Below are 72,089 nucleotides of genomic sequence, written 5' to 3' on the forward strand. Positions count from 1 at the left end.
TAGCTTTAGCTTTTTTGAAATGTAGTTGCCATCATCTTTAATTAATAAGAGTATGAATGGAAACCAGTAGAACCTGGAGCTTCTGCTTTAGAGTGCCACAAAGCCCCTGTATAAACTGGCATCTACTGATCTGGGACTTATGTTTGGCTTTAATTGTATCCTAGCCTACAACTCATTGTGAAGAGTACAAAAGTAAGGGTAAAGGTTTTTTTAAATTCATTTTAGATGCAGAAAATTAAGTGTAGAAATTAATATCCTATAAAAGGCTTAGTCTCCTGTAAGGTGAAATGAAATATTGAGTGGTTTGGATGTGTAGCTATTTAACAGTAGACTCCATGTCTATGCAGTGATTACATTTCAACTCTGTGTTTCACTTTTGCCTTAAAAAATAAAAATGATTCTATTTCCTGCGCTCTGAAATGGAATTGAAACAAACAGGGTATCCGACTGAGAAGAATGTGTTGACTAGGTGATTGATTAATAAGAAATAAGGTGATTGAGACATCAGTTGTAGGTAAAGTAATGCAATTTAAGAATAAACTGTTGAGGAAGTAGTTACATAACTGATGGTTGCATTCATGATTTAAGACAGAGGCAAATAAATAGCTAATAGTGTTGAATAGTTATATGTACTGTATGTATGTATATTTTTATATATTTCTACTTGTATATACAACAATGGACATGTATATAATTAAAGTTGCAGATCATGGCATTTCCCATATGAAAAACCCTTCCACCATGTTGCCACTAGGGGGCAGATTTACCAAAGGTCAAAATTAAAATTAAAGGGATACTGACATTTTTTCAAAATGAATCAGTTAATAGTGCTGCTCCAGCAGAATTCTGCACTGAAATCCATTTCTCAAAAGAGTAAACAGATTTTTTTATATTCAATTTTGAAATCTGACATGGGGCTAGACATGTTGTCAATTTCCCATGACAACATGGGGCTAGACATTTTGTCAATTTCCCAGCTGCCCCTGGTCATGTGACTTGTGCTCTGATAAACTTTACTGCTGCTGTACTGCAAGTTAGAGTGATATCACCCCTCCCTTTTCCCCCCCAGCAGCCAAACAAAAGAACAATGGGAAGGTAACCAGATAGCAGCTCCCTAACACAAGATAACAGCTGCCTGGTAGATCTAAGAACATCACTCAATAGTAAAAACCCATGTCTCACTGAGACACATTCAATTACATTGAGAAGGAAAAACAGCAGCCTGCCAGAAAGCATTTCTCTCCTAAAGTGCAAGCACAAGTCACATGACCAGGGGCAGCTGGGAAATTGACAAAATGTCTAGCCCCATGTCAGATTTCAAAATTGAATATAAAAAAAATCTGTTTGCTCTTTTGAGAAATGGATTTCAGTGCAGAATTCTGCTGGAGCAGCACTATTAACTGATTCATTTTGAAAAAAAAGTTTTTTCCCATGACAGTATCCCTTTAAATTAAAAAAAATTCTGAAATTTGAATTTCGAAATTTATTATGTACTGTCTCTTTTAAAATGAGACTTCACGAGCATTCGCTATCTAAAACCGGCCGAATTGCTGTTTTAGCCTATGGGGTACCTCCAAGACCCTATTTGGAGTCAATTGGTGTGTTTTTTTGGGGAAAAACTTTGAATCCTACTATTCAAATACGATATTACTTAGTCATATGAATTTGATTGAAAACGGACCTATTTGACCAAAAAAAACCTTTGATTTCATTTCGGTTGGTCTTTTTGAATTCGAATTTCGCAGTTTTTCAAATTCGAAATTCGACCCTTGATAAATCTGCCCCAAGGTGTACAGAAATAGTCAGTGCTTTTTTCATCTAACTGCAAAACCCAGAACAAAATGAGATACGTATTATTATGATTATCATCATCATCATCATCAACATCATCACATATTTATAAAATGCCAACACATTGATTTAAAGTTGGCCCTGTTCAATCCAGCTTACAATGACAAGAATAACATCTATGTTAAAAGTCACATAATGCTGTAACATTATGAACTATGTTTCTACTAAGAAATTCTCTCTATTTTTCTCAATGTTCTTCTCTCAATGTTAGTCTCTTTTTTTCATTATTTAAAATTTTAGCAATCGTAGCTGTCTCTCTTGGTTCTGCTTGAAGGAATGCTATTTGACAGGAGCTCGTATGTGGGGATTAAAGGGAAGGCTGAGTCATAAAAAAGAAAGATACTTGAGCCCACAGGTCTCCACATGAACAGTTCTGATGTAGATGAAATGAATTTAAACCAAGCAGTCAATCAATCAATCAATCAATCAAATTTGCTCAAAAAGTTCATCTGGGCACATTCATTGTTTAACTTTCACAATTTTCTAGATATTGTAGCCTTTGCAGCAAGCTTTTCTGAATATGCATGTAGATCACTGTGCTTATTGGTACTGTATGTTGACGTTGTTCTTACAGCTATTAGAGAACCACTTCTTTGCAGCCCATGCAGCTCTTTCAGTTCAACTGATCTAATTGACTCATTACTTTGTCTCACTGAAGAAAACTATAGGGGTCATTTATGTTGCTAATGCAGTGAGTAAAGTGCAATTTGAAGTGCAATTGAGATGCTTCTTTCTGCAATGTAGTTTTCTACCTGAAATTTCAGCATTCTTGTGGTTGCTATGGGGAGTTACATCTGCCGCAATTGTAGGCACTACATATAGGGGGTTATCTATTAAAGTCCAATTTTATCTCAACATTTCTACTACAAGCTCCGATCAAATCCGCTCTACACCTTTTTATTATTACATTTTCCCGAAAATTTGTTTTCACGATTTTTTTTGGAATTTTACTAGAAAACTCAGTTTTCTTATGTTTTTTGCCAAAAACTCAGAAAACTTCGGGGTATTGCACAAAACCCAGCGCACATCAAAAAATCATTGGGACTTCTCCTATTGACTTATATGCAACCTCAACAGGTCTGAAATGCCAGATTTTCTAATTCTGACTTTTCCATCCTCTGGGTTTAATAAACCTTAATTTTATGGGGTTTTTTTGTTTTTGGGCAAAAAGCATAAGAAATCTGAGTTTACGGGTGGAAAATCCAAAAAAATTGTGAAAATCAGATTTTTTTTTCCACAGAAAAATTTTTCTGGAAAATGTAAAAGTGCAAAAAACCCTAAGGGGGTTATTTATCAAAATCCTGATTTAAATAAAAAAAAGTCCAACCAAACTAGAATCCATGATTTACCCTTATTTATGAATAAAAAAACGTGAAAAAATCTGATCGGGGAAAAAGCGTGACTTTTTCAGATTGTCGCGTGAAAAACCTTTTCGCATTTGATTACCAAAAACTGAAAAAAATTGAGGTTTCGTGGAAATACCAGCATCAAACCCTGTAAACATCTTCATACGGTTAAGGGCACATCTGCCATTGACTTTCACATGAATTCAGCAGGTTTTAGAAGGCATGTTTTTAGATTTGGACTCGGAACAGCTTCGGGCCATGATAAATCAAAAGAAAACCATGTTTTTATTGTACCACAACTTTTTTTGGATTTTCGGCGTCAGAACGGACACCGCAAAAAAAATGCTTAACACATAACAGTCGCAATTGCTCTCAAAAAATTCTGAATTTGTTGCTTACTGGCATGGGTAAAGGTTCACGCTATCATTAGACAGGGAGGACTGAACCTTGTCAATTGCAACTGTACAAAAGTGCAAGACCTTTAATGAATTTGTGGTGCAAATCACTGTGGGGAAATATACAGGACTGTGACTGCGCTAGTGCTTGTTGGGCAAAGTAAAAACCAAAGTTATAAAGTCACAAGATGAATTTGTAGTGGGAAACATTTTCTACCAGGTGACTGTATCCATTTCAGTTTTCTTTTAGTTACATTGCAGATAAAAATTTGCAATTTGTATTTTGCTAACAACATATAGACCTGTAATACCGCAGATATTGGAATGCAGTAATTCAATTATTTATGGCTGGCAAAAAGGGAGGTATACAAAAATTCAAATTAGAGTCAGCATGCAAAACCATGTTCATTGGATATAAAGATAGTGACAAGGCAGACTAAACCCCAATAGTTTAACAAACAATTATAACCAACAAGAACACCATTCCCATCATACCTTGTAATAATGTCCAATGTATTTCACGCTAGCGGACTTTGGTGATCTCTAACTTCACTTGATAAATATACACCATAGCTTGATACCTTGGGAAGGTAAGTAGTAGATGTTTTTTTTTTGAAAGGAGCACTAGTCTGGGGAAAAAATGTAGAGATTCAGGGGCCCATTTACTTAGCTTGAGTGAAGGAATAGAGGAAAAACACTTTGAATTTCGAATATTTTTTTTGGCTACTTCGACCATCGAATGGGCTACTTCGACTTCACCATTCAACTTTGAATCGAACGATTCGAACTAAAAATCGCTCGACTATTTGACCATTCGATAGTCGAAGTACTGTCTCTTTAAGAATAAACTTCGACCCCCTAGTTCACCAACTAAAACCTACCGAAGTCAATGTTAGCCTATGGGGAAGGCTTTCTAAGCTTTTTTTGATCAAAGGAATTTTGTTCGATCGATGGATTAAAATCCTTCGAATCCTATATATTTCCTCTGAGGCAGTCAGAACGTCATGGATGCATGCACGCAGAAAATTGTAAGAATATTTTAATCAGAAAGGGAATCCTGATTAAAAAAAATAGCTGCAAAGTAATGCAATTTTAATTGGGAAGGCAGTTAAAGGAGTTGGAAGCATTATAATGGGTAAAGAACAATACATATATAAGCATTCATTCATCAATGACAAACCCCAGGGCACTATGAGATTGCTACATGTGACTCCAAATAGGAACCTAAATTGTTGGTTTATGGTGTGTTTAACAATGCCTTTGTCATAGATATTATTAGCTCACATTTCAGAGACTTTCTGTGTAGTAAACATTCTAGAAAATCAATATTTTCTGTTTAGGATACATAAGACCTTTCTGACCCTCCCAGGCTTTCAACAAGTTCAGGCATTGCTACATCCCTTAGCTCAATATGTAGATTTATACTTGACAAACTAGAGGCTAAACCATAAAAGATTGCAGGATTCTACAGATTTACACATTTAGAGAAATTGGATCAGAACTACATGCTATGCAGTATCTTTGTACAGAGCTTGCTATACCGCATGAAAGGTGTTGAAGATGAACTTCTCAGTACAGACCTGCTAATGCTTTGGTTTATTTTTTGATGCATTAGAAAAAAGAGTAGAACCTTTTTAAGAATAAATTCGTTTTTTTAATGGTCACTAGGGATGTCGCGGACTGTTCGGCGGCGAACTTGTTCGCGCGAACATCGGCTGTTCGCGTCCGCCGCAAGTTCGCGTGACGTTCGCCAATAGGCGTTCGCGTCAAAATCGTTCGACCATTCGACCATTCGATCGCTAAAATCGAACGATTTTCGTTCGATCCGAACGAAAATCGTTCGATCGAACGATTAAAATCCTTCGATCGTTCGAATCGAACGATTTTCGGATGTTCGAAGTTCGCGAACTGTTCGCGAACTGTTCGCATTTTTTGCCGGTGTTCGCGAACGGCGTTCGCGAACACATTATCGGCGGTTCGCTACATCCCTAATGGTCACTCACCCTGGTGATCTAATGGGCCGGTGGGGAAGCCAGCCGTGTGGTTCTTTTCCTCCAAATGCCGCTATCACCAGGGTACACGTCGTGCGCGTGACGTCTACACGCCGAGTGGCGAGAAATTCAAACTATTTAAAGGGGCTTTGAATCCAAACTCATTGCCCGTTTTTAGGTCTAACCTGTTCGTTCCTGGGTGTGATCCTTGTATTGTTTGATTCCTGTTTTGACCCTTGCCTGCCTGACTATTCTGAACTCTATCAATCCTGACCCTTGCCTGCCTGACTATTCTGATTCTACCAGTATTGACCTTTGCCTGTCTGACTATCCTTGAACGCTGCCTGTACAGACCCCGGCCTGATTGACCTTGCTTGAAATCCACTTGAACCGACCACTGCCTGTCTGACCCTGCTTGAACTCTGAGCCCGGCCTGCAGTAACGATCGTGCCCCTTTGCCTGTACAGAACAATTGCTTTGCTCCTCTATTATTAAGACCTGGTGGCATCTGAGTAGCTTAGGGCTCCTCCCGATGCCAAAGGCGGCTGCTATAGGAGGAAGCAGAGCTGTGACCAGGGAACTTAGCACCTGTTCCGGAATTAGGGAGCCGATTCTGACAATTTTCTGTTAGCAAAAACAAGGAACACGGAATGATGGGCACAGCTGTTGCCCCGTTGTTAAATGATTTGTCCACAAAATATGGAACATTGTAACTATATACTGTAATAATATATCTAAGGTATGTGCATGATCTTCTGAGTGGAGGAAGGAGGCTCTGCATCTTGCTTTGCCTTTTTCTCCCTCTCCTGCTATCCAGTCCCCGTTCCAACTATCCAGTCCCCTCTCTAGCTATCCCATACTCTCCTGCTTTCCGGATCCTTCTGCTCCCCTATCCCTAGTCTAATCTAATTCTACGCCTGCACCGTCCTGTTCAGATTCTACGCCCGCACTGTCCAGTTCTGATTCTACTCCCGCACTGTCCTGAACTGATCTAAGGCCGCACTGTCTTGTCTCTCCCCATCAGTTCTACGACTGCTTCATCCCACTCCTACCCAGTCTGCACCTGTCCCGACTTATCACCCTCTTCTTCCTGTCCAGTCCCTCTCTGTCCTGTTTTGCTCTGCACCTGTTCCACTCTGACAGACCACGCGCTTGTCACCCTGTTCCGTGGGCACAGCCAGTCCCTGTCTAAAGGACTCACCTTCCTCCTCTACTTCCACAGCACCCGCTACATAATCCTTGACACACTAGTCTTGTTGAATATGGCTGAAAAAATATGGTTGACTTGGAGGTCTACAATGCTATGCATTATGGCTGGAATGTTCTTTAAAGTTACTCTGTTTGGTTTGGTTGCAAGACCAATGATCAAAGATTCAGACAAAATCACCTCAATGAGAAAATGAGTACACTTGGAAGCAATGCTAGCTGCCTCAGACATGTTCCTATACCGGGCTGCTGTTGCAACTTCCTTTGGATTTTTACCAAAATACAGGAACATGAAATGATATATATAGTAGGAACAGTTTCTACTAAAGATTTCTCTATGTACGTCACCTAGGTTTGAATGGCAATTACATTTACAAACGTTTCATTATTGTATATTGGAAAGCTGCTTTGAATTACATTTTATTCATTAAAATCTTTTGTGTGGCTTCCCATTAAAATACACATTCCAATAAATGTGCAGGCAGTAGGTGATAGGGTGAATTCACAGATTCATTGTGGCTATGCATACATTGGTAACTATATTGAGAAGGCAGTGTAACCTTCCATATTTTTACAGTACTCCAATTGGCAATTTAATTCCCCACTTCCAAATAAGCAGATCTCCTGCAATGTTGTGAAATTGTTTTCAGTCAATGCAATCTGGAGAAGATCAAAAACTTTTTTTTTCTGATTAATAAAACATCAGAGCCTTTTCTAACTCTCCAGTGGAGTGACCCCTACGGAGCAGGCAATCTCAGCATGATCAACAAATAATAGAAAGTGTTTTGAGATCTACATCCACTGTGCCTTGCAAGTATTCATCCCCTTGACCACTTATTAATTATTAGCATTTATTTATAAACATTTCTGCCAACATTTTCTGCAGCTCTGCAATGGTGCAATAGTGCAATGGTTTATCTATGATATTCACATCTCAAAGCACTGGAGCTCAGGTTTGACTGTTACTTCTTGTAACATTTTTTTATAGAAGAAAAACATTAAAGGGATCCTGTCATCGGAAAGCATGTTTTTTTCAAAACGCATCAGTTAATAGTGCTACTCCAGCAGAATTCTGCGCTAAAATCCATTTCTCAAAAGAGCAAACGGATTTTTTAATATTCAATTTTGAAATCTGACATGGGGCTAGACATTTTGTCAATTTCCCAGCTGCCCCCAGTCATGTGACTTGTGCCTGCACTTTAGGAGAGAAATGCTTTCTGGCAGGCTGCTGTTTTTCCTTCTCAATGTAACTGAATGTGTCTCAGTGAGACATGGATTTTTACTATTGAGTGTTGTTCTTAGATCTACCAGGCAGCTGTTATCTTGTGTTAGGGAGCTGTTATCTGGTTACCTTCCCATTGTTCTTTTGTTTGGCTGCTGGGGGGGAAAAGGGAGGGGGTGATATTGCTCCAACTTGCAGTACAGCAGTAAAGAGTGATTGAAGTTTATCAGAGCACAAGTCACATGACTTGGGGCAGCTGGGAAATTGACAATATGTCTAGTCCCATGTCAGATTTCAAAATTGAATATAAAAAAATCTGTTTGCTCTTTTGAGAAATGGATTTCAGTGCAGAATTCTGCTGGAGCATTTCCAATGACATTTCCCTTTAAGAAAACTACAAAACTGAAATGTGGTGATTGCAAAAGTATTCAGACTAATATTTGTAGAGCCATGTTCTTCAATAATAAGACATGCTACATGCCCGTTTTGCACACTATTTTGGAGCAATTTTATCCCATTTTTCCTGGCAGATTTTCTTCATTTTATTTAGTTTAGTTAGGTGACACCTGGGCTCTTCAGATTTTAAATAATCCCACAGAGTTTCTGTTGAATTAAGATAACTATTGCATTCACCTTTATTATTAAGCCACTGCAATGTTTCTTGCCTTTTGTTTGGTATAATTGTCCTGCTAAAAAATGAACTACAGTTTATAGCAGGATGAATTCTTTTGCAGCATTTTACCTGTAGATTACATTATCCATTCTTAGTTCTATTTTAACCAGTTACCCAGACCCTGAGGTGATAAAGAGCCAAACAGCAAATTAAGTCATTTTGCACAAAAAAAATCAAAGTATCCTGGAGTCTGGCAAAAAAGCTTGTTTTGCCAGTACAGTGGATTTATGCTGAGCTAACAGTCAAAGCTTGATTTGTATCATACCTCCCAACTGTCCCATTTTCAGCAGGGGCTGTTGTTCCGCTTTTGACAGCGCAACCCGCAGTCCCGCGTTTGTACTGAAAAGTCCCGACTTTCTTTGCACTGAACAGCCAGAAAAAGATACAAAGTTTCTCACTCAATTGGCTTTATACTTTGTAACAATTTTGATATAAGCAAATAAGTAATTGTAACAATTCAGATAAGGAGGGCCCTTGGGAAAGGTTACACTCACAGCTTAAAGGGCAATTCACCTTCATTAGCGAAACTGTAATAACTGAAAAAAAACACCGAAATATGTTCAAACTTTCCTAAACTGGCACATGGTGTAAATGCTAATTAGGGGGTGTGGCCACAAAATGGGCGTGGTCAAAATAATCGCGCTACATACGGCTACTTTTTTGGTCCCTCTTTTTATTTCCAAAATGTTGGGAGGTATGTTTGTATTACTATTTGTGTAATCGTTTTGTAAATAACCAGCTTATTGCAGATCTGAATGCTGGAGCCCATGACTCAGTGTCCTTCAGAAACAACAATGTTATTGGACCTTCCTTCTTCCTGTAACTGATTTGAAATCCTGTTCTCCAGTCCATTAACACAAATATATATGGGCACATGCACTACACTACAGCATTTAGTAAGTACTTATTCAGTGAACTGACTGGAGGTCTATTGCAATTATTATTTTGTCGCGTTTGTTTGTTATGAAAGCTTTGTCAATTCCCTTGAATTCCCCATCCCCTACTGTTCCTCCACTCCTCTGGCTAAGATCTACTGAAGCTGCTGAGCTGCCAAACTGTACGTAATGGTAATACTTGCACATCCAATGCTTCAACAGTAGAAACTAGGGAATAAAAAGTTCAGTGTGAGAATTGAATGGTGAGTTTCACCCAGAATGTGTATGCTGACCATGCCGTCATAATTACTACAAATAAAGTAAAAAGCTATGCTGCATAACCAGCCTAATTAGTATGTAAAATGTATATTGAACATGTATAGAAAAACAGTCACCTGCTAAGAGTTTGTCCCCTCCCTGAACAATTATCAATTTCTAAGTGAGAAACTCCACGGGCGATTACGGTGCGATCTGACGCGGAAATAAGGTAAGTAACAGGAACATCAGATGGTGTTGCAGCGTTCGTCTGACATGACCCAACTGTCGGATGCAGACGCTGCACCGTGTCGTGTCGCGTCAGATGAACACTACAACATCTCTTACCTTATTTCCGTTGCATCCGACTTGACACCTGCGTTTTTGTATATCGCGTTGGATCTCGCCAAAATCCTCCCTAAAGCTGTTTCACTGGCAATCAAGCCATGTGCATGCAGGGACAAGCCCTTGCAAAGTTAAGTGTGGAAGTGAAACATTTCGGGGTAAGCCCCCTTTCTTCTCTACCCACATAGGTTCCTGAATGACCCAAAAAGCTAGTTTATAGATAATAAATGGAAGTCTGTGAACATGTCTAACCTAAGTATATACTGTAAAGAATAGTGATGGGCGAATTTATTCGGCAGACGCAAATTTGCGACGAATTTGTGCGATTCGTGCCGGCGAATAAATTTGCGAAATGGCTGCAAAAATTATCTGGCGAAAATTCAAAATAACGGTTTTGCGAATTTTTCGCCATTTTGTGAATTTCTAGGGAAAACGGCGAAGCGAAAGAGCGCAAATTCGCACATCACTAGTAAAGAACTATAACTATAAATTGGGCTCTCTGGATCTCATTTAAAAAGGACTAGGCAAACCCTAAAAAACAAATATAGTTAAAAATGCAGCATTTTATATAGAGAACTTACTACACTGGTCTAAGGGTTTAGCATCTCAATAGCAGTAATGATTCAAGTTGTTTGATCTTGGAATGTTAGTGACACTGCACATGTTCAATGTGGTCATGAAACTAAGGTTAGGCATTAAGAGATAAATTGCCAGCGCACGGTTTGCCTTTAAAAATAATTATTTTATATTTTAAAATATATTTTAGACCGAGCGCTGGCAAAAGGATGTTAATAGCAGCTCATGAACGCCGCAGCGTGATTTTTTTCTGTGTTTCGTTCACAAATTGTAGCCAAATATTGCCGTTAGCTGCCATTAAGCCTTTAAAACAGGGAATTAGTTATAGATGTATGTTAATTAGCTTGGGCTAAAAGCTCCTTGCTTTTCCATTATATCCCCTGAGTTAAGGGGAAGTGCACTGTGGTCTTATTACTCAGTCACACTGTTTACTGGGGACTTGATTTTATCTGCACTACAAATTTAAAATGCTAATAGATAGTTAATTATTCACAGGTGTATGTTTGTTGGCTGGGGCTTAAAAGCTCCCTGCTTTCTCACTAGAGCTCCTGAGCTAAGGGTAAGTGCACTATGGTCTTATTACTCAGTCACATTGGTTGCTGGGGGACTTGATTTTAAATGCACTACAGACTTACTGTATAATGCTCACAAATAGTGTAGGACTCTCGTACAATGAGGGGCCTTGACGTGGCCCGTGAGCTTACATATTTTGGCCAAAGTGTGGTACTAACACCTAATTTTTTGTAATAATTATTTTTAAAGGTAAACTGTGCACTGGCAATTTTTCTCATACTCTTTGTGTACAAATATTGGCTTTTTATTGTTTATAGCAGCTGGTCAACTCCAGAATATGGGTTTGATTGATCACTGGCACAAGGGTGTTTATAGCAGCTGGTCAACGCCACAGCATGAGTTAGACTGAGCGCTGGTAATTTTTTCTGTGTTTCATGTACAAATTGTAGCCAAATATTGCCTATAGCTGTCATTAAAGGATATGTTAAATTGATGATTGTGCTATTCATTTCAAGAATTTTTCAATGTACATTCATTCAGGCGAGAGAAAGAGACTGCTCGGATATTCTTCTGCTTAGGAAAGATGTAAGAAAGGTTTTTAATTTTTTTTCCAAGCAGAAGAACATCAGAGCAGCCTCTTTCTTTTTCCTGACAACTTCCTTGACTAGAAAGATGAACAGAAAGAAATCTGTTTCTTGAAAGACCCGGCTAAAGACTTATTAAACCTGCAAAGGAAAGAAGTAAGTCTTACCTTACATCAAAGCACTTTGATACGTTATGTTAAAGCCAAGCAAATCCCACGTGGTCTACGGTTAGATATTACTCCAAATCTGTGTACCGATGACCCTGTATTAATGCAACGTTGGCATGAGATTACGAATAAATGCAGCCTGGACTTAATGGTTTTAATGATTGAACGGGTCCATTTCAAACTTACCAATCTTAAGAAGCAAATTACCATATCAAAGGCGGAGCTAACAACGAAGATTGGCATTGAGGAAGCAGAACGGCTCCTGATCCGCCATAATGAAAATCTCGAGAGACTGCGCCAAAGTATACTCGCACGGAAGGTGACGAAACTGGCCAGAGATGAGGAAGACTCATTACCCGAGGAGGGACAGACGTCTGACAAGGTAAATAACTTGGTTATTAACCTTTCATTACATGAACTATCGGCCAGTGAAATATCTTTGCTTAATAAGGGGCTGAACTTTGTACCCACACATACGCTACCTACTGAAAATTGGGAGATTGACTTTCTGAAATTTACACGTAAACTTAAACTTAAGATAAATTTTGCAGAGAGCCCTAGTATGCTACCTGCAAATAAATATAAAAAACCAAGTGAAATGATTCCAGATGTAAATAATGATGCTGTACAGTCTTTTGAACATATAGTGTTAACAGAGGCAAAGAAAGTATGGGATAGTAAATTACCCAGGGCCACTAATCTTAACTATAATGAGTACACTGCATTAAAATCTCTACAATTTAACAATGATGTCATCATTCGGAAAGCGGATAAGGGGGGCAGTATTGTGGTACTAGATAAAATAGATTATAATACAGAGGTAATGAGACAACTGGAGACGCCAGGGCATTATGCTAAAATAGACCGTGATCCCACCTTAGATATTAAAAAACAAATAGACAATATGGTTGAAGAAGCATGGCTGAACTCAACTATTGATGCTATAGAGAAAGAGTTTTTGACTACTGATTTTCCAAGGGTTCCAGTGCTGTACTTATTACCTAAAGTACATAAGACGCTTATTAATCCCCCGGGGCGACCGATCGTCTCAGGTATAGGGTCAGCACTGGAACCTTTATCAATATTTGTAGATTCATTTTTACAGGAAGAAATGTTAAAAATAAATGTATGTCTTAGAGATACTACTGATTTACTCTGTAAACTTAATGATATGGGGACTCTTCAACCGGAAACTGTTTTATGTGGAATTGACATTCAGAGTTTATATACTTCCATTCCCCACAATGAAGGATTAGATTGCATAGAGGAAGTGCTGCTGGATACTAATTTATCTACTTCAAAAATTTACTTTATCATGGATTGTCTAAATATGGTGCTCACTAAAAATTATTTTTCATTTGAAAATAATTTTTACTGGCAAACGCAAGGGACATCAATGGGTGCTACGGTAGCTCCCTCTTATGCAAATCTATTTGTTAATCATTTGGAGAAAAAATTTTTCCTTAAAAAAGAGCCCTTTTGCCAACATATTTTGGCCTATTATAGATTTGTCGATGACATTCTGTTATTATGGACAGGCCCTGTAGAATTGCTTAAGCAAATGATAGATGAAGCAAATGAGAGTCATAGTACAATTAAGTTCACATATGAATATTCTCTCTCTGAAATTAATTTTTTGGATGTAACAATAAGTCTAACTAATGGGATAATAAACACCGATTTATACAGAAAGAGTGTGGAAAAGAACAATATGTTACATGTACGCAGCTTCCATAGTCCAAAAGTTAAAAAGGCAATTCCTAAAAGGCAGTTTATCCGTGCAAAAAGAATTACCTCACGTACAGCAAAATATAATGAAGTAAAATTAAGTTTAACTAAACGATTTAAAGAAAGAGGATATGAGTCTAGTACTATAAATAATGCCATGAAAGAAGTTGACACTATCCCTCGCAGCGAATTACTATGCCAAAAAAAGAAAGAATGTAGTAATCAGAAAATAACATTTGTTTCTACGTTTAACTCTAATAGTAACAAAATGGAGAATATTATTAAAAAATACTGGCCTTTAATACAGGCAGATAGACAATTTGGCCATTTATTTACTGAACAGCCTCGTTTTTGTTACAAAAGGGGTCGTAGTCTCAAAGATATACTTTGCCCATCGGACACACGCCAAAAGAAATCGCTTTTCCAAGGCAGGAAAAAGAAAGGTACCTATCCCTGTCTGAGCTGCAATTGTTGCTCGTCCATAATAAAAGGCTCTAAGATTAATCACCCTAGTAAGGGACATGAAATTAACCTAAACGTGTACGCAACGTGTAAATCTACTCATGTGGTTTACTTGTTGAAATGCCCTTGCGGTTTAGGGTATGTAGGTCAAACCTCAAGGGAAGTAAAAATGAGGATTCAAGAACATAAAAGGAACATTAAAAATTACAAGGAAAACACACAGACAGATACTTCTATTTCCAAACATTTTTTTATTTGTAAACACAATCCAATGCAACTGCGTTGGTGTGTCCTTGATGAAGCAGCTATAGATAAACGAGGAGATAATAGAATTAACAGATTGCTACAAACTGAAGAGAGATGGATCAAAAAATTAGGTACACTCCACCCAGACGGTTTAAATGATTTTTGGAGTTTAAAACCGTTTTTGTAAACTTGCTTAATGGAATCTTTTACTTTGCAGACCTTGAAACTAGAAAAGTTTAAAGGAAACAAAATGCTACATTAACGGCAGAAGTAGGGTAAGAATTTAATGTTCTAAGTAACTTGTTACAACCTCAAGTGGTTTTCTATTAGATTTTAAAGATTTTAAAGGTAACTAATTAAAATGGAGAATATTATCAGTTGTTTTGATACTATGTATTTGTATTTTTAACAGGTGTTGATTTCGTGTGGATTGTATCATATTATATATTTATTGAATGACATGTGCACATTGGACACTTTGTAACTGAATCTTTGCACAGCTGATACTAATTGTATCTTTTTTTTTTTGGCAACATTGCACAGAACAGCACTTATGAATAAGATTGGACATTAACCCACAAGTAAAAGACATGGAGAAAAGTACCTTTTATAAGTCTATTTTAAAAAAATGTTTTTTAGATTTTTACCTTTAATTGTATCTAATTATCCAAGATTGGATGTTGAAGATCACATGGGTGTGAGGGGTGTGTTTAAAGGTTCACTGTGTACCTGTAAGTTTACACTTGAGAAAGGGCAACACCTGCCTGAAACATGTCGTGTAAAGCAGCATGAATAATAAAATAATCACAAGCGGTTAATCTGCGTTTGAGTGCTCTCCTCTCTTTCAACTTTTAGTGAACTTCCTTGACTACATGGTGGTCATGCTGGTGGGAAACTGACCAGCAGGTGGCACTGTCTTCAAAGGCAAACCATGCATTTGCAATATTACTCTTTCCCTTTGTGTACAAATATTGGCTTTTTATTGTTTATAGCAGCTGGTGATTTTTTTTTCTGTGTTTGAGGTTAGGCATTGTTGCACATTATCAATCAGAAAATTAAGTTCACCTTTAATAGAAGCTACAGAGCTTTGCAACTCAGGCATTGCAAAGGTACAGGTCCTTGTAAAGACCTGCATATTTGGGTACTCACTGCAAGTCAGTGGTATTTTAGACCAGTTTTTTCACATTGCTCCCTTTATTAATGAGCCCTATTATAAAAGGTTTTTAGGAGACTAAAGGAATAACCTACAGTATATAAAGAAGAGGGAGTGACATGAATTACACGCCTGTATCCTAAAGGCCTCAATAAGGTTTACAGGCTATTTTACTGATTTGGATCCCATGTATTGTTCTGAAACCTTTATTTATTTTTTTTGTACAATGAAGAGCTCAATTACTGTAACCTGGGTACAAGCGCTAGGGTACCCAAAATTTTCTGGGTCCCTGCCCGCCCCAGCCTAGCTCTAAGCCCCCACAGATCCCACCCACACTACACTAAAAAGGCCACACAGACATCACAGCTAAAACAGTAACAGGCCCCCCACAAGTTAAAAAAAATTGATGACTAGAGCCCACCTTAAAAGTTAAAAAAAACATCGGTGGCCAGGGCCCCCCATAAATTTTTTTAAAAAACATTGGTGGCCAGGATCCCCAATAAAAACTAAAAAAACATTGGCGTTCAGTGAAACTTACCTTTAAAGTAGTGACGTGCGGGCCGGCCTGATACCAGCAGGACTCAAACCTCCAGTTGCACTGCACGCCGACTTCCGGCTTCCTTTTTTTTATATAAGCGCACCTTATCACCTTCTCCCTTTTTGTGATGTCATCGGCAGGGCGGGTCTATAAAAGGAACCTGGAAGTCGCGGGTGGGCTGGCGTGGGTTCAGGGAGGGTGGGTTAGTGTTGGGTACAACCCAACCTGCACATTACTACTTTAAAGGTCTTCTTCCTGCTACTCTTCTTCAGCTCCATTCAGATCCTTTTAGCAGCTTCTCCTCATCTTTGGCTCCATTCTTTGGCTTTCGTCGGCTTCTGGCTTCATTTGGCAGCTCCCTTGTGCCTGCTTTCTGAGCTGCTTCATGGCTAGAGGGGGCCCAGCTAATCCAGGAAGTGAAGCACGGTGGGCCATCCCTTAAAGCTTAAAAATCACCAGTCCCCGTTTCGGCTGTACCCCCCTGTGCCCCCCTGATGATGGCCTTGGGCACAAGTATGGCCCCCTACATGAAGCAGAGGGCATCTCTCACAGTTGCAAGGGTTCATTTTGCAGTTATATGCAGGGATATGTTTGCTTCAGCAGATGTATCATACATGACCCCTAAGTAGGAGGCAGCCAACTGGCTACTCATATGCACACTAAGATGGCAAATGCAAGATGCTCCTAGCAGCAAGCAAACCACTGTCTAGCATCATATTTGTGCACCATTAACAAGGTACAAAGCATTGTGTCTAACAGCACAATGCCTAAGTCACATTTTGCACCATAGTAAACAAGCTAGTGTGCCTTTCATTTAATGTTTTGTTTTTAGGTCCTGTATTTATGATGTGATTACTGTTCGCCATTTCAGTCTGTGCATGCTATTAGTTAAACCTTTCTCCTTATTTCTATACATTTGCTAGACATTCATGTTCTCTTACTACTGCTTTATATAGCTCAGGGTACCTGCTTATTATCCAACAAAAATAAAACTGACAATTAGAAAGATGTTTCCAAACTAAATATGCAAAATTTTCCAATTCCTTCTTGGTATCCTGATTTTTGTGATTACTGTTATAGCCCAGACAATGTTGTTCTCATATTACAGGTACAATCACATATTTCTCATGAAATTCTAATGATTTTTCCAACACCCACCGAAGAGATAATACTTCCCGCTGCAGGGGATGAGATTCTATTTACAAAGCCGTGGCAAGAGAGTGACATGACGGTGCTCTTCTTAGTATTTAATAACACATTCATATTGTTGGTATTTTTCAAACCTTCACAGGGTTTAGTTTGTGGGAATAACAGTCATCATGCCATTTAGCCCGGTGGGCACTCTGCTTGTCTCACACATGGCTTTCTCAGCATTCGGCACCCCTTCTAGTTTTCACAGAAAGTTGTGGAAACTAGATGGAAAATAGAAGCTGATAGGAAAGATGAATAATAACTTTGCACCTCCTACGTTTATCTGTTGGCATCTTCACCTTTCTTCAGAATAATGCACTTGTTTACAATGTGTACAGATACAGGTGCTGGAACATTAAGGGATGAAATATTGCACTCAGAGTACATACACAGAGCCCTTATTCTTGTGCCTATGGTATGCAAGGAATTGTTTGCAGATCACACAAGTAAAGGGCTACCTACAATTAACAGCTGCCTTTAAAATGTAAAAATGCAAAAACACCTTGAATTTGATTAAATGGTAATTAACAAAAGGGCCTTCTGATTATCTGTAATTACATGGAATAGTAATACACTGCCATCTGCAGGCCCACTCTAATACACACGCTCATGTATTCCCTTTATCATTAGTAGAGATGTCGCGAACTGTTCGCCGGCGAACTTGTTCGCGCGAACATCGGGTGTTCGCGCTCGCCGGAAGTTCGCGAACGTCGCGCGACGTTCGCCATTTTGGGTTCGCCATTGTTGGAGCTTTTTTTTGCCCTCTCACCCCAGACCAGCAGGTACATGGCAGCCAATCAGGAAGCTCTCCCCTGGACCACTCCCCTTCCCTATAAAAACCGAAGCCCTGCAGCGTTTTTTCACTCTGCCTGTGTGTGCTGAAGAGATAGTGTAGGGAGAGAGCTGCTGCCTGTTAGTGATTTCAGGGACAGTTGAAAGTTTGCTGGCTAGTAATCGTTTTGATACTGCTCTGTTATTGGAGGGACAGAAGTCTGCAGGGGTTTGAGGGACATTTAAGCTTAGGTAGCTTTGCTGGCTAGTAATCTACCTTCTACTGCAGTGCTCTGTATGTAGCTGCAGTGGGCAGCTGTCCTGCTTCTGATCTCATCTGCTGACTGCTGCAATAACAGTAGTCCTTGTAAGGACTGCTTTTATTTATTTTTTTGTTGTTTTACTACTACTACTACTACTACTACTACTATAAGAGCCCAGTGCTATTAGTCTAGCAGTGTTGGGGAGTGGGACTGGTGTGCTAATCTGCTGCTCCTAGTAGTTCAGCAGCACCAACTTTAATTTTTTTTTTTTAATATTCATTTTTTTTTTATTTTACTTTTTTTTATTTTACTACCGCTGTAGTAGTGTATAAGTTGACCTTTTAGGCATTATTTGCCCTGTAGGCATTATTTGCACACTGTTTTCTTCAACCCGCCATCGAGCTGTGTGACCTTGTTCACATTCTGTCTAAATATCCATAATATTACCGTCTCCAGAAAAAACACCGGAGTGACTTTTTTCAAGCAGCCATAATATATTTTACGTAATCCGTATCCACCGCTGTAGTAGTGTATACGTTGACCTTGTAGGCATTGTTTGCCCAGTTTTTTTGGCCGCAGCCACTGAAGCACAGAGGCCAGAAAAAATATGCCATATAAATGCTGAAAATAGTCATTTTTTGCCATACGTTGACTCAACGTATATGGCAAAAAATGACTATTTTCAGCATTTATATGGCATATTTTTTCTGGCAACTGTGCTTCAGTGGCTGCGACCAAAAAAATGCATATTTTCTGCATTTATATGGCATAATTTTTCTGGCCTCTGTGCTTCAGTGGCTGCAACCAAAAAAATTTATATTTTCAGGCATTTATATGGCATAATTTTTCTGTCAACTGTGCTTCAGTGGCTGCGACCAAAAAAATGCATATTTTCTGCATTTATATGGCATAATTTTTCTGGCCTCTGTGCTTCAGTGGCTGCAACCAAAAAAATTTATATTTTCAGCATTTATATGGCATAATTTTTCTGGCAACTGTGCTTCAGTGGCTGCGTCCAAAAAAACTGGGCAAACAATGTCTACAAGGTCAACGTATGGCGAAAAATGACTATTTTCAGCATTTATATGGCATATTTTTTCTGGCAACTGTGCTTCAGTGGCTGCGTCCAAAAAAACTGGGCAAACAATGCCTACAAGGTCAACGTATGGCAGTTGTTTAAAGAGAACAGTAGATTACTAGCCAGCAAAGCTACCTAAGCTAAAATGTCCCTCAAATCCCTGCAGACTTCTGTCCCTCCAATACAGAGCAGTATCAAGCAGATTACTAGCCAGCAAGCTTACTATCATCTGTCCCTGAAATCACTAACAGCTCTCCCCCTACACTATCTCTTCCAAGCACACACAGGCAGATTTTTCAGATACATTTTTGCCCTTGATCCCCCTCTGGCATGCCACTGTCCAGGTCGTTGCACCCTTTAAACAACTTTAAAATCATTTTTCTGGCCAGAAATGTCTTTTCTAGATGTTAAAGTTCGCCTTCCCATTGAAGTCTATGGGGTTCGCGAACCGTTCGCGAACCGCTCGCATTTTTGCGCAAGTTCGCGAATATGTTCGCGAACTTTTTTTCCGACGTTCGCTACATCCCTAATCATTAGCTAGATTTGTCAGTTGGGTTCCCCTAGCTTATGCAGTGAAACCAAATTTACATCTCCTGATTTTAAGTTTCCCCTCATTTTATATGTATTTTGTTATCCAGCTATATATTATGCCCTGATTTTACATTTTCCTGAGAAACGTAAAAAGGGGGTTATTGTCAAGGCTGGATTCCTTTCTGCAGTGCCCAGAGGCCGCGTCACGCGAAAGGACCTATCGCCCGTCGTTGCGCCGCAGGTAGAGTTGCCACCCAGCCGGTATTTTACCGGCCTAGCCGGTAAAACACCTGCCAAGGCCGGGGCCGGTATTACAAATTTACCGGCAATGCAGTTGCTGGTAATTTGTAATACCCTTTAAAAAAAGCCCCTGGCCTGCCCCCAATTCGCAAAGAACTTACCTTTTTCAAGCGCCGTGGACGTCTCTGCGATGTTGCTCCGCCCCTTTTGCAGCACGTCACGTAGCTCCTTTTCCCATCACGGAACGCCCCTTTTTTGTGCTCGCCCCCCATTGGCCGGTAATTTTTTTGAGTAAAGGTGGCAACCCTAGCCACAGGGTCCAAGCGCCCGCCAATTTTCACACAAAAATTCACACGCTTGTGCATGCATGCGCCGAAGCGCTCACAATTAGCGCTTTTTAGAATGAGGCTGCCCTAGGCCCAGACATTTGTGGCCTTGCCACAAATCCAGGCCTGGTTATTGTTATACTGTTTAAGGCAGGGGGACAGATGTTAGGCCTCTTTGGATCCCAGCAGAAAAGGGCCTCTAGTGCTGGGTACCTGAGGAAAGGGAGAGCGCAATGGAACATAGACTAGCTAGTTTATTAATATGAATAAATTAGGGGTTTACTTGTCTATGAGAAATCACATTACAAAAAAATCAGCTACAGAACATATTATAGGACCTGCTCACAAACTGAAAAACACCTAGATAAAAAAGTAACGCTGATTAATATATCAGGGCATCACTAGTACTGGATATTTTCTAAAAATCCATAAAGCAACTCAGTTTGATCAGTATAAAAGATAGGGGCAACCATTATACCTATTTGGACTCCACTCAATAGAGATGGCCTTTTGATGCCAGGACGCAGAAGAAAGAGAGGACTCAGTGGAAAAAGAAAGAACTCTTGAGCACACCTCTCTCTGGAATGCAGGTACCCTATGAACAAGGACTAGCTGGTGTGTGGGCTAGGTCCTAGTTAGCACAGTAGTTACAGTTACAGGTTTCAGTAACATGAAGAGAACTGTAACCCAGGCATGCTTTTTTCCTCACAAGGACTCAGCAGATAGGCTCAGGGTAGAAAACATTACTTGGAGCACCACTAGGAAGGACTTTGTTCTCTGGGACAGAAACATATGTTTAAATGCAACCTCTACAATCTATTTTTGTGATCAGTAAGATCATGTACCTAGCAACTCCCAGCTATTCATTTCTTATGAGAGTTGCAGGGGTGATTCCAAAATAGATTTAGGAAAATAAAAAAATAGGTTTTAGACACCACACATTTTGCCTTAAAGTAGAGTCCTGCGCAGAACCAATTTCTAAGATCCGGACCCGACCCTGCAACCCGTAGCCCTCGCCCCCGAAGTGATGGTGCTGCAATCCGGAAGTGACGTCATCAAAAGTGGGCAGGACAGAAACAAGTTTTGTAAAACTTTAAAAGGAGTAAAATATAGATAATATTACATCAGATAAGAAATTTAGATGAGACCTGCAACCAGGGCCGGACTGGGAGTAAAAAGCAGCCCTGGCAAAAAAATCAAAGCAGCCCACACATAAATGCGTGCTGGTCTTTTACTTACACACACGCATATTTCATATGCATATATATATATATATATATATATATATTTATACATATATATTATATAGTGGATAATGTACCCCCTACTGTAATTTATAAAGATATTATAAGTCACCGAGGAGTTATGTGACCATATAAAAGCACCGCATAACTCCGAGGTGATCACTTATCTTTATAAATTAGGGGGTACATTATGAATTATAATTTACAGTTTGTAGGTGCCTTAAAATGTAAAGAATGGCTTTGCTTACATATTACTAAACGACACTTATTAATATGCTATGCCTTTGCCAAGACCACCCCCCTCCCCTGATTTCAGCTTTCTGCTTATGTTTCCCTCTTTTTTGGGGGGCTGATTACTTATTTGAATTTCTTTGCTGTGTTCTGCCCTTGCCTTCTTGCTTGCCATGGTTTATGTCATCAGTTGCAGCAGGTAAAGGAGATAGATCGGAGGAGGGGGAGTAGGACAGAGAACAAGACTCGGGATTGAAAGTAGGAGGGGGGAGCGAGAGAATGTGTTACAGGGAGGGGGGCCTGAGAGCAGAGAGGGACCCTGCAAGCAGGGAGGGAGATTGGAGAAGCACCGTGAAAGGAGGAAGCTGGACAGAGCTGACATGAGGAGCTGTGAAACTTGAGACAGTGGGTGACTGTGAGGGGGGGGGGCAAGACTGGAGAGGGACTGTCCGAAATCAAACAGACAACTGGAGGCAGCTTGTGAGGGAGACCCTAAACGGAGCAGTCAGAGGCAGGGAAAGAGATGTGCAACATACGGAACGCATTTTAGGACATCATGCGCCTAATTACCTTTGCTGCATGCGTTGTCCTATGCCTTCTCCATAGCGCATTGTTTGCCTTTGTAGTCACGCATGCTCCAAACGCATGATATCCTAAAATGCGTTCCGTAGCAACACTCTTATCAGTAAAGCTAAATAAAGTATTACCTCCTCCACGCTCACTCGCTCTCTCTCCCCCTCCCTCTGGAAATAGCTTCGGCGTGCGCACTTCAACTATGTGAACTGTGCGCTCCTTGCTCGTAAAATATATTTTCCTTCTAATAGCAGATAAGTGCAGCGCCCGGCCCACTTCATCACAGGATAGAGCGGCCGTTCGGGCAAATTCCCGAACGGACAGATTACCAGTCCGGGCCTGCCTGCAACCGGAGCCGAGACCCGCAGACCCGCACCTGATTCCGCAGGGTGCCTCTGCAGGTAACCTGTGGGTACCCGACCCGCTGCAGGACTCTACCTTAAAGTGCCCAAAAACACATGAAAAAAAATGAATTTTCAGGGCAAACCGACCATTGGGCAGTTTGCACTGGGAGCTGATAAAATAGCACAGAACACCGGAGAGTTGAAAAAATACAGTGTAATACATTTTAGGTAAGAAATGATTGCTATGTGCACAGAAATAATTGTTGTATTAATTTCTATGAATACATTAGATCTTTACTCATCGTCCACGGTCTAAGAAAAACTAAAATACAAAACCCAACATAAAAACCAAAACTACAAAAAATAACTACAATATGACAATACTACCATCTAGTGGTCTGCAGGTAAAGCAGGATTTGCTCAGAAAGGGAATAAACTGTAAATAATAATGCAACTTTGATTAAAATGTTATTACAGTTTAGTTCAGATACAGCTAAGCCAAATGAAAAGAATTTGTTCATATTCAGTTTAATTCGAAGTACATACATGGTGATTATAGTTACATTATCCTAGTTATATCTTAATTTATACATTTATATTAAGCCTAGAAGATTATTGGACGTGTGCAAACAGGCCTGGATTTGTGGAAAGGCCACAAAGGCCCGGCCCCAGGACAGCAGAATTTTATGGGGGCTGCATGCTGTCCAACCACACCCGCATTAGTTCGGAAGCACTGGGGTTTGCAGGAGCTACAATACTTTTTAAAATTTCCTGTGCACCAATCCCCAGTAATCCAGACTCGACGCTGAAAATTTGCGCATGTACACAAAGGAAGGGGAGGAGATAGGGGAATGAACGGAGGTGGTTTTAGGGGCGCCTTCTATGTAAATTATGGCCCTGTGTGCAAATGACTGATTAGTGTAACACAACCCTTTGTCAAAATCAAAAATTTTTTTTACTACAGTCTAAGCAAAAAATAAAGAAAAAAAATAGAACTTTTTAGAGTGAATATTTGCATGACCATTTCTCAAGAAACTGACCACATAGCCTGGCCAGTGCTGAATATTTTATAAACATAAAACAAGCAACACAAGTAGATGTGTGGTTGTCTCTTCTATTGTTCTACTGACCACCTGTGCTGCTTTGTGAATATCCATAACAAACGATGCTTGGTGAGACCCGAGGGCAAGTTGGAGAGTCTTTGTTCTTCATTCTTGTTTCTGAGTTGAATTTCAGGAATTCCTTTGTTCCTATATTCTAAAATGTTTTTATCCTCCTCTTTCATATTGTCACTTGGACACAGATTTATTTCATTTAGAATTGTTTATTAATTTATTTATTATTATTACTATGATCATTTAAGTTATTATTCAGGCTATATACATTTCAACACATTGTATCATTAGCAGTACGAGCACCACTTTTTGTTTTTGATGTGTCACCATGTATGGAACTAGACACAGCATTTATTGAATGAAAGCATCACTATTTTCTCAATTAAATTATAATACATAAAATGTTTCTGTACATGTATACATGCATATGTATATGAAATAGTGTTCATATTTCAAAATACTAGGATTCAGGGTTCCCACTGTGGCATGCATTAATTGTTGCAGCACAGTTACACTAAGAGGGTTATTTACTAAACTCCGAATGCAAAATTCACGAAAAATTCGTGATTCTTTTAATAAAATCGGACTTTTAAAAAAATCATGAATTTTTTAAGAATTTATTAAACCCTGTCGAGGTTGCATATAAGTCAATGGGAGAAGTCCCAATAATTTTATTTGATGTGCGTAGGGTTTTGTGTAATATCCTGAAGATTTCAGGCGAAAAATTCGTGAAAATCGGATGAAAAATCCGAAAAAAATCGTGAAAATCGGATAACATATCCGAAAAAAGCGTGGAAATCTGCTTTTTTCCCACACAGCAAACTATCGGGAAAATGTAATAATAAATAAGCAGAAAAAAACGAGCGGGCTTGGTCGGAGTTTGTAGCAGAAAATATTGAGATAAAATCGGACTTTGTTAAATAACCCCCTACAAGAATAGAGTGCACATGTCACTCTCACAGTGACACCAACAACTGGCGTATCTCCCCCTGGCAACTGCAAACACACTGGGAACATGTTGCATTATGGTTAAAAACATGTCATTGTGTTTGAGCTTGCTCATAGCTCACTACACTTGCACCTGTAAATGTGGCCCTAATATGTTTAACATGAATGTTAAAGAATGATTACATATTGTGTTATGGCAGCTAAAAAATCCCTTTAATACAAAATAGTAGAATATAAAAATAGTGAAGTAGTAAAGGAGTTTGCTTGGCCTACACAAGTAATAGTAATGTAATGTACCAGCCTGCATAATAATTTACTCCACTTGCAAAAAAAAAAAAAAATAACAGTGGTATGTCTTTTATTTCCCAGGAACATCTGAGTACTGGGGTGTTTTCTGAACAAAGATTTTTAGTGAAGCAGTATTTAGTTGTATGAAATTAAATCAAATGTGAAAAACTGGCTGTGCAAAAATGTGGGTACCCTTGTAATTTTGCTAATTTGAATGCATGTAACTGCTCAATACTGATTACTGGCAACACCAAATTGGTTGGATTAGCTTGTTAAACCTTGAACTTCATAGGCAGGTGTGTCCAATCATGAGAAAAGGTATTTAAGGTGGCCAATTGCAAGTTGTGCTTCTGTTTGACTCTCCTCTGAAGAGTGACCCTGTCGGATCCTCAAAGCAACTCTCAAAAGATCTGAAAACAAAGATCGTTTAGTATCATGGTTTAGGGGAGGGCTACAAAAAGCTATCTCAGAGGGGTTGGATATTCCAACAAGACAATTACCCTAAACACACTTTGAAATCTACAAAGGCATTTATGCAGAGTGAGAAATACAATATTTTGGAATGGCCTTCGCAGTCCCCGACTTGAATATCATCGAAAATCTATGGGATGATTTGAAGCAGGCTGTCCTTGCTCGGCAACCATCAAATTTAACTGAACTGGAGAGATTTTGTATGGACGAATGGTCAAAAAGACCGTCATCCAGAATCCAGACACTCATCAAAGGCTATAGGAGGCGTCTAGAGGCTGTTACATTTGCAAAAGGAGGTTCAACTATGTATTGATGTAATATCTCTGTTGGGTGCCCACATTTATGCACCTGTCTTATTTTGTTATGATGCATATTGCATATTTTCTGTTAATCCAATAAACTTTATGTCACTGCTGAAATACTACTGTTTCCATAAGGCATGTTATATATTAAAAGGAAGTTGCTACTTTGAAAGCTCAGCCAATGATAAACAAAACTCCAAAGAATTAAGAGGGGTTCCCAAAGTCATTGCAGCCATATGGCTGTAATGATAATGTGATCGAACAGCAGTGGTTTTACGTTAAGTGATGAGTAAACATGGGAATGCCAAGTAAGGGAAATGGGCTCTTGTAACAGTTTTGTTTTCACTCACATTGTTCCCAATTTTGTAAAAAATCCAAAAGACTAAAGAAAAAGAAAATTAACCAATGCATCTGATAATTCTGTTCTTATTTGAATCTGTTATGTTGGTGAACATGAAGTCAACAATTAGAGATAACCTAGCACATATCCACTGACATTTATTATATGACATACATAGGTGGTTTAGGTAACATTTAACATACGTATTTTATAAACTACTAACGTGCTGTGGGTGCAGCCTTCCGCAGTACAAAATGTCACTTCACACATTCTCCTGGTTGTAAGGGGGCGTCATTGCAGTCATCATGATGTCAGATTTTTGTGATGGCTCAGTTTGCTTGCCGCAGCAATGTAATATTGTCCTAACATCTGCCCTTCCAGCTTCGCTGACAAAGCAGTACAGAAACGGGTCTGCTACACAGTTAATGCTTGTAAGTGCCAGAGTTAATTTGTAAGGCACAAACATGTTTTTAGCAAACGGGCAGTTTTCCGGTTCCCCGATACACCTTATAAACAGCACAACATGATATGGAGTAAAACTGATGACAAATGTCACTATGATGGTGAGGAGCAGTTGCTTGATTTTCTGTTTCTCACTGTCATCGGTGGCCTGATTTTTTTTAACTGCAGCAAATATCCTCTGGTAACAAAGGACCATAATGCATAGGGGAAGCAAATGGCCAATAAATATATGGATGAGATTAAAAGTAGATTTCCATTGTTCCATTGGGAAGACGTCATAACATACAAGGTCACCTGTGCTATTGAAAAGCTCACTTTTGATTAGAATAAATGCATTTGATAAATGCTGTATTAGCCAAACAACAACGCTGACAAGAATTGCTGTTTTTCTGGTTCGTATTTGGTTGAACTTTAAAGGATGAACAACAGCAAAGTATCGGTCCAGTGAGATGCATGTAAGGAATCCAGCGCTGCTATATAAGTTAGTGTGCAAGAGGAAAGCAACCAGAGAGCAGACATATTCTGAAAGCATCCAGTTATTATGATTGAGACTATAATAAACCCAAAGAGGCAGAACCAGGGTATACAGCAGGTCAGCAAAGGACAAGTTAAATAGATAGATTCCGAGCTCATTCTTCTTTTTTATCTGCAGACAGGAAACATACAGGGAAATGCAGTTTGTTGGGATACTTATTATAATTACAGTGATATAGGTCACTGGAAACAAATACTGATCTATGTCATGGTTTATAGGGCAGTCTTCCTTAATGTTGATCATTGTACAATGTTGATGGATTCATTTAAAAATTGAAATGATTTGAAGAGTTTTCCTGATTTTCGCTGGAAAACGAAGCTTATGACATCTGGGGTATCCAGAGACAGAGCAAGCATTTCAAGTCTTGAATGTTGCACTCTGATGCAGAGTTAGGCTGTTCAGGAGAATCAGGAGAAGGCTTGCATGGTGGATTCCATTACTGAGAATGTATTCCTTAATGATGATCTGCAAAAAACACCAACCAATTTGGTTATTTTATTTATATTTAAATGCTGACAGTTTAAAGCAGTGGTCATAAGGCTTTTTCAGTTTAAGTACCTCTTGAAGGACCAATCTTGGTCAGGGAGCCTTTGCTCATAACAATGTTACAATCCTTCAGTCATTCTGCTATAAAGTTTTCACCCCAAATGTCTCCCTGACATTTCTGGTGCATCTAGGAGAGCAAATAGTCATTCTCGCCAAATCCCACAGTAAAGGAGAACCAAACCCTTAATTATAAAAACCCCTACCCCCCTACTCAACATAGACCCCCTCCCTGCTCTCTCCAGCCTAGCTGTTACCTTTGGTAAATGTCCCTAAGTCTTTACTTACCTCTCTGCAGATTCAGCGCAGCGAAGCTCACGGGCGCCATCTTCCGGCTCTTCAGTAATCTTCGGGTCCTCTTCCAGCGCTTCGCCAATTTCCGTAAATTTCAGCGCATGCTCAGTTGTAAAAAACCCCTTAGACTGCTCCAACTGCATATGCGCCGATACGGTACTTACTTTCCCGAAGAAGACCAAAGAGAAGAAGATGGTGCCCGTGAGCTCCGCTGCATTGAATCTACAAAGAGAGGTAAATAAAGAGTTAGGGGCATTTACCGAAGGTAACAGCTAGGCTTGGGGGGGGAGCAGGGTAGGGTTTTTTATAATTAATGGTTTGGTTCTCGTCTAAAGGAGATCTAAGGAGATCCTATGGCTATTTATGGAGGGTTCTGTTGCATGCCCTGTAGGCACATATAGCAAACAGCTCCAAATGTGCATGCGTGAAAACAGTGATCCTTTAGCAAACGTATTGGAAGATACTGAAGATAGCGCTTGTGAGCTCCATTGCATTCTGCATGGAGAACCCTGTGCGACTTTCTGTGACTAGTTCGCATATTTTCTATTTTCTGCATAGTGGACTATGCAGGGGCTGGTCCCCTTTAAGTTGAGCGGATTTCTTTTTTTTATTATCTAGTGAAATGGCATCCGTTTTGATTGTCCATTATGATTGTGTGCATAGAGGGATAATTGGTTAATTTAACCAAAAAAATTCAAATTTGTCAGCAATATCTTTATTAATTTGGTCTGATTAACTATTACTGCAATTCAGTAACGTTAAACCTTATGTTTTATGACACTTCTCATTTTAGATTGTAAGATGTAACAGGGAGACCCTCTTAACTCCTGTTTAGTTAATTGTTTGTATGTAATCTGTATGTTTGATGGATGTACTGTTCTGAAGTACAGCACTGCAGAATATGTTGGCACTTTATAAAACCTCGCTAATAACATCTGTCATTTTACAAGGATTTAATAGAGTTATTTGCTTTGCAGCTTCATACTAGACTTTCCCATCTAGTCAGTGCTATGATTCACTAAATTGTCTGACCTCTCGAAAAAAGAATTCACCAGGGTTAGTGATTTCTTGTGGGAAGCTGCAGAAAAGAAGAAGTAAAAACTGGGTTTTCTTACACAAACACAGACAGTTACAGATGGCAGCGACTCCATATGAATTTTTTGAACCTGTGTTTCATTTCTCTTTTGTGTCTTTATGTTCAGGATTTTCATGTTCGGTTTGTTTGTCTCTTATATTGCTAACATTATTTGGTAGGGCGCTCACCCTCAAACCTCAATGTCTCAACGTCCTCAACAAGCATCTGTTTCTTAATGCTATCCCTCTATCCCACTACATTCTTATCCCCTGCATGTACGGTAAGTTTGGGAATTGGGCACTTCACATATCACTATAACATTTTTAAAATGTATTCTGGGAAGAAAGATCAACATTACTTGTAAGCATGGGTCTCCTTGACCTTTAATATCATGGTGCAGTGTCAACCCTGGCCTTGTTGTTTGGATATCATCTCCTAAATTCCATCTACTACATTTAGGGTCAGGCCACATGCAGCGGTTCATTTTCCAAAGTCGCCCGAAGTTGCCTCACTAGGAAACTTTGGGCGACTTCGGAAAATGAATTGCAGCGTGTGATTAGCTCCGGCGTTTTTTCATTTTCAGGGAAGGCGTTTGGGGAGATTGGTCGCCGCAAAAACGAGGCGACCAAATCTCCCCAAAATGCCCTGTGTGGACTCACCCTTACATAACACTACTTTTCTAACCATGTGATATGGGATCTTTAAAGAATAGATATCCAACTCAAATTCAAGTGAGCCTATACAGATCAAGATATAATGTAATCCCTGTTCTAACACAGGTAATCTGATAACTAAAAAAATAACAAACACCACTAATTAACATACCTGTGATTAAGCCCCAGTTGGGGCCTCGGGGGGGGGGGGGGCTTAGAAGTATTGAAAGCTTAGTAAAAATCTACTTATTTTTTACCAATTACAAACAGGCTGATCCAATCATTTGTCCCCCAGGCCAACAATAGTATCATAATGGCCTATCTACTAGATTGAGTGAGCATCCTATTGCCCTATATTTATCTATCTATCCAGCAAAATAATGTTCACACTAATAACTATCTGATCAGTAATTGCATTCAGGACCCAATTTACCTTTTGATTAGGGGCAGCAGCAACAAATCTTAGCATGTGATCAGTCCTTTTAACCAAACAGAATAAACTGCACATGAACTTGAAGCTGCTTTGCTTTTGGAACTTGCCCTTTATACTAGTCAGAACATGTGAATCAAACGTCAGATTAACAAGAACAAATAGAAGAAGTCTACAAAGTTCCTTTGCACAAGCCACAAGATTTCATCACACAAGAAAGTAGGCATTTTCTAGTGCACAATGCAACTCATGAAATATTGTTCTTACCCCACAAAAAAGTTTTGCAAATGCCAGTTCCTTAATACTCAACTCATAATTCACTCCCCTCTCTTGCTGCTGTACTCTAGTGTTTATTGCATAGATCAATTGTGTGTGTATACTAGTACACACCCCTAACTACTCTTGTTCCATAGACCAAATATCACTGTTAGAAAATAACATGGAGGGACCAAGATTGTTCTCTAAATAGATAATAAACATTTACATCCTTGCTCCTTAGATCACAATTATTATGAACATGTAAGAGTTACCTTTGAAATCATTTTTCTCCTAAAGATTATTGTATCACTTTTATATCATAACCTTTCATTGGGTCAATCCCTCACTGAGGCCAGCAGGTAATAACCTGTAATTTTAATGTGAACTGCCTCTTTGAAGAGAAGCAATTTTGGTCTTGCATTTGTAAAATAGCCTTTTAATAATTTTGTACATATAATGCTCAGCTTTCTTTTAGTGACTAACGCAGGCGAAAACTTAGCCAGTGTGACGTCATTTCGGTACTTCGCCGATTTACTAATGGTTGCTGGCATAACTTCGTAGTTGCGGTGGCGTCCGCTTCGCCGCGCTTCGCCGCGCTTCGCCGCGCTTCGCCGCGCTTCGCCGCACTTTGCCAGGCGTATTTTCACTAGCGCTCCGCAAATTCATTAAAATCCGAAGTTGCGCTCAGGGGTACCGTAAGGTTGCGAAGTTGCGCTAGCATTAATTCGCCAAGTGAAGCGAAGTTACGCTAGCGATGGTTAATTTGCATACGGCGCCAAATTCAATTTCCAATGGAAGTATTTGTAGCATCACTACACAAGCCTGGGAAACCTTCAAAACAGCAAATAAAATTTTTATTTTGCCCTACACATGTGCCCACTGTGTAGTTAAGGTGCCATGAATTAGGAAATGTAGGAGGGAAGGAGGGGAGCTCCAAAAAAAATTTCGATCGTTTTCAGCCTATCACCCACAATAAAGAAAAAACGCTAGCGTTTTTTGGGACTTAGAAAAAAATTAAACTTTTTTTGAAGCAATCCCTATCTACTCTATTGCGCTTCGCCTGGTCTGAGGTGGCGAAGGAAGTCTGGCGTACAAGGTAACGTTCAGAACAATGCGCGTGTTAGTGAATTTGGGTAGTTACGTCCGTTGCGCAAATTCGCCAGGCGTAAGGGTGTGAAGTTACACTAGCGAAGTTACGCCAGCGTCCGTTAGTGAATTTGCGAAGTAACGAAAATGCCCAACGCTATCGAATTCATGCTAGCGTTAGACGCTTTGGTGCTTAGTGAATTTGCCCCATAGACTCTAGCGGTACTTTGCTCCCTAACGCCTGGCGAATGGACGTAACTACGCAAATTCACTAAGATGCCGATTTTACTGAACGTTACCTCTTGCGCCAGACTTGCCTTCGCCACTTCAGACTAGGCCAAGTGCAAAAGAGTAGATAGGAATTCCTCAAAAAATATTTGAAAATTTTTCTAAGTCCCAAAAAACGCTAGTGTCTTTTCCGTTTTTCAGGGTGATAGGCTGCAAAAGAGCGTATATTTTTTTGGGGTAACTGGCTTCTCCCCTACATTTCCTAACATATGGCACATAAACTATACACTGGGCTCATGTTTAGGGCAATAAAACAATTCTAATTTCTATATTAAGGTTTCCCGGGCTTGTGTAGTGTAATGTATTTGCTGCAACATATACGTCCATTGAACTTTAATTTCCTGCCGTATGCAAATTAGGCAACGCTAGCGCAACTTCACTTCGCTTGGTGCAGTAACGCTAGTGCAACTACGCCAGAGTTCGGCGCCCTGGACGCAACTTCGGATATAAATAAATGATGATGATGATGTTTTTAGTGAATTAGCGTTGTCATGGCGAATCTACGCATGGTGAAGTTTTGCGCTGTGAGCGAAGCTGTCGCTGGCTAATTTTCGGAGGTTAGTGAATTAGCCCCAAGTATCACTGTTAGAAAATAATGTGGAGGGACTATGATTGTTCTCTAAATACTAAATGAAAATTTACATCCTTGCTCCTTAGATCACAATTATGAACATGTAAGAGTCACCTCTGAATTAATTTTTCTCCTAAAGCTTATTGTATCACTTTTATACCATAACCTACTGTATTGTCAGAAATGTTTGTCTATCACTGGGTCAATCCCTCACGGAGGCCAGCAGCTAATCACCTGTAATTTTAATGTGAACTGCCTCTTTGAAGAGCAGCAATTTGATACTTGCATTTGTAAAATAGCTTTTTAATCATTTTGTACATATAATGCCCAGCTTTCTCTCAATAACATTTTCAGGGACACTAATAAAACCCTACTTCTGCCCACTGGTTCTAGAGATCCTTTGTGTCACCAAGGATAACATTGTAGAGCTTAAAGGACAATGACAGTAGGTACAAACAGCAAAGGAGAATCATTTTTGTTTATACAGAAACCCTTGAGGGCAAACTCAGAAGGGAATATGTAGTAAAAAGCATGTGGTGTTCCCAGGTACTGTGACCTATAGCAATCAAGGAAATGTTTGCTTTTAAAGGGATACTGCCATGGGAAAAGACATTTTTTTCAAAATGAATCAGTTAATAGTGCTGCTCCAGCAGAATTCTGTGCTGAAATCCATTTCTCAAAAGAGCAAACAGATTTTTTTATATTCAATTTTGAAATCTGACATGGGGCTAGACATATTGTCAATTTCCCAGCTGCCCCAATTCATGTGACTTGTGCTCTGATAAACTTCAATCACTCTTTACTGCTGTACTGCAAGTTAGAGTGATATCACCCCCTCCCTCCCCCCCCCAGCAGCCAAACAAAAGAACAATGGGAAGGTAACCAGATAGCAGCTCCCTAACACAAGATAACAGCTGCCTGGTAGATCTAAGAACAACACTCAATAGTAAAAACCCATATCCCACTGAGACACATTCAGTTACATTGAGAAGGAAAAACAGCAGCCTGCCAGAAAGCATTTCTCTCCTGAAGTGCAGGCACAAGTCACATGACCAGGGGCAGCTGAGAAATGGATTTCAGTGCAGAATTCCGCTGGAGTAGCACTATTAACTCATGCGTTTTGAAAAAAACATGTTTTCCGATGACAGGATCCCTTTAAACTGAAATGCTACCTGCTGATTTGTTGTTATTGTTAATTAGACCTGGAACAAACTTTCCACCTTTTTATTACATAACCCCTAAAAGCAAAGAATAAAAAGGGAAAAGAGTGAAATAAAAAGCATCACCGGATTCCTGTTTGTTATAGCCTCCTTCAAAATACAGTATGAAATAGGGTACTGTTTTGTGCTCTGTAAGCAGAAGCTATTAAAAATGAATTGAGAGAATTGTTTCAGAAGCAAAATAAAACATTAGTAATAAGATGCAGTAGCATAAGTCTTATTGTAAACAGTAAATCCTTGATGTTTATACAGTGAAATGAAGTGATACTGCAAAAAAGCAAAGGCAACAGAACAATTTCTAACTAGCAGGGACCTGATACTCACAGTTCTCAGAGATTGCCGGCATTTGGCATCTATACTAGTTACTCTGCTCCCCAGCCATGTGAAGCTTTGCTACTAACAGCTCTAAGCACGTCAAAGGGCTGTGTGATGTTGCAAACAGGATATTGCATAGAAAAAGAAATGGGAATTACCACAAAGACAAGATCATTTACCCTGATAACAGCTAGTATCTTTTTTTCACATGTTCAACCCAGGCTTTATTTAATTTGCAATATAAATAAATTAACAGGAACTTGCAGTGTTCTTTTTTAAATATTGTTTCACTTCTAACTACTGCATTTACTGCATGGTATAGAGTAGCGTAAGCAGGGCCGCCATTAGAAATCACGGGGCCCTGTAAAACAAAATTTCCGCCCACCCAGGCCCCACCCCAGATCCTGCCCACTCCACACCACAGTTAAAAGACTGACACCGACACAAGTTATAAAAAGCTATTGATAGTCAGGGCCCCCTTATAAGTAAAAAAAAAAACTGTGGTGCCAGGGGCCTCCATAAAAGTTTTTTTTTTTTAAAAAATGGTAGTCAGGGCCCCCCTACAAGTTAAAAAAAAATAATTGGTGACCAGGGCCCCCCTAAAAGTTAAAAAAAAACCTTGGCGCTAGGTCCCCCATAAAAGTTTTTTTTACAAAAACATTGGTGCCAGGGCCCACCTTACAAGTTAAAAAAAAAATTGGGGCAGCAGAAAATATTATTTTAAAAAACGTTGGCGCCAGGGCCCCCTTACAATTTAAAAAGAAAAATTGGTGCCGCAGAAAATATTTTTTTTTTAAAAAAAACGTTGGCGCCAGGGGCCCCTTACAAAAAAAGTTGGGGCCCCATAAAATAATTTTTTAAAAAAATTGGCAGGGGCCTATAGAGTATTAGAATAAAACATTGGTGACCAGGGGATTAAACAAACAAAACAAAAAACCCCCATTGGTGTTAATAGAATTGAACTAGTGGCTTGAGGACTTCTATTATAGCTGTTTTTGTGACATTGGGTCTTTTCGCCGCTTCAGGACTTCAGTGTCGGCTCCTTTCGTGACTTTGTTTCTTTTCGTCGCTTCAGGACTTCAGTGTCGGCTACTTTCGTGACTTCGGGTCTTTCCGTGGCTTCAGGACTTCGTCTGTTCGGCACTTCCGCATTCGGCTGTTCGGGAGTTTCGACCGGAGCGGCACCGCTTCGGAGCTGTCAAGGGGGGCCCTGCTCTTCCAAAAGTGCAGCCCTGCCAGGCCCGGGACACTTGTCCCCCCTGTCACCCCCTGATGGCGGCCCTGAGCGTAAGACATGAGCGATTGTGAGGGGCTCATCACACAATTTGGGTTGTGATTCATTTCATAAGGGTAAACCAGTGAAGAAGAACTTATTTTGGGTGCAATAAGGCAATTCCAGTGAGATATAGTGCTGGTATAAAAGAGTAGAAACTCCATGAATTCTGCACACGCTGGATAGGGTGTTGCTGTTTATGAAAAAGCCAGTGCTCATGGGATTTACTTTATGTTACAAGTCACTGGGGTATGCAGATTTTTTTTATCTGTTATTGATTAATTGCATTGGCTGTAAAGAGTGAAGGTGGTGCTTCTAGCAACTGTAAGTGGACACTCCCCAGAGCTGCACTGATTTAACTGCACAATTTGTTTTGTTACCACAAGTACAGTTCCACATTTCCATTTTTGCTGACACTCACCGTGTAGACTGTAAAGTTAAAAGCAATTGTTTGGCACCCCTTGTGAAAACACATATTTCATTACTTTTGTAAGTGAAAAGTATTACAGAACTACAACAACGCAAAATATTTGTAAAATGTTAATTTACATTTTATGAACTTTAAAACATAGGAACAAAGAGATGGTAATTATAGCATGTGCCTTTCTAATTGCCCTGAGATAAACAATGTTTTTGCAAGCTTTCTGCCCCTAATTACATCATTAGACCTTAATAGCCATTGAGAGGTGTCACACTAGACTTTTGGCTGTCACTCAACAATCATTGGCTCCTCCAAGCAACTGACTGAGCATCTGAGAATGAAGATAATTAATGCTTACAAAGCAGGGGATGAGTTTAATAAGATTCTGAAAGGATTCCAGTAGGGCGTATTTAGGGACTGTGCCTAGGGTGGCAGCTTTAAGGGAGTTACTCTTGGATTTTCAAAAAAACAAAACAAAAAAAAAACAACAACTAAAACTAGTGATGGGTGAATTTGCGCCGTTTCGCTTTGCCGAAAAATTAGCAAATTTCGCATGAAATTCGTGAAACAGCGAAAAATTAGCGAAACTGTGCCGGTGCCCGTTTTTTGACGCCGGCGCCCGTTTTTGCTGTGAATTTTCGCGGGCGTTTCGCGAATTTATTCACTGGCGGCGAAAGTATATAAATTCGCCCATCACTAACTAAAACCTCTACCCCTGCCGTTGAATGTATTCCCACAAACTACAGAAGCAGAAGTGAGGGGGTGAGGTATCAGATGCAAGTTTCGGCAAAAGTGACGTCACAAGCATGCGCATTATTATTATGTGACGTTATTGTACATGCGCCAATGGGCACAAAGAGGTCCACTGTCTAGGCTGGCAATGGACCAGAATACAGCCCTGGTTTCCAGATCATAATTTTTACTATCTCTAATATCATCAAAAAATGGCAGTTAAGGGTAAGTGTAAAAGTCAAGACAAGAAAACTTACAGAGAGACCAGTTTGTATGCTGGCCAAAAAGGCAAAGGCAAACCCTCATATGACTGCAAAAGGACCTGCAGGAAGATTTGGCTGACACAGTAGTGATGTTGCAGTGTAGCATTTCTTGCATAAACATGATCTGCACGAGTCCTCAGGAAGAAGCCTTACCTGCAACCTTATCACGCACATAGGGGCAGATTTATTAAGGGTCGAATTTCGAATTCACGTGAGTTATTTAAAACTCCCGTAAACTCGAAATTCGACCAATCGAAATGTATTAATAAAATCAAACTTTCTCTTCCAAATTGAATTGATCCGAAAACTTGAATTGTTCCTATGTTTTAAAGTTTGTGAAATAAAATGTAACTGTGCACTAACTTTCCCAATTCTTTTTTATATGCTGGCTTCCTGCTAAAGATTTTCAGGCAGACACAAATTCACGGTGATTTAATTCGCATAACTACGGCAACAATTTGCCGGCGAAAAATCTGCCATGTCAAAAAAAAAAATTGCAAATTGCCGCACGTCAAAAATTATCAAAGCCAATCAAAATTATTCGGACGCCCATTGACTTCGGGCAAATGCAATTGGACCAACTAGTCAAGCGTATTAAGATTGTGGCTCACGTCAAAATGATTTTGACGTTTTGCATATTTCGTGGTAAATTAGAAGCACATACGGCACAGATTTGCCCTTCACTACTTGTAACTTGACAGATAGGTGTCTGAAAATGGCATAGTGCAATAAGCAATTTTTAAAAAGTGTATGTTTAAAAAGATGTTTTAGTTTTAGCAAGGCCATCTGTAATAGATACCACCCTGAACAGCTTTTGTTTTCATTTTAAACCTGTGTTGAGAGCAGGTAAGACGCATTAAGCCGGCCATAGATGCAAAGATCTGATCATTCGAATCCTCGAACGATCGGACTTCCCCATCTCCCGACCTGCCACTAACCATTCCGATCAAATAAAGTAGTAAAAGAACAGATCAGCCAATGTTCTGCCCCTGACAGCAATCGTACGAAAGTTATGTCCGACAAAAGCTGGTGACCACTGAAAATCGTACGATCGGCAATAAATGCAGAGAAATTATTGGCAGCCGACAGAAATCTTTTAAAGGGATACTGTCATGGGAAAAAAAAATGTTTTCAAAATGAATCAGTTAATAGTGCTGCTCCAGCAGAATTCTGCACTGAAATCCATTTCTCAAAAGAGCAAACAGATTTTTTTATATTCAGTTTTGAAATCTGACATGGGGCTAGACATTTTGTCAATTTCCCAGCTGCCCCTGGTCATGTAACTTGTGCCTGCACTTTAGGAGAGAAATGCTTTCTGGCAGGCTGCTGTTTTTCCTTCTCAATGTAACTGAATGTGTCTCAGTGGGACATGGGTTTTTACTATTGAGTGTTGTTCTTAGATCTACCAGGCAGCTGTTATCTTGTGTTAGGGAGCTGTTATCTGGTTACCTTCCCATTGTTCTTTTGTTTGGCTAATGCGGGGGTGAAAGGGAGGGGGTGATATAACTCCACCTTGCTGTAAAGCAGTAAAGAGTGATTGAAGTTTATCAGAGCACAAGTCACATGACTTGGGGCACCTGGGAAATTGACAAAATGTCTAGCCCCATGTCAAATCTCAAAATTGAATATAAAAAAATCTGTTTGCTCTTTTGAGAAATGGATTTCAGGGCAGAATTCTGCTGGAGCAGCACTATTAACTGATTCATTTTGGATTTTTTTTTTTTCCCATGACAGTATCATGACAGTATTTATTTTGCACAGTCTATCTATTTACACAGTTTTTAGTTTCACACTGAACTATTCCTTTAAGTCAGATACAAGCTTGTTACAGTGCAACATTGGTAAGCATGCTTGTACAATTTTCTCAATATGCCAAATAATATAGTTTAAGATGTCAAAAAAGCTGGGGGTTACAAAAAAGCCTGGTATTAGAAATAGAAATATCTGAGAAACAGGGGAAAAATGAATGAAAATACATAGGTATGCACAGTGAAGGGTTTAAATGAACATTTTACCAAAAGTACTTTTCAAAATGCATCTTTTTGAAAATAGCACCAATACAGTATTTAGTAACACAGTAGCGCAGTTACACCTACAAACCAATCAGCAATTAGCCCTGTTTTACCCTATATAATATTTGCTGGCGGTTACTGCTGTGACGAAATTGTAGCACTCCACAAAAGGTGCTTTAGGGCTGGGACACACTGGGCGATTTGGGGAGATTTAGTCGCCTGGCGACTAATCGCCGCGACTTTTCTCCCCAAATGCCTCCCCTCGCTCTGCGCCTGGCTAAAATGAAAAATCGCCTGCGCTAATCACACGCGGCGATTCGAATTGCCTCACGAGGAAACTTCAGGCGACTTCGGAAAACGAATCGCCGCGTGTGATTAGCGCAGGCGATTTTTCATTTTAGCCAGGCGCAGAGCGAGGGGAGGCATTCGGGGAAGATTGGTCGCGGAAAGTCGCGGCGATTAGTCGCCAGGCGACTAAATCTCCCCAAATCGCCCAGTGTGTCCCAGCCCTTAATCTGTATTGCTAATACAAAAGCAGAAAGGCAACGACTTTTAGTACAAGATAACATGATAGATTTTTTTACTACTGTTTATATTAAATGACTTCCTGTTTAAGTTTAGAAACATTGTAACCCCAAACAATAACAAACACACATGTGATCTATTTCAGTGTAGCTCAAAGAATGTTAGAAAAATAAAGTTACAACGATGTTCTTATATGCCTTATATGGTTATACAATATTATTTGTCATAGCTGAAAAAACGTTTAAAAAAAAAAAAGCAAGTGTGCTAAATTGATCGGTGAAAATAAAGTCTGTATTAAAAGGAATGGCAAATGTTTTTTATTAAATAAGCAACACAATTAAATAAGCATCCACAAACATGATTGTGGATTCCACACTTACCAGAATCAGCCCTTTACTAGAAAAAAAGGTCAGTGAATTGACTTCCCAAAACTCATAATGGTAAACATGTCTCAAAAAAGCGGAATGTAAAGTAAATGCATTGTCCTGCAGCCACAAAAGGCATTTTGACTAGATAACAAGCTTCTACAGTTTACAGTCAACACGTGACTTACTTAAACCATACTAGCTATTCCTGTTACTAATAGGTGAGGCTGTGAAGGACAATCATTAAGCAAAACAAACAAAAAAAAAGGATAGTTTTCTTCTGTCAAGAGGCTGTAATGATATGGCTAAAAGTGGCTAAACAAAGAATGCTGTTTCACCAAGGGGCAGATTTACTAAGCTCGAGTGAAGAATTAGAATGAAAAAAAATTCGAATTTCAAAATATTTTTTTGGGTACTTCGACCATCGAATTGGTCAAATTAGATCGAATTCGATCGAATCGAATGATTGGAACGATTCGAAGTAAAAATCGTTCGACTATTCGACCATTCAATAGTCGAAGTACAGTCTCTTTAAAAAATACTTCGACTTCATACTGCGCCAGTTTTAAAGTTTTTTGTGTGCGAATAAAAATCCTTCGATCAATCGCTTAAAATCGTTCGAATCGTTCAAGTATTTGCGGTAAATCCTTCAAATTTGATATTCGAATTAGAGGGTTTTTTAACCCTCGAAATTCGACCCGTGATAAATCTACCCCCTCGTGTCTGCACCCTAATTCTGTGTCAAAGAACACTAAGGGGGTTATTTATCAAGGTCCGAATTTATCTCAATATTGGCTGCTACAAACTCCGATCTAACCCGCTCGGGTTTTCCACGTTTCTTTATTATTACATTTTCCTGAAAATTACCTTTGCTGGAAAAGCTCAGAATTTCTTTTTTTCATGAATTTTCATGGTAAACTCCGAAGTTTTCCTCCGAGAGCTCCGAAAACATAGTGAAATAACCCGAAACCCTCGACACAACCAAAAATCAATGGGACTGTTCCCATTGACTTTTATGCAACCGTGACAGGTTTGAGATGCCATGGTTTTATATTCGGCCTTTTTAGCCCTCTGGGTTTAATAAATTCCGAAAAATTCGTGATTTTTTTTAAGCCTATTATAACACAAAAAAATCACAAATTTTTCGGATTACGTGGAATTTCGGGCATTCGCAGCTTAGTAAATAAATAAATAAAGTAGCATAAATATGATCATCATAGACGTTCACCTATAACATGAGATCAATTTTTAAAGTGGAACTGGGCACCTGAATGCACAGGTTCTGTATAAATATTTTACCCTCAGCAGGAATGCCTCTTACAAAGAAAGCACCCCGTAATTTCCTACATTTATCTAGAAATTACTGGGAAACAAGTGGCGTTATTTTTAATATTTAGCATTTTTCTATGGGGAGGACAAAACTGAGACAATATTTAATAGTAAAATAATACACAGGTAAATAAAAGATGAATGTTTGCCTGGTTTGGCCCCCAAAAACTGCCCAAACAAGTGAAAAGAAAGATGTTTCTGATAACAGAAATTCATCGAAAGATGACGGGAAAATTGTTTGTGCCACCCAGGTGAAGACCAAAATCTAGCAGATATCATGGCAGAAACAAAAGTATTGTATAATTGTTACAGCCAGAATAAAAATAAACCTAGTTATAATAACACGCTTGAAACCCATCAACAGATGAACCAACCAATATTCATGGTACTAATATTGGTCAGGATCCTCTACCAAACACATATACCAAAAATCATATAAAAAATCGATTTGTAGGACTTTATTGCCATGTGAATGATCAGTCTAAAGGAGAACTAATTAATATAGCTAAAATACCATATTTTATATACTGAATTTATTGAACCAGCCAGGACTGGACTGAGATTCAAAATAGGCCCTGGCATTTCAGGTACACAGAGGCCCAAACAGGCCACACAGCAGCCCAAACAGCTCCAACCAGCTCAATAAAGAGTGACTGTCTATGGCAACTTACAGTAGCCCCTCTAGCATAGTTTCAACTTCTCAATAGCAGCAATGATCCAGGACTTCAAACTTGTCACAGGGGGTCACCATCTTGGAAAGTGTCTGTGACACTCACATGTTCAGTGGGCTCTGAGCAGCTGTTGAGAAGCTAAGCTTAGGGGTCGTCGCAAAATATCCAGCAGAAAATGAGGTTGGCCTGTAATATAAGCTGATGCTACAGGGCTGATTATTAAATTATGATGCTACTTGCACTGGTTTCTGTGCTGCCATGTAGTAATTATCTGTATTAATTACTAATCAGCCTTATATTGTGACATTTATATTCTATAAGGCAGATTCACTAACATGAGGAAAGACACCAGCGACCGATTCACACCCATCGCTGCACTTTGCCAGGCAAAAATTCGCTCAGACAACGCTAATTCACTAAAATGCGGAGTTTAGTTGTGGGCGCCGAACGTTGGCGGCTTTTCGATATCGTTACTTTGGCAATGCGAGCAATTCAAATCGAAGATGCGATAGCGTTCATTTCTGCCTAGCGCAACTTTTCTTGAAGTCTTATCCTCAGGTTTATTTGCATACGTAGGGAAATTTAAAGTTGAATTGACGTCTTTATGTTATATGATGCAGCAAATACATTACATTTCCACTGTAAATGACACATGTCCAGGGATCATTAATAAAGACAATAGAGTTGTTATAATGCCCTACACATGAGCCCACTGTATAGTTAATGTTCCATATGTTAGAAAATGTGTGGGGGAAACCGGTTACCCAAAAATAAATTTTTAGGACTTTTGCAGGCTATCACTCTGAAAAAAGGAAAAGACGCCAGTGTTTTTTGAACTTTGATGCTTTTTCCACTCACAGAATATGATGTAAGTAACAGAAGATTGAGGAAGATCTATGCACTCCCGTGCACTTTGCTTGGTCTGAGCTGGCGAATAGTGATGGGCGAATAAATTTCGCCTGGCACGAATTTGTGACGAATTTCCACATTTCGCCACTGGCGATTAAATTTGTGAATCTCTCGCGACAATTTGCTGGTGAAAATTAGTCGGCGCCGATTTCCGATATTTACGCGAAAACTTGAAATTGCTCGGTATTTTTCTGAAAATGTTCAAATTTTGATTTTTAGTGAAAACATTCAAATTGCTAGATTTTTTTGTGAAAAAGTTCGAATTGCTAGATTTTAGTGAAAACTTTCAAATTGCTCGATTTTTCCATGAAAAATCCGAATTGCTCAATTTTATAGTGAAAACTTTGGAACTGCTAAATTTTTTGTGAACTTTGCGATTTCAAGATTTTTCGCAAATTTTTCGGCGTTTCCCGAATTTTGCTGCGAAATTCGTGAATTTTTCAGTGAATCGAAACAGGAGAAATTCATCCACCACTACTGGCGAAGGCAAGTCTGACGAAAGAGGTAACATTCAGTAAAATCATTTTGGTGAATTTGTGGAGTAACGTCCATTGGCTAGAGCGAATTGTCACCTGGCAATAGGGTGTGAATAAGCGGTAGTGCCCATCTCTTTTGGTATTGAAGCCCAAAACATAATGTACAACATCTGCATTCATAAATGCATTAAACACATTCCGAGCTGTCATAAAAATGTATACTTGATTGGGAATCACTCGGAATTCTCCATTTTATATGTAAGTATATCTGCCCAGCATATAAAATATACATGCTGCAAGGATGAGTGCTAAACATTTAAGTTATACAGAGTAAACTACAGAAAGCACTGCTGCTGGAAATGTAATATAACCAACTTTGCCCCGCCCCCCCAAAAACATTACATTTCCTTGACATTATAAATTCTTGCAATGACCATTTCTAACCTTTATCTGCCATAAATGTCTCAACCTCAAACACTACTACTGTATATGCTGTAGTAGATAAAGTTGACAGTACACACAAACACATCAACAAAACCCACAGATTCTTTTGGATTAAAGGCAAAACAAAAACAAAGAAACAAAATGAAAAACAGGAAGAATATAAACACTTTCCTGAAAAACACAGAAAGGAAAACAAAATAGTAAAATAATAATAACCCCACCATGACACAATTGTATCAATTGTATTATACAGCAGTACTAATGTTAGTGTAAGAAAGTGAATGACATACTAAAACAACTTGATAACAGGTGCAGAGAGACATATGGGGCAGTGTAATAAAAGTAATAAATATATTTGCAGTGCTAACTGTTTTTGTTCTTGAGAAAAAATTGTTCCTTGTGTGTATTTTAAGGGATGAAAAAAAAATAGATTACTGGGGGGATGCAAATTTGTTGTATCAAGGGTCGAATTACGAATTTAAAAATACTTTGAATATCGAATTCGAACTTTTTTCAATGAATTTGGCTATTCTGCAGTCGAAGTAAAACCAAACGATTGAACGATTAAATCGTTTGAATCAAATGATTCGAACGATTTTATCGTATGATCGAACGATTTTTACTTCGACTTCAAAAACTTAGAAAAATGTTGTAGAACGTCCCCATAGGCTAACATAGCAGTTCGGCAGGTTTAATTTGGCGACGTATTGAAGTTGAAGTTTTTTTAAAGAGACAATACTTCCATTATCGAATGGTCGAATATTCAAACTAGATTTACTTCGAATCGAATTCGAAGTAAATTTGAAGTCGTAGTATCCTATTCGATGGTCGAAGTATCCAAAAATGACTTTGAATTTTGAATCTTTTTACTTCGAAAATTCCCTCAAATTCACTTCGACCCTTGATAAATCTGCCCCCAAGTGTTTGTAATAGCTTACTTCAGACCCCAGGTCAGTGCTCCTCTTCAATGAAAAGCTCTCTGGCCTGGAGTGGAGCACCACCATCCCCCTTTTTTTTTTCCTGGAATTTCTTGCAGCTGAACTGGGCTATACACATGCGCAATACAATAAGATTAGAAAAAGCTGAACTTTAACTCCAAAGGTTGGGTGTGAGATCCCAAGACAAGAAAGAACATGTCAGCACTTACTAGAATACTTCCAGCCCATTGTTTTTTAATTAAAGGTCAGCAGTTGCCTAACTGTCATACAGTCGACTGCTTTATGGTAGTCTCAATCTCCAGCCACTTGTTCTCCTCTCATCTGGCTTCGAGCAGCAAACAAATGACTGGAGGGGGAAGTGGTGGCAAGCGTGAAGGTGTCTGCACCACCATGGGGTCCTGGTCCCTTGACATTACATCACTGAAAAGAAATATATCCCCAGTGTCTCGGATAACTAAATTATTTTAAGTTATTAACCTTCTTGTCCACTATTGTGGATTTGCACATGTATATAAAAAGGCTAGTTTACCTTTTAGTTACCTTTTAGTATATTATACAATGTCCTAGTCTTGGCAACTTTTAAGCTGCTCTTTCTTTTTGTAGTAGTCATCGGCAGTCATAAACCCTATTGCTCCGTGAGGCTACAACTTCGTTGTTATTTTTACTTAGTGCTTGTCTTACTAATAAAACCCTCTCCTGTTCTTCTTCCAGTCTGCCTATTGATAGGATAAATTGGACCCTAGCAATAAAATTGCAGCTGAAATATCAAACTGGAGAGTTGCTGAATTGTTCAAAAAGATAACAAATAAAAACGGAGACCAACTGCAAGTCATCTCAGAATATCACTTTCTACATCATACTAAAATGTTATAAAAGTGAACTACCTCATAAAGGAACCATCTGGCAGTGGGGAAAAGACTGCACATTTTATAGTTTGCAGTTTATGCAATAATACATCATCATTTCTGTGACAACAAAAATGTGCTAAGCAAAAGAAAATGAAATTTTTTACACTTGGGGGCACATTTACTTAGGGTCGAATATCGAGGGTTGGCTAACATTGATGCTCAGTAGGTTTTAGGTGGAGAAGTAGTTTTTTTTAAAGAGACAGTAATTTGACTATCGAATGGTCGAATAGTTAAACGATTTTTAGTTCGAATTGTTCGATTCGAAGTCGTAGTCGAAGGTCGAAGTAGCCAATTCGATGGTCAAAGTAGTCAAAAAAAAACATTTGAAATTCGAAGTCATTTTTATTCTATTCCTTCACTCGAGCTAAGTAAATGTGCCCCTTACAAGGAAAATACGGAAGTATATAAATGAGTTGATTTCGCTACCTTGAGGGTGTGCAAAATCAAGCTAATCTGACTTTTTTTGACCTTGGCTAATAGATTGGATAGGTTTTTCCATCTATCCTGGTCAATAGCTAAGTTGGCCTGATCAGATATATTATTCTGGGCATAAACAGGCAACCCCATAAACAGACAAAAGAGCTGTTGAGCTACAAGAGGGAGAGTCAAAAGCCTGTGTATGACCAGCTCTACTCAATGCATCACAAACACTTTTGAATAAACCGATTTTAGTCGTTTTTTTGCATTCAGAACAATAAAAGTAAATGTCTGTTTAGTAGCTGTGGTTTAATGCATTTTGTGCATAAACTAAAGAAAAAACATAAACTCAACCACTACACCAGAGTTGTGCTTGTGAGCTTACTATCTAACATACTTCAAGTCTGGTGGCTGGAGTATATTGAAAGAATAATGTATTGTTAAAGCGTATATTGTGCTTGCAAGTGTGCTGGGGCAAAGTAGGCAGGCAACTGTCCTAATCCACCTTTTAAGAAGTATGCTCAGTATAGAAAAGCCAAGGAATGAAAATCACTGCAATGTGAAAGTACTTACAAGCTCAGTAAAAGTCTTGAGAAAGCGACGTGTAGCGTAGGTCATTGCAAATGCTATCCTGGATTCCAAGCCTGTATACATTGCCAGTGCTCTCTGTCACCTCTGGTAGAAATACACCAATCAATGAGACAACCGGTGGGGACAAATAGGTGATCAAACAGGCTGACAGTCATTCAAAGGTTTTTCTTTCCAGCAGACCTTAAATTAAAATTACAATGAAGTGCAAAAAGAAAATTACTCACCATGTTAAGTAGTCCCTTTTATTTGCCTCCAGCCTATGAGCAGGCTGAGTGACTAGAAATATTTGTTTTGACAACATGGAAGAAAGAATTGTTTACATCAACATGTAACATCACACTCCCTTGCAGAGATTTTCTAAACTTTTGGGTTCAAATCTCAGTTTGCAGTCTGATGTTTAGGGCCCAGTTATCATTTTCGTAATGAGCATGCATCCTACTTGCAGCAGAGATAACAATACATTCATATTTAATGATTTCTTTTGTTGCACTGGAATTCCAGATTGGATAAAAATTGTTCAAACTGTTAAACCCCGCTAATGACAATAATAGAAAAATAAAATCATTATAACAGATATCCTACTGTAGTTTTAAGAGTATTAAAGGGCATCTGTCACACTAAGGGGCCCATTTACTTAGATCGAGTGAATGAATAGAGGAAATAAAACTTTGAATTTCGAATGTTTTTTTTGGCAACTTCGACCATCGAATGGGCTACTTCGACATTCGACTATGACTTCGATTCGAGTGATTCAAACTACAAATCTTCGACTATTCGACCATTCGATAGTCGAAGTACTGTCTCTTTAAAAAAAAAAAAAACTTCGACCCCCTAGTTCGCCACCTAAAAGCTACCGAAGTCAATGTTAGCCTATGGGGAAGGTCCCCATAGGCTTAGCAATCTTTTTTTGGTCGAACAAAAATCGTTCGATCAATGGATTAAAATCCTTCGAATCGAACTAATTGGAATTTTTTTGGTACTTCGACCATCGAATTGGTCAAATTCAATCGAATTCGATCTAATCGAATGATTCTAATAATTCAAAGTAAAAAACTTTGACTATTCGACCATTCGATAATCGAAGTACTGCCTCTTTAAAAAAAACGTTGACTTCATATTTCGCCACTTTAAACCTACCGAAGTGCAATGTTAGCCTATGGGGATCTTCCAGAGCACTTTTCTAAGTTTTTTTTTGATCGAATAAAAATCATTCGATCGATCGCTTAAAATTGTTCGAATCGTTCATTTATAAGGATTTTATCATTATTTGATCGTTCAATCGAACCTTTTGTTCTAAAATCCTTTGAAATTCAATATTCGAATTCGAAGGATTTTACTTCGAGGGTCGAATTCGATGGTTTTTTAACCCTCGAAATTCGACCCTTGATAAATCTGCCCCTTAGTATGTTATAGCATGGCCACTTTTAAGCAATTTGTAATTGGTCTATTTATTTTTTTATAGTTTTATAGTTATTTGCATTTTTCTTCTGACTCTTTCAAATGGGCGTTGCTGACCAATTCTATAAAGCAAACGCTCCGTAAGGCTACAAATGTATTATTATTGCTTATTTTTATTACTCATCTTTCTATTCAGACCATCTCCTATTCATATTCCAGTCTCTTATTCAAATCAATGCATGGTTGCTAGGGTCATTTGGACCCTGGCTACCAGTTTGCTTAAAATGCAAATTTAAGAGCCATTAAATAAAAAGCTAAATAACTCAAAAACCTTAAATAATAAAAAATGAAAACCAATTACAAATTGTCTCAGGATTTCACTTTCTACATTATATTAAAAGTTATCCCAAAGGTGAACAACCCTTTTAATAGAGCCTGCTCATTGGCAGGGGGAAAACAATAGTTTTTTGCAATGACCCCTTGTAGCTTTAACCCAGGGTAAAGATTTTAACCCCAAATTGCTATCACAACAGTTGACAGTACAAACAATTGCTTCAACAACAAACCAGCTGTTCTTTTGGCAAAATAAAAACAAAGAAACAAAATGAAAAAAAAAGTGAAGAATAGAAACATTGTCCTGTAACACGAAACACAAATAATAATATCCCCACCATGACACGTACCCAAAGGTATTATTCAGTGAAGCAGTACTGTTATTTATGTAGGTTTGGCGAATAAATATATTGCTTCTGTAATAATGTTAATTGCACAAGGTGCACAATGAATAGTTCATTGTCGTGAGGGTCAGGTGGGTGTTTTCAATCCATTAGCATTGAAAAGCACAAAACTACCAGAACTGCACAACAAATTGATCACAAGTGATGAGCGAATCTGTACTGTTTTGCAGAAAATTTGCAAATCAGCTAAAAATCACAAAATACGTATAAGTCAAATAAGTAATTTTCTTATGCGTGACATTTTTTTAAACCCCCAAATGCATAAAAGGCAATGGGCATTTTTTTCTTGTGGCAACTTTTTTGTCTCTGTGACATTTTTGTCTTGGTGATTTTTTGTCGCCGCAAATTTTTGCCACAGTTTCACGAAAAAATGTGCTGATGGTAAAATGCGTATTTTTGCTGCAAATCCATGCCTGGTGAAAAAAATTTGCTCATCATTAACTACATGTATAAACCAAACACATAAGGGCCCTTGGGCATGATCAACATAGGGCCCCTAGGAAGCACCAGACTATGGGGCAAATTCACTAAGATTCGAAGTTGCGCGAGTGTCCTCTTCGCCGCACTTCGCCAGGCGTATTTTCGCCAGCGCTACGCAAATTCACTAAAATCTGAAGTTGCGTTCAGGGGAAGCGTAAGGTTGCGATGTTGCACTAGCGTTAATTCGCCAAGCAAAGGGAAGTTACGCTAGCGATGCTTAATTTGCATACGGCGCCATATTGAAGTTACAATGGAGGTATATGTAGCATCACTACACAAGCCTGGGAAACCTTCAAAACAGCAAATAAAATTTTTATTTTGCCCTACACATGTGCCCACTGTATAGTTAAGTTGCCATGAGTTAGGAAATGTAGGGGGGGAAGGAAGGTAGCCCCAAAACTTTTTTCAATCTTTTTCAGCCTATCACCCATAAAAAAGAAAAAACGCCAGCGTTTTTTGGGACTTAGAAAAATGTTAAACTTTTTTTCGAAGCAATCCCCATCTACTCTATTGCACTTCGCCTGGTCTGAGGTGGCGAAGGAAGTCTGGCGTAATAGGTAGCGTTCAGAAAAATTAGCGCATCAGTGAATTTGCGTAGTTCCGTCCGTTGCGCCAATTCGCCAGGCGTAAGGGTGCGAAGGAAGACTAGCGAATTTACGCCAGCGTCCGTAAGTGAATCGGCGAATTAACGAAAATGCGCTACGCTAGCGTTAGGCACTTCGTCCTTTAGTGAATTTGCCCTGTACATGTCTGCCATTGCGTGTACTTCTGGAGTTCTCCAGCATCGCTCACCCAAGATCCTCCACTTCCTATGTCCCTTCTGCCTCCTTCTCTGTGTTGCCAGCCAGCTTTCCCCAATATTGTCACACAAGTACACTTTTAAAACTAATACATACGTTAGTTTGCCAAGTGTACTCATATACACAGTTTTTTTTTTATAGAGTTAATATCCTACTTGTCATTTATCATTTTTACATATGTAGGATTCATCTAACATGGAATTATAACCTAAATGTTTTAGAATTTACTGGGAGTTGTTGTCCAACAACAGTTAGAAAGTCGCATGTAGAATAAAGGGGGATTCATGTAACCTATATAAAGTGATCTAAGTTTGAAAGCAGGGTGTTTTACTACATTGTGCTTGGCTTAAAAACAATGTCTCATATATCTTGCATACTAAAGAAAAAAACCATGAATGAATAATGACCCATTTTGCTTTTGCTTTACCCATTTGCTTTTGAATTCTACTGATTAAACTATCAAGTGGTTAATGTAGGATTTAGTCACTTGTTTTATTGCTCAGACTTTATTTTATGGCTTATGTCAAACTTTGCGAATCTCGACCTGCAGAGAAATGTCGTCCAAGAATATTCTTCCTTAATGCATTGCCTCTGCTTGGGTGCAGGCAAAAAAAATGTGAAGTTTGCATTTTGGTGCCTAAATCTCAGGCCAAGGTAATGTATCCGGGTGCAGGCACATCATGGAACTGAAGAGCAGCAGAGGAAAGGATTTTTGGCCTGTGTTTCTCCGCAGGCTGGGATCCTCAAGGTCTGACAGTAGTCTAAGATGCCATTGTCTCATGCTGTTTAGCCCCTCCCATATCTCTCCTAAGGTAAGTGGGGCAGGACCATAAGGGGCAGATAAGTGATGGAGCAAATAAATGATGAGGCAGTGTGAGACAATGATGTAGGGGGCATGACAGTGATGCAAAGGGTGATGGGGCAGGAATTTTGTGATTTTTGGTGATAAGCAAGAATTTAGGGCAGGTTGAGGGCAGGAATGGGGGTGGAATGACAGGGTGCTACAAATTTACTGGCATTTACATTGTAATACAATTTTTTCTGATACCGGAACTGGCCTCAGCTGGTACATGTGCACAATTTATACGGAGCTGCACACGCTCATGTATATGCAGTTGGGGAGCAAGCCGCATACATTTTGATACTTTGGTGGAAAAATAAATGGGGTAAGCTCCCCAACTGCATATAAATGAGCATGTCCAGCTCCATATAAATTGTGCATTAGTACTAGGACCTGGCCAAGCCAATGGGCAGCCTGTATATGTATGTATGTGTGTGTATATATATATAATGTGTGTATATATATATATATATATATATATATATATATATATATATATATATATATATATATATATATATATATATATATATAATGCATATGTATATATACAGTATGTATATATAATCAAACAGAATGGAATGCACAACCATTAGTATGCAGAAACCTGGGTGCTAGTCTGAAAAGTATATAGACAAAATGCAGGGATTGACAGCACTCCAAGGAAATACATCAAGTCAATAATTCAAACGAACGTTTCGGCTCTGCACAGAAGCCTTCGTCAGGGAAAAGCCTTTTCCCTGACAAAGGCTTCTGTGCGGAGCCGAAATGTTGGATCACCAATAAATCTCCACTTTCATTTGAATCATTGACTTGATGTATTTCCTTGGAGTGCTGTCAATCCCTGCATTTTGTCTATATATATATATATATATATATATATATATATATATATATATATACATACATATACATATACACACACACATATATATATGTGAACAAACGTGTGTGCAGCGGATCAAGTTCATTTAACACTCAGTTGGTACATACCCTTTTTTTTTAACAGCATGTACACAAAGTATTGAAAACTATGGCAGTCTATGTATTCCATTGTACTAAGCACAAAGTGTGGCCCAAAATTTTAAACCCCATTTTTAAGGTTTCCTGCATTTTATACTATAATTATATCTTAAAAATGCTTATTTATTTACATGTTGTTAAAATAACATTTACAGATGATAAAACTGTTTGTGCAGTCTTGCACTAGGGCTTCCTGTAAATGGTGAATCTGTTATTTCGCACCTCCTGTGGCTATCTGCTAATGGCTTCCTGTGGGATGCTCTGCATCTGAAGCGCAGTGTGTCATAGGGCACATAAAACTACTGTACAGCTTAAACCTTTTCATTAAAGTAAAGTCAATTCTAATAAAGTATAATCTCAGAGGCAATTTGATTTCTGTGTTTACTTTTGAGTACTTCATTTAACATTTGTGCTGAACTCCTCATCCAGTTTTCCTTAGATTATGCTGCATAGAATTTATTTTACAATTATAGTTCTGGCACTCATTAACATCTTTCTGATTAGATGATTTTTAGAGTCTGAGTGTTTCAAATTGTGTAAAGCACTTACAGTACAAATGCCTTGACTGTGAAAGGGCAGGAGTGGAGAGAATTCGAGGGGCGGGGGGACATTGGCTGCGACCTTGCCCAAAACCTCTTTCCCAATAAAACAGACCACACCACATTTTTGTTGAATAATGATGGCCGCAGTTTCTTTATTAACTTTTACATATTCAAAACATTCAACCACCAATAATCTGTAGTAATTATTAACTGTTTACAAAACAATTGCCTTTTTAACATCCATAACATTCTATATCAATTTTAACCTGTACTGATTCCCTTGGGCAGATTGTCCTGGGATTACCATTGTACTTCCTTACCGCTTCACACATCATGTCTTTTATTTATTTACCCATCAGCCACAATACGCAATGGTATTTTCCTTTTGCCACCAAGAGACCCCATGCCCGAGTTGGTCCGTTATACAGTATAAACAAACAAATTGGATGCGGTCCGCATCGGAGCTCATCTGTCTTGCGTGTCCTCTCTTCTAGACACTGCCCCTGCGACATGTCGGCTACTCCAAGCCGAAAAGTTCCCACATAACTGGGCCTTATTCCGGACATCCCAGTCAAGAGAGTTTATTGTCATTTCATCCATATACATTTGTACAGTACACAGTGAAACGAAACAACGTTCCTCTAGGACCATGGTGCTACACACAACATAGATGTACCGGACACAGACAAAAAGTGCAAGTGCAAAAATATGCAACTCCTGCAAGACAGGTCAGCATAGTGCAGAGACAGGACAAGCCAGTGCACACTCAGCAGATGTAATATGTTCTCCATAGAGAACCAATTGTTTTCTTTAAAAGCGGCTTTATTAATAAACACTGCTGGACCCACTGCACAATAATTAAACCCCACTGTGTGTTTTAATAAAGCCGCTTTTGAAGAAAGCAATTGGTTCTCTATGGATGTCTGGATATGTGGAAAATTATCCGTTATACAGTATCCCTCCTTTTTTCCAGAACCCATTATAGTTCCACATTTTTCTCCCTGATTTCCCAGGATCACCGCCAAATGCTGCGACAATTACCTGCCCCTCCCTTATTCCTGTAAGCACCTCTAGCAACTTTTTCCCCATATACTTACCTGTAGAAAACTTCCTATTGCCGAAAAACAGGGAGGGGTGGACCTGCCTCTGTCCTGTGTATCTCCCACTGTCCAGGTAGGAAAAGGAAATACCCTTCTCCTGCTCTCTCCTTTTATCTCCCAACCCCCTACCTGTTCTTAACCAATTACCACTTCCTTTACCCCTTCCTTTTTATTTCCCCCCTTGCCTTCCAGTCATGCCCTTTTTCCGCCTATACAGGCTCCAATGTCACTTTTGTATTGTAACACATTTTTATCTGTAATAGCCAGACAGTTAAAGGGGACAAACAGTATAGCCTAATTGTTAAAACTCTATACAGGTATGTGTGGTGTTTATACAAATGGCATGTAGATGTCACTGTGCCCAGACTTATACTGTGCATACTACATACAGCTTAAAAGTGAAAGTTACTGTTGTGTAATGGCTGTCTGACTCTGCTAATAAAGCACTGTTATAATCTACTCATCCTCGGCTACCCAAAACAGTATGGGATCCGTTTTCAGGCGCCCATTATCCAGAAAGTGCCACATTACAGAAAGGCCATCTCCCATAGACCCAATTTAATCCAAATAATCCAAAGTTTTTTACAATTATTTCCTTTTTCTCTATAATAATAAAACAGTACCTTGTACATGATCCAGACAAAGATATAATAAATCCTTTACTGGAAGCAGAACCAGCCTATTGGGTTTAATAATGTATTTATGATTTTCTAGTAGATTTAAAGGGCTACTGTCATGGAAAAACACGTTTTTTTCAAAACATATCAGTTAATAGTACTGCTCCAGCAGAATTCTGCACTGAAATCCATTTTTTCAAATGAGCAAACAGATTTTGTTATATTCAATTTTGAAATCTGACATGGGGCTACACACATCCCAGCTGCCCCAAATCATGTGACTTGTGCTCTGATAAACTTCAGTCACTCTTTACTGCTGTACTGCAAATTGGAGTGATATCCCCCCTCCCTTTCCACCCCCCAGCAGCCTAACAACAGAATAATGGGAAGGTAACGAGATAGCAGCTCCCTAACACAAGATAACAGCTCCCTGAAAGCTCTAAGAACAGAACTCAATAGTAAAAGCCAAGTCCCACTGAGACTGATTCAGTTACATTAAAGGAAAACTATACCCCCCAAACAATGTAGGTCTCTATTAAAAGATACTGAGTAAAACAGCTCATGTGTAAAACCCTGCTTCATGTAAATGAACCATTATCATAATAATATACTTTTTTAGTAGTATGTGCCATTGGGTAATCATAAATAGAAAATTGCCATTTTAAAAAATAAGGGCCGCCCCCTGAGATCGTAAGATTCACTGTGCACACATACAAACCACATGTAAGGTCACATGAGCCAATTAACAGACAGAATTCTGCCTTTTGCTTCCTCACTTCTTCCTGTTACAGTTAGTGTTGCAGTATTTCTGGTCAGGTGATCTCTGAGGCAGCACAGATATAGTCACAAAATGATGGTTCAAGGCAAGAGATGTAAAAGGGCAATATTTATGTAAATATATATTCCAGTTTGGTAAGATTCTTTAATATGTCATTCAATTTGATATAAATTATCTGTTGCTTAAGTATTCATTTTGGGGGTTTAGTTTTCCTTTAAGTAGGGGAAATAGCCTGCGAGAAAGTTTTTGCATCCTAAAGTGCAGGCACAAGTCACATGACTGGGGCAGCTGGGAAACTGACAATATGTCTAGCCCCATGTCAGATTTCAAAATTGAATGTAAAAAAATCTGTTTGCTCTTTTGAGAAATGGATTTCAGTGCAGAATTCTGCTGGAGCAGCACTATTAACTGATGTGTTTTGGAAAAAAAAACATGTTTTCCCATGACAGTATCCCTTTAAGGTATGAAAAGATCGGTTATCAGGAAAGCCTTCAGTCAGTCATAAGCATTCTGGATAACAGGTCCTATGCCTGTATTCCCTGCTAAACTTTAAAAGAAACAATTTTAGCATATAATCTTATTACGAATTGTGTACAGTCAATATCTGTCTTAAATGACTTAAAGGGATACTGTCATGGGAAAAAAATTTTTTTCAAAATGAATCAGTTAATAGTGCTGCTCCAGCAGAATTCTGCACTGAAATCCATTTCTCAAAAGAGCAAACAGATTTTCTTATATTCAATTTTAAAATCTGACATGGGGCTAGACATTTTGTCAATTTCCCAGCTGCCCCAGGTCATGTGACTTGTGCTCTGATAAACTTCAATCACTCTTTACTGCTGTACTGCAAGTTGGAGTGATATCACCCCCCTCTTCCCCCCCCAGCAGCCAAACAAAAGAACAATGGGAAGGTAACCAGATAACAGCTCCCTAACACAAGATAACAGCTGCCTGGTAGATCTAAGAACAACACTCAATAGTAAAAACCCATGTCCCACTGAGACACATTCAGTTACATTGAAAAGGAAAAACAGCAGCCTGCCAGAAAGCATTTCTCTCCTAAAGTGCAGGCACAAGTCACAAGACCTGGGGCAGCTGGGAAATTGACAAAATGTCTAGCCCCATGTCAGATTTTAAAATTGAATATAAAAAAATTTGTTTGCTCTTTTGAGAAATGGATTTCAGAGCAGAATTCTGCTGGAGCAGCACTATCAACTGATGCGTTTTGAAAAAAACATGTTTTCCGATGACAGGATCCCTTTTTTTTAGAGGGCTCCTGTAAGGGTAAGGACACACTGGACGATTTGTCGACAACGTTTTTAAAAAGCAAATCGCGGCGACATATCGCTCGTTTTGTCTCTGAACAAAAAAAATGAAAGACGCCAGCTCCTGTGCCCACAGCGCGTTTGTGAATCGCCTGTAGCTCCAAAACGCACTGAGACCCTTTTCCGAGCGATTTATCAGAAATAGCATGTACTTAGAAAAGCACTGAAATCTCCTAGACACGCACACACATACAGATAAGTAGCAGCAATTGTATTCAAATTACAATACAAACGCAATGACGCAAGAACGCAAGAACGTAAAGACGCCAGGTTACATCGTTTCCGGTTTGGGTGGAGCACGTACCGCACAGAGTAATGGGATACAAATCGCTCTGTGCCAATAGTCGCTGTGAATCGTCTGTTCAAAAAAGACAATCGTCTTGTCGCCGCGTCTTACTTTTTTAAAACGTTGGCGACAAATCGTCCAGTGTGTCCTTACCCTAAAGAGTTGAGCCACCAGCACTAATCAACTCTCTTGCTCAGGCAGGAAATCAATAACTTCGGTAGAGTTTCAAAATGAGGCTATGTTTCCCCTTTAAGAATGCCATCTGACTAATGATGTCAGGCTATACCCCATGTTTCCACACATACTAACTATTTAGCAAGAGTTATGTGGACGAGCACCACATATTGATCAAGACTTCCTTCCTTCTCTCTTAGCTGAGATATATTCTGAGAATAAAAATGCACACTACATGCTTTAGATTTTTTTTTTTTTTTTTTTAGATTTTAGATGCTTTGCCATTAGTTTATCTTTCACAAACAGAGTAAAAGGTGTATAGCTCAATAGTATTTCAAATGTTGTGTACTAGTTGTTTAAATAACTTGACGTTTTCATAACTTTGCAGAACTAATTGCTGAAGGTATTAATTATATGGAGTACTTTCAAACATGCTCCTTTATACATGCTATACAGTACTTAAAGTGTTCTGTTTTAAGACCCACACTTAATGGCACTAAAAAGTATTAAGAACATTGTTTTTTACTTGAATATTTGCCATATCTACTTTAAGCTGCACAGTGGCGGAACTGCACCAGGGCCCTCCTGCAGTTTGTGTGCGAGCGAATCCGCCGCGAAAATTGTTTTTGGAGGGGGGTGGGCACGATACTGACTCTGCAATTGACTAAATTACCAACTAACCTGATAAAAATACATTGTTGGTTATTATAATACCTCTTCTCCTTACTGCACATAAGCTCAGTGGATGCTGTTACAGACAGGAGGCAATACACTATTAAAGGAAATGTAAAACCTCAAAAGAAACAAATGTAAAATTGCTCAGACCTCTCCTCTAAGCACTTTTGAAATTACATTTTTCTAGCTCCAATGCTACGAGATAATCAATTTGAAACAACATCGCCACCTGCTGGCCAGTCTACAAATTCTTGTGATTTTGTTCTGCATAAAAAATAGTTTCAGGGTTATCCGACATTTCTCTCACCAGTTCTTGTTGGAGACTTTGTGAGAACAGAATACATATAGAATTAAAGGTGCTGGCTAAAATTTTCCTATAGTATATTAAAACGTAATTATTACTGCTCATTTTTTTATATCAGCTTTAAAAAAAAAAAAAAAAAAAAAGCATCAAAAATTTATTTACTACACATTTTTAAATGTTTGTTTACCCCAAGTATATTTTACACATTTGCTTTGTTTCAAGATCCACTCTTCTGGTTTTCTGCATTGTGTCTAAATATAAAAGCTTTATTCACTCCATAGATGGAACACAACCATCTCATATGCACTACCCCGATGATCAGAACTGCTTCCGAGGTTATGAATGGTGGTTCATGAAAGAGGCAAAGAAGAGAACCTCTGCAATAAAACTCATAGGTAACCATTTCCAGCAGCTGCATTTTGAAAGGCGGCACAACACAATCTCTTAGCCTAAACATTTAGCACCAAACACCAGAAGTCATCCTCTACTGGCTTCTACCAAAATGACCTGAAAGAACGAGTACCATTGGGTCAATTTCAGTGGGCCATTGCCCTTAATTAAAAGTGCACAATTTGGGGAAATGGCATGAACATTGCTCAGCCTAACTAAGCCAGTGGCGGAACTACCGGGGGAGCAGGGGGTGCGAGCAGGCCCACACCCCCTCAGGGCCCCCGGCAGCCCCGCATGCCACTGAAATCGACCTGGCAGCGTGCCGTACGGAGGGGGGCGCGGCCCGGCTGCGCATCACGCACCAGGGCCCGCCCCCCTGTAGGAACGCTGCTGAACTAAGCTATAATATTTGGACAAAGCATTTCTTATACTTAAGCATATTCTTACATCACATAGGAAGAAAACCCCTGCAGGGGACTGATAAATAGTTTCACCAGATATATTGCAATCCCTTAGAGTTTAGCCACTGTAGGGCCCCTTAGTTTAAGCAGGAGCTAGGCTCTTCTTCCTGGGTCAAAGCAGGACCCATCATGCTTTAGTATAAAAGCTGAGCACACATGCTCAGTGTCCATTTTGCCAGTCCCCTTACCTGAGCAGGCAGGAAGGGTGCAGTGGACCTAGACCTAGACAGGGCATGTCTGTAGCAATGATACACTTAATAGATTACTCTAGTGCTAGATACCCAACCTGCACAGGCTCCACTGAGGATTGTGAGTGGTATTAATTGCCCAGTAGGGACTAAGTGTCAGAGCTAGGGTCTAGAGCAGGGGTCTCCAACCTTTTTCCACCCGTGAGCAACATTCAGATGTAAAAAGAGTTGGGGAGCAACACAAGCATGAAAAATGTTCCTGGGTGATGCCAAATAAGGGCTCTGATTGACTATTGGTAGCTCCTATTTGGACTTGCAGCCTACATGAGCCTCTGTTTGGTAGTACACCTGGTTTTTATACAACCAAAACTTGCCTCCAAGCCTGGAATTCAAATATAAGCTCCTGCTCTGAGGCCACTGGGAGCAACATCCAAGGGGTTGGGGAGCAATATGTTGCTCACAAGCTACTGCTTGGGGATCACTGACCTACAGTATATGGGTTTCACAATGCCTAAACATTATTAACATTATTACCAGTTTTAGGTATGTTTCATATATAGACACATCTTTGCAAATTTGGGTTCAAGTACAGCTTCCATGTTTTCTAGTATTTGAAAATGAATTCTTACCCTTTGGCAGTAATGTTGGGCTTTGGGCAAAGACACAGCAAATAGCTGGTATCTTGGTTGTAACTGTAGTATGTTCAAATAAAGCATCTGCGTTATAGTAAGGAATATACCGCTTTATGGTGGCCAGTGTCACAGTCCATCAAATACCACCCTGTTAGAGAAAACAGACAGTAGAAGAGCTCTTTCTGCATATCAGAATGACTATAATTTTGTCCTAGTCTTAAATTCTCAAGTATAATTATGTAATAAATGCAGTAACCTTGCCAATTATTTATTCCATGCTTGGAAACACTTACTTTGATATGATTAACTTTATTCTAAGTTTTCTGCCAGTTCTGTTTTTGCTGTGCAAATTATTGTTCTGTGGGTATTGGTAAAGGTCAGCTTAATTAGGTTTCATCTGGGATGACCTTTTAAGAATTATTACTGCTGATCTTTTTCTAGAGAAACACTTGGTGTGTCTAACTAAAAGACAATTGCCTAAAATTGCTGTGCTGCCAGCATTGTCATGTTACCGTCCTTAACAACAACAGTCTTTTATGAAGAGTCATCCAGCCATCATCCCTCTGTCATCCATCATGTAAGATGCTGGAAGTGCCAGTTTAACTACAGCTAGAACTCTACGGGGGTTATTTACTAAACTCTGAATGCAAAAATCACAAAAAAATTGTGATTTTTTTTTTTTATAAAAATCATGAATTTTTTGGAATTTATTAAACCCAGAGGATGGAAAAGTCAGAATCTGAAAATCTGGCATCTCAGACCTGTCGAGGTTGCATATACGTCAATGGGAGAAGTCCCAATGATTTTTCGATGTGTGCTGGATTTCGTGCATCACCCCAAAGTATTCAGAGTTTTCGGTTGAAACTTATGAAAAAAATGTGAAAATCAGTTGAAAAAATCCGAAAAAATTGTGAAAATCTGATTTTTTTTCCGCAAAGCAAATTTTCGGGAAAATTTAATAATAAATAAGCATTAAAAACCTGAGCAGATTTGATCGAATTTTCAGACTTTGATAAATAACCTCCTACAAGTTGAACTGCTCTAATGTAATGCTAGATGTTAACTAAGTCACATAAAATGTAAACACGCCTTTAGCCTGCATTTTAAAGTTGGGCTTATATGAGAGGAGAAACACCTATACACATTTTACTTATATAAACTATGCTTATTAATAGGGGGACAGCTATAAGAAAATATGCTTCTAATATTCAAATATGGTAAACAGTATGGGGGTATTGATAGAAGTAGAAATTTAATGTTATTGGCATTGCTGCAACATGTGCTGGGTAACATGACAGGGCAGTAAATATCAAGGGTTATACCTTTTCAGAGGGACAAAGAAAATACAAAAGGAGTGAGCTCTGCTGCGCTGACTCTGCATGTGAGGTCAGTATTTCTAGAGGGGACACAATTCAGGGGTAAGACTGTGCAGGGGGCCAGCGGAGGGGGGCCAGTGGGGACTTTTGGCTAAAGGGGGTTTAGTTGTATGTAACTACTGAGATTACTGCGTTTTTTACTACTCAAATTCAGACAGTAAACTCCTGCATCACCTGTAACACCTCTATTGTTAACACCCCTAAAGCCTTGTACTGTTCATAACTCAGACCCAGACTGAAACTGTGCATACTGTTCACACCCCAGACCCCCCAGGTGCAGGGGCACCAGCATTGTGTAACTGTATGTAGCACAGTATGAACTGTTCATTTTAGCGTTCTGATAGGTTCCCCTGTCCCTTGCTGTATTCTGCCTTCCCTATGCTCCCTGTGTGTGCCATACTCTGCCTGCCCAATGTTCCCTATGTGTGCCATACTGTGCCTTCCCTATGCTCCTTGTGTGTGCCATACTCTGCCTGCCCTATGCTTCCTGTGTGTGCCATACTCTGCCTGCCCTATACTCCCTGTGTGTGCCATACTCTGCCTGCCCTATAATCCCTGTGTGTGCCATACTCTGCCTGCCCTATGCTCCCTGTGTGTGCCATACTCTGCCTGCCCTATGTTCCCTGTGTGTGCTATACTCTGCCTGCTCTATGCTCCCCGTGTGTGCCATACTCTGCCTGCCCTATGCTCCCTGTGTGTGCCATACTCTGCCTGCCCTATGCTCCCTGTGTGTGTCATATATTTCCTGTCCTATGCTCCCTGTGTGTGCCATACTCTGCCTGCCCTATGCTCCCTGTGTGTGTCATATTTTTCCTGCCCTATGCTCCCTATGTGTGCCATACTCTGCTTGCCCTACTCTGTACTCTGTGGGATGTGAACCTAGTAGGGTTATTTTGTGTGTTACCACCATTAATGTGGACATAGAACTTAGAAGTTCTTGTGATTACATGGGTGTGGTTTAAAAGGGTGTAGTTTAAAATGGGGAATGGTCAACACTGGCTTCCATTATCGGTCCTCCACCACGTAAGCCCTTGGTACCACAGAAGTTGGACAGCACTGACATATAATTCCATTAAAAAAAATACAAAGTCCTTATATCACCAGATTAAAATTAACAGAACTATACATCCGTATATTATATCCGTGCAGCTCCTTTGTATTAAATCAGTAACAGAACCATGATCGATGGGACACGAGGGCAGTCAGAGCAGCTGGGTTCCCCACCCCAAGGGGGCGATCACATCCGCCCCTGTATTAAATTTCAACTTGTAGAGCCCAGCCGTGAGCAAGATTTTTTATACAGGTAAATTGTTTTATCTATAGGGGGGGTTGTTAGTGCTATTTTAAACTGGAAAATATAGAATTTATAAGGGGAACTATGAGTTAGTGACCCTATATATATATATAAAAGTGTTTTATGTATCCTTTCCTGATAATTTAAAGAGAAATGCTGTCACATAAACGGTTTGTATAGTGGATTTCATAGTAATTCTGATTAGAACAGTTCAACTTGAAAATATCTTGTGAATACAGGGAGTCCTCGAGTTACATACACCCGACTCACACTTACATACAGGAGCTATTACAGTAACATACTATGGTTTGCTTGACTTTTATTAGCATTGACTTTAGTTATGCACCTGCCCAATCTCTTTTGGTGTGTGTTGTCTACTGCGGAGCACAGAAAGGTAAAAATAAATATGCACAGAAAGGTAAAACTGAGTACTATGTTAAGGCATCTGTCTAAGTTGCATTTAATAAGTAAATGTACATGTTTTAACTTACATACAAATTCAACTTAAGAAACAAACCTACAGACCCAATCTTGTATTTAAGATAGTGATGTTCGGGCCGGCCCGATAGCCACAGGTCAGACGGGTTTGGGCTAACCTTGCACTTCTCTTCCCGGGCGGGTGCGGGTTGAGCTCTTCTCTTGCTATCTCTGCCCGCCAAGTTGCAGTGCTGCTTCCAACTTCCGGGTTCTCTTTTTTATAGACACTGCGCCTGCATAGCTCGCCCCTTTTGTGACACCATCGGCGGGTTTGGGTCTTTAAAAGGAACCCGGAAGTCGAGCGCGGGCTGAAGAAGGGCAGGTTAGACTCAGGTGCCGACCCGCACATCACTACTGGGGACTGCCTGTATTTAAATAAACCTCGGAACTGACTTTTATTATTAATGTGTGGTGCTCTGATATAAAGGAGCGCTGACTTGGTAAATAGCACATTGTATTGTTTGAGTTTGTACATAATATATATTCTACTGAACGTGTTATTAACATTGGGGAGAGTCACAGTTCAACTTCATCTAGAACACACTGATTAATTGTACATATAAGTTTAGCATGGATTGGATAAAACATAAAATAAGGGTACAACCCTGTCTGGCAGGTACAACACAACGGTCAAGCAAGCATTACATCATTCTCTTGGGGATTATAGTACCAATGAAGCCTATATATAATGGGGGAAGAAGGGGCATAAAGTTGTAGTGAGGTTATGCTGGCATTAGTACCCACATTTATATTATTTCTTACTGGTACTGAAATGCCATGATGTCACTGTAATGTCATCTATAGACTGTGATGGTAAACTGGGGTGTCAGAGGACAGATGCACTTTATAATTCCCAGTGTTTGCTGTTTTGGCTTTTTTTTAATCATGCATCATATCATAGCAAATTGTTTTTTGTAACTGAAAGGCAGCATCAAACAGTTATACTGTAAACAAGTTATAGTTTATTAGGACTGGTTATTATTTAACTAAAGGATTAAACCAAATGGCCCTTTATACCTTTAAATGCAGAGAAACTAAATGTGTTTAAAAATGAATGTGGCTACAAATGGCATATTTTATATATATAGAACTTATTGTACCAGCCTAAAGTTTCAGCTTGTCAATAGCAGCAATGATCCAGGATTTCAAACTTGTCACAGGGGGTCACCATCTTGGAAAGTGTCTGTGACACTCACATGCTCAGTGGGATCTGAGCAGCTGTTGAGAAGCTAAGCTTAGGACTCGTCACTAATTATCCAGCAGAAAATGAGGTTGGTCTGTAATATAAGATGATGCTATAGGGCAGATTATTAAATTCTGATGCTAGTTGCACTGGTTTTTGTGCTGCCATGTAGTAATTATCTGTATTTTTTTACTAATCAGTCTTATACTGTGACATTTGTATTCTATGTGTACTGTATATTGTGAGTGGGTCCCTAAGCTCAGTAAGTGACAGCAGCACAGAGCATGTGCAGTGAATCAGCAGAAAAGAAAAAGGGAAGCTACTGGGGCATCTTTGGAGACATGGGTCTTTACTGCTAAAGGGCTTTGGTTGCCTGGGGCTGGTACAGAAGCCTAAAACATAATGTACAACATTTCTAGCCTACTTCTTTAGTTAGGCTTTAGTTCTCCTTTATACAGCATAGCAGCATAGAAATAATAGTAGTGGTGGGGGAGGTTGGGATTTTAATTACATTATTAATTCCTGTATGAGAAATAAAAACTAGGCAGAAAGTGCTTTTCAGTCTGAATTTATAAAAAGTGAGCATTTATAGGGTAGTGTGTCCATAACTTTTGTAAACACCCAGGATTTATTCTGCTACTTTAATGCACTCTGTCTCTGGCAATATTCATCACATAATTGTACTGTACACCCCATCTGTAAGGGAATACCGAGAACGCTGAGTATTCTGCAGTCATCGCTGAGCTCAACAGCAATTGGAATTTAAAATCTGAGAGACGTTAGATTGGATTCCCTGAAAATGCAGCTGTGGTAGGGCAGGAAATGTAATTTGAAAGGAGCACGAGGGAAACAGTCTGAAGTGGGCAGAGGCTGTTAGCTGATCGAAGAGGGCTTGTTGGAGTATAGATTTACATTACACCAATCCATAGCTTGGAAATTGCCTGCAAATTGTTTTATAAGCTGGAATCAAGGTTGAATTTTCTAGCAGATTGAATGGAAAGCCAAGTGAGGCCAAAAAACAAGTAAAACAATGTGAAAAATTGAGGGATTTCAGTGATCAACAAATGGTGAGTGACTGCGCATGGTGCACCTTTTTAGCTCTGTTTGTTTATGGGGAAAAAAATATTTAATTCCAGAAATGTCCTCTCTCATTGGCATAATGAGTTCAATACACTTATATATAGATAAAATGGCCTGCAGCAGCCCCTGGAGCATTATTAGCCACCGTAGATGCACTTCTTGTGCGATACTTAAACTTAAACTTACTCTGACAGGGGCAAGCATCTTTTCACTGTTGTACAGATCTATAAATGCTGTGCTTACTATCTCGATAGTTTAGCTTCTCGATTTGCCCATTTCTGCCTCTAAGGGTATGGTAGGGAGCAAGGCATGTAGTGATCATAACTAGGATGAAAAATCTGGACAAAGTGGAATTTTGTATTAATTATCAAAATTGGAAAATCTCTTAAGCATAAAAAAAAAAAGAAGTAAATAACACATAAGTCTCTGTCTGAAAACTTCAACAGCTGTGTAGTGGAACATGGGAATATACTAACAGGTGTCCCCACCACCCAAAAAAAACCACATTTAATAATCAATTTTATATATTAATGAAGGCAGTTAATTCATTAACCTACTCTTAGTTAGGGCTATACCCACTAGCACTACTTAGGGGCAAATTTACTAAAGGGGCAAACTGACTAACGCTGGCGAAAATTTGCCAGCGTGGCGCCATTTCGGTACTTCACCGATTTACTAAGGGGCACAGGAGTAACTTCGCTAGCGAAAGAGACTGACGCTGGTGCTCATTCGCACTCAATCGCCAGACGAAGTTGCGCTCTGGCGAAGGGACGTAACTGTGCAAATTCACTAAGATGCGGATTTTACTGAAAGTTACCTCTTGGCTAGACTTGCCTTCACCACCTCAGACCAGGCGAAGTGCAAAAGAGTAGATAGGAGTTCCTAAAAATATAGCTGAAAATGTTTCGAAGTCCCAAAAAAATGCTGGCGTCTTTTCCTTTTTTTCAGGGTGATTGGCTGCAAAAGGGCGTCATTTTTTTGGGGTAACTGTCTTCCCCCCTACATTTCCTAACATATGGCACCTAAACTATACACTGGGCTCATGTGTAGTACAATATAACAACTCTATTTTCTTTTATTAAGCTTCTCTGGACTTGTGTAATTTAATGTATTTGCTGCAACATATATGTCCATTCAACTTTAATTTCCTGCCGTATGAAAATTAGCCAATGCTCGCGCAACTTCGCTCTGCTTGTCTAATTAACACTAGCGCAACTTTGCCAGCATTCGGCGACCTGGACGCAACTTCGCATGTTAGTGAATTAGCGTTGTCTGAGCGAATTTTCGCCTGGCGAAGTTTTGCGCTGCCTGCGAAGCCATTGCTGGGGAATTTTCGTTGCTTAGTAAATTTTCCCCTAATCTCTTTCACGATATCCAACTACAGATTCCCATAATTAATGAGTACCATACCCTAAGGGTAACGCAGACGGAAGTCTTCTGAGTAACCCGAGTTTTATTCTTAAGGTTTTTGATATTTTTATATATATCATTTAACACAACATTTTTGCCAATAGAGAATGGCAAGGGAAAGCCAAATGCATATTGTATCAATTATATTTTAATGTTGCTGTCATAAAAGCAAAAGCAGTCGACCTTTTGTTTGTGGGATAAAAATGAGTGTGTTTATAGTGTAGCAAGGAACATCAAGCAGGGTACTGGTTGAAGCAGATATTCCTGTTATGGCTGGACAGCCTGGAATTGTAAACTGGAAGAAGTGGGACTTACCTGCAAGTAGGGAGGGGAGTGTTTCGGGGAGCATCAGGATGTATTTGGATATAACTGAGCATTATTAGGGGTGTGCCCTTTTATATCATAAACTAGGGATGCTGGGAAGTGTGGACTAAGGATGTTGGGAAGGAAAACATTTCTCTGAGCCGATTCTTTAGCTGCAAATTTTGTCCCTGGAGTATGTGGGGAAAGACAAATTAGCAATATAAATGAAGTGTTTTCCTTAACAAAGGGGGAAAAAAAACTCCATGAATAGTCAGAATAGCAATTTAGCATGGCTAGCATAGCTGTCATTGGCTATAGGGGGCATTTTCATGCAACAAAACATACGTTATTAATACGTATTTCCTTTTGCATAAATGTGTTATTCTTTTTGCAATTATGAAACCACACAATTGTTTAACTGCATAGCATTTGACCACCACGGTATTGAAGGGATTACTGGTAAAAAAGAGGTAATGTTACAAAAGTACTTCTAATCTCTAGAAAATCATTGGAGTTTTACCATGTTTTCTCTCTGCAATTAAATTTTGAATTTAATTTGTGGCTGCTCCTATTATGCTGTCACTTGGGGGTGCAACATAGAGGACTCATGTGCTTCAGCGATCCAAAACCTTAATGTGTTTACTTTGGACATAAATAGAGACCCTGGATTATTTTAATGACGATCTCCAGTTATGCAAAAAAAGTCCCATTCTGAACATTAAAAATCTAGGCCTTACTCTACTGTAATTAACCTATATTAGCTGCTACAGTATTTCAGTACATCCCATAGCAGCGACGTTTCCGACAGACTGTGTGCCCTTTATCAAGCCTTAGATACATTTGTAACATTTGTTACAAATTAAGACAAGCAAAGATACAATTGTAAATATTTAGGATAAGCAGGTCTGAGACTCACAGCTTAAAGTGGTTGTTCACCTTCAAACACTTTTTTCAGTTTAGATAGTTCACCAGAAATAAAGATTTTTTTTTCCAATTACTTTCTATTTTCCATTTCTGACCATTTTTCTAATACTGAAGTGTAACGTTTCATTTTTCACCTTCTAAAGCAGCTCTGGGGGTGGGGTGGGGGGGTTGCCGACTCTTTTACGGTTCTAAATTGATACATTTAAATTATATATTTGTTATATTTAGCCCTGCCAGCAGAATCTCTGAGTTTCATTAAAGGCAGCTGCTAGAATTGATACAATAGTTGCTAATACTCCACAGATCCTGCTGAGAAATGTATCACCTAATTGTATCAACTAATTGTAGCAAATTGTAACAGTTCAGATGCTCCTGGATCACTGAGCTGCCAGACTGAAACACCAGAGACATGAACATTAAACTTTAAACTTCAAACGGCAAAAAAAATAAAAGATGGAAAGCAATTAAAAAAGGTATTTGTTTATGGTGAACAATCTGAAAACAACTCAACTGAAAAAAGTGTTTAGAAGGCGAACTACCCCTTTAAAAGATAATTCACTTTCATTAGCAAAACTGTTATAATACATAAATCATTGCACTAAAATTCCCAGAAATGTTGGGAGGTGCGCCACTTGTTGGGAATCACTGATGTATACTAAATAATGTTTGTTATGTACACAGCGGGGCGGATTCACTAAGGGTCGAATATCGAGGGTTAATTAACCCTCGATATTCGACTAGGAACTAAAATCCTTCGACTTCGAATATCGAAGTCGAATGATTTAGCGCAGATAGTTTGATCTAAAGATCGAAGGATAATTCCTTCAATCGAACGATAAAATCCTTCGAATCGAACGATTCGAAGGATTTAAATCCAAGGAATATCCTTTGATCAAAAAAAATTAGCCAAGCCTATGGGGACCTTCCCCATAGGCTAACATTGACTTCGGTAGCTTTTAGATGGCGAACTAGGGGGTCGAAGTATTTTTTAAAGAGACAGTACTTCGACTATCGAATGGTCAAATAGTCGAACGATTTTTAGTTCGAATCCTTCGAATCGAAGTCGTAGTCGAAGGTTGAATTAGCCCATTCGATGGTCGAAGTAGCCCAAAAAAAACTTCGAAAGTTTTTTAACTTCGAATCCTTCACTCGGAGTTAGTGAATCGGCCCCAGCATGTCCATGTTTGTATTGAGGCCTGTGGATAGTACCTTATGTGCCCTTTTTACTTCTCTAATGTACGTGAATCTATTTTCAATAAAATACTGGCAGTGTTTCTAAGTTAAGATCATGGCAACTCTGACCACACCCACTCCACAAAAATATATATGCAATATATTTTTGAAGATGTTGATGCCCAAAGGTTTTTTTTATTTCTGGTATGTCCAAGCCATCTTTTAGATATATATTTGAGTGTGGAGAATGTATGTTTTTATAACTTGCCTCATTTTCAGTGTAAATTTCAGTTTGACCTGTGTCCAAGTGCAGCAATACTCGTGGGAAAGTCCACAGCATTATAGAAGTAACAGGGACAGACTGATGCTGCTCTGAATTAGGGATGAGCAATTTTTTTCACCATGTTTCGCCGATGAAATGACGCCCATAAAGTTGAATGGCGGCACTCGTCAAAAAAATTTGCAGAGTGTCAAAAAAAAATTTGACACCCATAGGGGCAAATTTACTTACCTCCGAAATTGCGTCAGTGATGGCTACTCTGACATCGCAACACTTTGCCAGCCGTAGATTCGCCAGGACAAGGCTAATTCACGAAAATTGAAGATGCGTCCAGGGTTCTGAATGCTTGTGAATTTGTGCTAGCGATAATACGATCAACAGTTCAAAGTTACGCTAGCGTTGGCTAATTTGCATACGGTGTGCAGTTAAAGTACAATGGACGTATATGTTGCAGCAAATACATTACACTACACAAGTCCAGGGAACCTTAATAAAATAAAATAGAGTTGTTATATTGCCCTACACATGAGCCCAGTGTATAGTTTATGTGCCATATGTAAGGAAATGTAGGGGGGAAGCCGGGTACCCTAAAAAAATTACGCTCTTTTGTAGGCTATCACCCTGAAAAAAGGAAAAGACGCCAGCGTTTTTTGGGACTTAGAAAAATTTTCAACAAAATTTCAAGTAAGTCCTATCTACTCCATTGCACTTTGTCTGGTCTGAGGTGGCAAAGTCTGGCGATAGAGGTAACGGTCAGTAAAATCAAAAACGTAGTGAATTTGCGTAGTAACGCTCATTCACCAGAGAATTCACCAGGTGTTAGAGTGCGAAGTTGCACCAGAGTCTATCTCCTTCGCTAGCGAAATTACGCCAGCGACCATTAGCAAATCGATGAAGTGCCGAAATGACGTCACGCTAGTGAATTTTCGCCAGCGTTAGCCACTTTGCCCTTTAGTAAATTTCCCCCATAGACTTTAATGCATTTCAGCGAATTTTCGCCGGTGGCGAATTTTTGGTAAAGCGAACTGGCCATATCTGCCCATTCCTGCTCTGAATGGCAGCTGATTAAGGGGAATTAGAAATGTGGCATAATAATATCCCCTACACGAAAGAGATGCATGCAGACACTTTTAAATGCTTTGCAAGAATTGCTTGTCTCCTATAGTAAGGGTTAAACGCACTTCTTCTTATCCTTTTTTTCTCCTATATATAAAAGCCTCTTAGCCTTGACTGCAAATAGATAAACAACACCCGTGCTATTGCAGTTCATTAAATGTGACCGGCAATCTTTGAAGGCACCAGTTGAGCAAGTCAAGAGGGCGTATACCCTCCTACTGAAGGCGACAAAAAAGAAAAAAAACTCATTACAGCCTGCCTGATCTGTGCTCAGAAAAATCCATAGAGGTATCACTGAGATTGGTTTCCAAATGAAAAATAGAAGAGTGGCATAACCTCCAAGACTTTTTATCTCTCCTGACAAGTTTATGATGAAGAAAAAAATAACATTAGCTATTGCACAGCAGTGCCAGCAGAGGGCAGTATTACTACGCATCCAGCAGCCTGTTACAATAGTACCTTTAGTTTATAGGGATTGAGGTGAGAATAGAACACAATGGGTAAAATAAATGGAGGTCAGCAACTCCGAAGGTTCAATTCACACACAGTCGTTTGTGTTAGACGAAACATCTCCATTTACTATCTGTTTCAAACAGATTGTCTGCAACAATGGAAGGGCTTTAAGAATATTTTTTTTTTCATTCTACAGCAACATCTATGTTTGTGTTTTGAGAAGGTCTAGGTCAGAACTATGAAGAAGAAGGGGGAAAAAAAAACAAAGGTTTCAAAAAGGGAGACTTTCAGATTGAAACTTGTATTTATAGATTGCTGGCATTTTTATTTTAATTAGCTTTATAATGGGGTTATCGACGTGCTTATTCTCTGTCTGCTTTTCACTTCCCCATAATGTTCCTTCTCAGCTGAAGGACTGGAAGCTTTATGACTAATGTCTTTGTTGAAGTCTACCCGTATTCAGCGCGACAAACTCGTAGAGACTAAATCAAATAAATTGCTGTTGAGTTGGAAAAGGAAAATAGTTTTTTTTTCTTTTCTTATAGACCATAGTCGGGGGCAATGGGGGTTTGGAATTCTCCTTTTTTGGAGACATAAAGGTATTGCTTGCTATTATGTAGGATTTTATATCAATTTTAAAAGACATCTTTATAAAGGTGTGTAAAATATAGTGCCGCACAAAGTGTGTCTAACAAAATAGTGTTTTTCTAAAATCCTGATCGGGGTGTTTTTAACTATGGAGGGATCAATACTTTCATGTGTTGGACTGGGCCTGAATTATAAGAAGTTTCTATTTTGCTGTAGGATTCAGTGGCACACATTGCTCTGCTCGTCTTTGTTGTCTTCGCTCCATTTGCTTCTCATTATAATGTGCCTGTTTGTCAGACAGAAGGACCCACTTTGAGTTCTCATTGTCTGCTGGCAAATCAATATGAATCTGGCATAATACTAGCATAAGGGCAGGGCTGGTTATAAGAGCCCCTAAGCTACCCACACAGATCGCCCTCTCTGTACCCAGTGTCGGACTGGGACACCAGGGGCCCACCAAAAATCCTTAGACCAGAGGCCCACCCAAAAACCTATAGACCAGGGGCCCACTCTAAGTATTATTTTCTTCCTTTACTTACTCAACCTCTATTCTCCTAGTCTCTTTTCTTTACATACTATAACCTATTATTCCATTGATTTAGCCTCTTTATTCTCATAGAAATAGGGAATGGCCATGAAATAAGCCAAATGTTTAGAAGCAGGAGGGCCCACTGACACCTGGGCCCACCGGGAGTTTTCCTGGTATCCCGGTGGGCCAGTCCAACACTGTCTGTACCCGTGCCCCCCGTCCCACTCGCACCCCCAGCACAACTGACCCACCTGCAACCAATCCCCCCCCAGTGAGCTTGCACTTCCTTCTTGCCTTCTTCTCTTTACAGTCGCTGTGGACTGGGCGGGCGGGAGATCAAACAACTGTCCCTTGCATAGGGGCTTGAATCCCTCTCCCATGCTATTGTTAGGGCAAGTGAAGTAAAGCCACTGCAATGCTGTACCATTACATTGTTTAGTATTAATCAGCATAATCAAAACAAAACTACATCAGTTTAGGGCAGAGACACACATGGAGTTTCGGGGAGATCAGGGCTCAGGAGAGTTGGGAAATCCAGTCAATTTGGGCCACACTGGTCTGTGGATGCAGTGTCCTTTAGAAAGGTCTGACAGGGGCCACTATATTATCCAGTCATTGTCCTGAGGGGCCACCATGCAGCAGGTGAAATAATGTACAGATCTTATGACTGTCAGTTTTACCATGGCTGAAAATTATAGCCATTGGATCATTCCCGCCCTGTGACAAATCACCTCTTCTTCAGGTGACTAATCTCACTGAACTGCCT

At 39.3% G+C, this 72,089-nt stretch overlaps 1 protein-coding gene and 1 long non-coding RNA gene across 5 annotated transcripts; one reads left to right on the forward strand and one right to left on the reverse strand.

The window, feature by feature from the left end:
• The first annotated feature begins 11,797 nt into the window (after nucleotides 1-11,797).
• On the forward strand, nucleotides 11,798-15,235 carry LOC121397754. The gene is made up of 3 exons (XR_005963895.1): nucleotides 11,798-12,381; nucleotides 14,653-14,710; nucleotides 14,848-15,235. It is a non-coding gene; the product is annotated as an uncharacterized LOC121397754 (long non-coding RNA).
• An 11,280-nt stretch (nucleotides 15,236-26,515) lies between these two features.
• On the reverse strand, nucleotides 26,516-46,599 carry gpr65.S (G protein-coupled receptor 65 S homeolog). Of its 4 annotated transcripts, XM_018232437.2 has the most exons (3): nucleotides 46,369-46,599; nucleotides 28,211-28,438; nucleotides 26,516-27,844 (listed from the first exon to the last, which is right to left on the reverse strand). In XM_018232437.2, exon 3 carries the CDS (start codon nucleotides 27,620-27,622, stop codon nucleotides 26,645-26,647), a length of 978 nt encoding a protein of 325 aa, XP_018087926.1. In that variant the 5' UTR covers nucleotides 27,623-27,844; nucleotides 28,211-28,438; nucleotides 46,369-46,599; the 3' UTR covers nucleotides 26,516-26,644. The 4 variants fall into 4 exon arrangements, with proteins under 4 accessions (XP_018087926.1, XP_018087924.1, XP_018087928.1 ...); XM_018232435.2 differs by lacking the exon at nucleotides 28,211-28,438; XM_018232439.2 differs by lacking the exons at nucleotides 28,211-28,438; nucleotides 46,369-46,599 and adding an exon at nucleotides 44,680-45,426.
• Between the last annotated feature and the right edge of the window lie 25,490 nt (nucleotides 46,600-72,089).

The sequence above is a fragment of the Xenopus laevis genome, chromosome 8S, assembly GCF_017654675.1.
Source record: "Xenopus laevis strain J_2021 chromosome 8S, Xenopus_laevis_v10.1, whole genome shotgun sequence".
Classification (NCBI taxonomy): Eukaryota; Metazoa; Chordata; class Amphibia; order Anura; family Pipidae; genus Xenopus; species Xenopus laevis.

Excerpts from the sequence above, each read along its gene's own strand:
- gpr65.S (XM_018232435.2), bottom strand. The coding sequence starts at position 27,622 with ATGATCAACATTAAGGAAGACTGCCCTATAAACCATGACATAGATCAG.